The 72,089-nt window shown below is 39.4% G+C and overlaps 1 protein-coding gene across 2 annotated transcripts; it reads left to right on the top strand.

Moving 5' to 3' along the window:
• Positions 1-40,220: 40,220 nt before the first annotated feature.
• On the top strand, positions 40,221-67,971 carry LOC140820299 (uncharacterized). Of its 2 annotated transcripts, XM_073180640.1 has the most exons (12): positions 40,227-40,299; positions 40,381-41,080; positions 41,180-41,224; positions 41,295-41,369; positions 66,410-66,526; positions 66,592-66,666; positions 66,796-66,870; positions 66,946-67,211; positions 67,291-67,494; positions 67,574-67,666; positions 67,739-67,840; positions 67,937-67,971. In XM_073180640.1, exons 1-9 carry the CDS (start codon positions 40,261-40,263, stop codon positions 67,318-67,320), a joined length of 1,422 nt encoding a protein of 473 aa, XP_073036741.1. In that variant the 5' UTR covers positions 40,227-40,260; the 3' UTR covers positions 67,321-67,494; positions 67,574-67,666; positions 67,739-67,840; positions 67,937-67,971. The 2 variants fall into 2 exon arrangements, with proteins under 2 accessions (XP_073036742.1, XP_073036741.1); XM_073180641.1 differs by lacking the exon at positions 66,796-66,870 and having other exon boundaries at positions 40,221-40,299.
• The last annotated feature ends 4,118 nt before the right edge of the window (positions 67,972-72,089 follow it).

Genomic DNA, 72,089 nt, shown 5'->3' with positions numbered 1-72,089 from the left:
GTGCGGTCTGGTCACGGCCAAGACAAAAATCTAAGGCAACTAAAATCTAACCAAAACTCTGAAACAACGCAACAACCATCAACTAACAATATCAAAACCACCAAGCAACCATAACCAATCATACTATGGCCCATAATCACAACTAAACTCAAACTTAATCAATAAATCTATAACATACGAAAACTTAAACCGTACCGTACACCGGGCTCGGATATTACAATCTCCCCTCCTTAGAGGAATTTCGTCCTCGAAATTAACGTTACTGCACGAACAACTCAGGATACTTCTCTCTCATCTCATCCTCCGGTTCCCACGTAGCCTCTTCGATCAAATATTTCCTCCAAAGAACTTTAACGATGCCGATCTCTTTGTTCCTCAAAACTTTAACTTTGCGGTCCAGAATCTGAACCGGAATCTCTTGGTACGTCAAATTCGGCGTCAAGTCCAATGGCTCGTGGCAAAGAACATGGGAAGGATTCGCAATATACTTCCTAAGCATTGATATGTGAAAAACATTATGGACTCTGTCATGATCTGGCGGTAGGGCTAACCTGTAGGCTCGATCACCAACTCTGTCCAAGATCTCAAATGGACCAATAAACATCGGACTCAACTTACCCTTCTTGCCAAATCGCATCACACCCTTGAGAGGTGCTATCTTCAGGAACAAGTGATCGCCAACCTCAAACTGCAAAGGTCTACGACGAACATCTGCATAACTCTTCTGTCTCGACTGCGCAGTCTTCATCCTCTCACGGATAACAGAAACAACATCGGCTGTCTGTTGGACCAACTCTGGTCCCAACATCTTCCTCTCACCAACCTCTTCCCAATACAAGGGAGATCTACACTTCCTGCCATAAAGTGCTTCGTACGGTGCCATCCCAATCGTTGCTTGGTAGCTATTGTTGTACGTGAACTCCACAAGAGGCAACTTAGAATCCCAGCTACCAGAATAATCAATAGTACAAGCTCTGAGCATATCCTCTAGAATCTGAATGACTCTCTCTGACTGACCGTCGCTCTGAGGGTGATAAGCTGTACTGAACGCTAACCGCAAACCCATAGCTCTGTGCAAACTCTTCCAAAACTCTGAGGTAAATCTAGGGTCACGATCAGACACAATCGACACAGGGACACCGTGAAGTCTAACAATCTCTGCTATATAATCCTTGGCGTACTGGTTCATGGAATACGTCGTCTTGACTGGAAGAAAGTGCGCTGACTTGGTCAATCGATCGACAATAACCCGAATGTAATTGAAACCCTTCTGCGTTCTGGGAAGACCAGTCACGAAATCCATCGTAATATGCTCCCACTTCCACTGAGGAATCGACAAAGATAGCAATGTCCCAGCAGGTCTCTGGTGCTCAATCTTCACCTGCTGACAAGTTAGGCACTGAGAAATGAACATAGCAATATCTTTCTTCATACCTGGCCACCAGTAGAGTCTACGAAGATCCTGATACATTTTAGTGCTGCCTGGATGTATCGAATATGGCGCGGTATGAGCTCTGTCAAGACGTCTCGCCTAATATCATCACCAAAAGGAACACAAATACGGCCTCTGAAAGTCACCAAACCATCACCATTCATCGCAAACTCTAAGTTACCCCTCTCCTCTGCTCTAGCTCTCAACTCTAACAGCTGCAAATTAGTAGCCTGCTCTCTACGGATCATGTCCGTCAATGTAGCCCGAATGACCAACGATGAAAAGCGAGCAATGGTCCCCGGAACTACCAAAAAAATCTCCTCTCGCTGCAAATCCATCAACAATGGTCTCTGAATCAAAGAACTCAAAGAAGAACTCGACTTACGGCTCAAAGCATCAGCCACAACGTTCGCTTTCCCTGGGTGGTAATTAATAGTCACATCATAATCTTTGACAAGCTCTAACCACCTCCTCTGCCGCATGTTGAGCTCTTTCTGAGAGAACAAATACTTCAAACTCTTGTGGTCTGTGAAGATCTCACACTTTTCGCCATACAAATAACGTCTCCAAATCTTCAAGGCGAAAACCACAGCTGCTAGCTCCAAATCATGCGTCGGATAAGTCTTCTCATAATCTTTCAACTGGTGAGATGCATAGGCGATAACCTTACCTCGCTGCATCAGCAGTGCACCAAGGCCTTTCTTCGACGCATCGGTATACACAAAAAAATCCTCTGAACCACTAGGCAATGAAAGAACAGGAGCTGACGTCAACTTATCCTTCAACTCTTGAAATGCACTCTGGCAATCAATGGACCACTCGAACTTCACAATCTTCCTCGTCAAATTGGTCAATGGCAAGGAAATCTTGGAGAAATCTGAAATAAAGCGACGATAATAGCCCGCCAAACCAAGGAAACTGCGTACCTCAGAAACAGTAGTAGGAATAGGCCACTTCTGAACTGCCTCTATCTTCACTGGATCAACAGCTATACCATCCTTCGAAACAACATGGCCTAGAAAAAAAATCCGATCCAACCAAAATTCACATTTCTTCAACTTGGCAAACAACATCTTCTCTCTCAACAATCGGAGAACGACTCTGAGATGCTCTGCATGAAGCTCTCTGGTCTTGGAATAGATCAAAATGTCGTCGATGAAGACAATGACGAAGCTAACCAAATAAGGCTTGAACACACGGTTCATCAAGTCCATAAGGACTGAAGGGGCATTGGTCAGACCAAAAGACATCACAAGAAACTCATAGTGACCATACCTGGTCCGGAACGCTGTCTTAGGGATATCGGACTCCCTAACCTTCAACTGATAATAGCCAGACCGAAGATCAATCTTCGAAAATACAGTAGCACCATGAAGCTGATCAAACAAATCATCTATCCGTGGCAACGGATACTTATTCTTGACAGTCACTTTGTTGAGCTCTCTGTAATCGATACACAGCCGCAAAGACCCATCTTTCTTCTTGACAAACAAAACCGGAGCTCCCCAAGGCGAAGAACTCGGAAGAATGAAACCCTTGTCTAAAAGATCCTGCAACTGCGTCTTCAACTCCTTCATCTCGGTAGGGGCCATCCTATACGGAGCCTTAGAAATAGGAACCGTACCTGGAGCTAGATCAATCACAAACTCAACATCCCTATCCGGCGGCAAACCCGGCACATCATCCTCAAACACATCAACAAACTCCCTCACAACATCGATATCATCAATATTCAACTTAATCATTTTATCCACATCCACAATCGAAGCTAGAAACACATCACAACCTCTACACATCAACTTCTCAGCCTCAAGACAAGAAATAAAAGGAAGGACCAGCGAAGTACCTGCACTGGCGAGAACTCCTCCCTTAATGCTATCATCTGCAAAGTTCACCGTCTTAGCAACGCAATCAATAACAGCACGATAGGTCGACATCCAATCCATGCCAAGAATAACATCAAAGGCAACCATCGGGATAACAATCAAATAAGCAAAAACAACTCGCTCCTCAATGTGAACAGGGCATGCATAAACAATAGACGTCGGGCACAACACGTCCCCTGAAGGTAAAACAACATTGATGTACTGCCCTAGATTTTATATCATGTTAAGCACAGATTATTGAAGTTGAATGGATATAATTATAGACGGGCTATTACGAGACCCAAAGTGGACTAAGCATATGATTTATACAACTTTGGGACATAAGTGTTGGCGCTCGAGCGGTAAAGATCGACCGCCCGAGCGCCAGTGTTCATCAAAATTATGTTCGGGCAGAAGAGTTGGCGCCCGGGCGGTAGTTTTTGACCGCCCGAGCGCCAAGGGCACAATTTGAAAGTGCCGAACAGCGAGGGCCGCGCCCGAGCGGTAAATTACTACCGCTCGAGCGCGAGACATGCAAACGGAGAAAATCGACACTTGGCTTTTGCATGTACGTTGGTATATATAATATATATATAAACATGCAAAGCTTCTTCAGAAAAGAAGGAAACGGAAGCTTCGGGGGAAAAGTGCTTTTGATTCTAAAATTCGATTTTACGATCAATCCGTCCGTTAGATTTTAAATCCGACTTCGGTACTGGGTTCCTAGCAATGCAGGCTACTACGGGACGTAAGTTTTACTACGTTTTGACATGTTTGGAAATTATGATGTTGTTAGAATTGAATACACGTCATATATGTTATTCTTGACAAGCTAGACAGTGTAGAATCGAAGTCAGATTAAGAAACGGACTGAATATGGAATTGTTATGAATTTCAGAATGAAATTGACTAGAATTGATATCAGATTGGTACAGTGGTTGATTGTAAATTATTAGAATTGGTATAGACTGATATAGTATTATCAGTATCGCAAGATTGTACTGTTATACTGTCAGAATTTGATAAAACAGAGATGTTATGATTTGATTAGAATATTGATACAGAATATTGATATTGTCATTACCAGATTGAACAGTGACAGACTTAGATTGTATCAGATCTACAGCATGAAAGGTATAAATTAATGTTGAGTCGGGATTGCACAACTCGAGTTAGGTTTGACTTGAGTTTCCCTAAATCACATACTTTATTTTATTGCATTGATATTTGCAGATTATCAGATTGATATGTTAATGTATTGACTTAGAACAGAGTCAGAGTCCGAGTCTAGGGCAGATCAGCCTAGCTAGGGCAGAACCGCCGAGTCTTTCTCAGAACCGATAAGACTCTACACTTACGGTGTATCGAAGAGCTTTAGATGTAGATCGACGTCTATCTCAGACACTCGATACAGCATACCAAAGTCTAAATTAGATTGTGATCCCTAGATTTGAGATAAGATAAGAGTAGATCACGAGTCATTGATTCATGTAGTCAGATTAGATACATGTTTCGATGTTTGTTTATGCTTTTATATATGTTGTATATGATTTCATGTAATACCTTGTTTATACTGGGATATTTATATCTCACCGGAGTTATCCGGCTGTTGTCTTGTTTGTATGTGTGCATGACAACAGGTGGGACAGGTACAGGGTCATAGAGGTGAAGACAGATCGAGATTAGAGTGGTGATACCGGACTTGGACTAGAGCTAGGGTTTAAACACTTGATAGTAGTTGTTGAACCTGAGTATGTATGATTGTATATTTTGTCAGATTTATGCTTTTATACTGATATGTATAGGAGTTTGATTCCATTACCTTCCGCATTAAAAAAAAAATTTAGACCCTGTTTACTATAATTGATTTATTAGTCCAAACCATGATTAAAAAGATGATTAGCGTCCGGGTCCCCACAACAGGTGGTATAAGAGCGATAGATCCTTTAGATTGAGATAGAAGAAGCTAGTGAGCGGGGTAGATTGGGGTTTTCTTTCCTGCTTTTGAATGATAGCATGTCTTACTGCTTTAAATACATGTTACTTGTTTATCTGATTTGATATAGTAATATGTTTTATGGAGATTGGATCAGTACTGATTCTAGATCAGCAGTAAGATGATCAGAGGAGGATTGCAACAGAATTGTTGTATTTGTTACTAATCTATTTGATTATTAGATATGCCTCCGAGATGAGTACCGGAACAGGGAAGTATATCAAATACTCCAATGGATGTCACACCGAATCCAATGGAAACGTTACTGAAACGATTTCAGTCATTTCATCCACCAACCTTGAAAGGCACAAAGAATGCTGTGGAATGCGAGAGTTGGCTCGATGATATAGAGATGTTGTTCGAATCCTTGGAATATACATACGAGAAGAGAGTGAAATTAATTGGACACAAGTTACACGACGTTGCCAAAGACTGGTGGATTACGAGAAAGAGAGCCATGGAGCATAGAGGTACGATTATTACCTGGAATATATTTAGAACTGAATTTTATCAACGATTTTTCCCAGTGTCGTACCGAAAGGACAAGGGGGCGGAGTTTGCCAATTTAAAGAAAGGACAGATGAACATAGAAGAATACGTGTCCAAGTTCTCCTCCTTGTTGAAATTTGCTCCACATGTGGCTGACAGCGAAGAAGCTACTGCTGACCAGTTCATCAATGGCCTGAACCCCGACATTTTCACATTTGTGAACACAGGGCGACCGGATAATTTTACTGATGCCCTGAACAGAGCCAAGGGAGCAGAAGCCGGTCTGATGAGACAGAAAGGGGCTTCATTTGTGCCTCCAGCACCGAGACCACAGCAACCACCTCCTGGATTTGAGGGTGGCAGCAGTAGTGGAGGAAAGAAAGAATTTTTGAAAGCCAGGGGAAAGCAATGCAAGAAATTGGGGAGTAGTTCTTCCAGCTCCGGTGGTTCCAGACCGAGCCAGAGTTACACTAGAGTTTATTGCAAGAGTTGCGGAGGAAGACATGCTACTGAGCAATGCCAGGGAGTGACTGGTAGTTGCAATTTTTGGAAGCAGCCGGGACACTTTGCTAAAGTGTGTCCACATAGAGGTTTGCAGAGAGCTCAGGGGGCCGAGTCATCGGGATCAGCAGTACAGACTGAGAGACGATCAGCTGCTGTTCATACATTCCAGCCAGCGCCAGCTCAGTCACAGCAGAGGCAAGGAGGAAGCCAGACAGTTGGTCAGCCTCCGAGACAGCAGGCCAGAGTCTTCGCTTTGACAGAGGAGCAGGCCAAGGAAGCACCAGATGACGTTGTGGCAGGTAACTGTTCTTTATGTGGTTACCCTGCTTACGTATTAATTGATACCGGTGCTTCACACACATTTATTTCTGAACGATTTGCATTAAGTCATGCATTGCCTGTAGAGTCTTTAGCTACTGTAGTGTCTGTCTCTTCTCCGTTGGGGATAGGTTTGATATCCGTGAATTCGGTTAACCATTGTGTACTACAGTATGACGGGCATGAGATTGAGTTAGATTGCATTGTACTTGGGTTGTCTGACTTTGACTGTATTATCGGTATTGATATGCTAACCAAGTACAGAACGACAGTTGATTGTTTCCACAAGATAGTGAGATTCAGACCAGATATGACTGAAGAGTGGAAATTTTACGGTAAGGGTTCTAGATCGAGAATTCCTTTAGTATCCGTATTATCTATGACTCGATTATTGCAGAAATGAGCAGAAGGGTTCCTTGTATATTCAGTTGATTTACTGAAGTCGAGTCCAGCATTGGCAGATCTGCCAGTGGTACGTGAGTTTGCTGACGTCTTCCCAGATGAGATCCCGGGATTACCTCCAGTTAGAGAGATAGACTTCAGCATTGAACTGATGCCAGGTACAGTACCAATTTCTAGAGCTCCGTACAGAATGGCACCAGTTGAACTGAAAGAATTGAAAGACCAACTGGCCAAGGGGTACATCAGACCGAGTGTTTCTCCTTGGGTTGCTCCAGTACTGTTCCTAAGAAAGAAAGATGGTTCGATGAGACTCTGCATCGACTATAGGCAACTGAACAAGCCAACGGTAAAGAATAAATATCCTTTGCCTCGTATAGATGATTTATTCGATCAGTTGCAGGGTTCTTCAGTATATTCCAAGATCGATTTGAGATCGGGATATCATCAGCTGAGAGTCAGAGATTCTGATATCTCAAAGACGGCATTCAGAACCAGGTATGGACACTATGAATTTATTGTCATGCCGTTTGGTATGACGAATGCTCCAGCTGTATTCATGAGATTGATGAACCGTATATTCCAGAAATATATCGATGATTTTGTGATTATTTTCATCGATGATATTTTGATTTATTCATAGAATATGAGTGAGCATGCTGAGCAATTAAGAACTGTATTGCGAATTTTAAGAGCTGAGAAATTATATGCTAAACTATCGAAATGTGAGTTTTGGCTGAGACAAGTAGTATTTCTGGGTCATATTATATCTGGAGATGGTATATCAGTTGATCCCAGTAAAGTGGAAGCCGTGATTTCTTGGCCAAGACCAACGTCAGTACCTGAAATTCGCAGTTTCATGGGTTTAGCGGGATATTATCGTTGTTTCATTAAAGATTTCTCGAGCATAGCTAAACCAATTACTCAGCTGACTCAAAAAAATGCTCCATTTGTTTGGTCTGAAGAATGTGAGACCAGTTTTCTAGAGTTGAAGAAGAGGTTGACCAGTGCACCGGTGTTGACTATTCCATCCGGTACTGGTGATTTTGTGGTTTATTGCGATGCTTCTCACAGAGGGTTGGGATGTGTGCTGATGCAACAAGGGCATGTTATCGCTTATGCCTCAAGACAGCTTAAACCACATGAAACCCGTTATCCAATTCATGACCTAGAATTGGCAGCCATTGTCTTTGCATTAAAGATATGGCGACATTATCTTTATGGTGAAAAGTTTGAGATATATTCTGATCATAAGAGTCTGAAATATCTTTCTTCACAATCTGAATTGAATATGAGGCAGCGAAGATGGCTTGATTTGCTTAAAGATTTTGATTGTGAAATCAAATACTATCCAGGAAAGTCTAATGCAGCAGCTGATGCACTGAGTCGAAAGGTATGTTCTTTATCCTTGTCGACGATGGGTGTTTCAAATTTGATAGAAGACTGCTATTTGTCTGGATTAGAATTTGGAACAGATTATAAACCGTTGAGACTTTACACGGTGCAAGTAGAACCAGAGCTGATTATGAAGATTAAAGCGGCTCAGAAAGGTGATCAGAATGTACAGAAATCAGTATCGATGGTCAGAACAGGACATCGATCAGAATATCAGGTACGTGATAACGTCTTGTATGTGAATAATCGTCTGGTTGTGCCGAATGTTTCAGATTTGAGACGACAGATATTGTCAGAAGCGCAAAACAGTCGATTTAGTATTCATCCTGGTGGCAGAAAGATGTACAATGATTTGAAAAGACAGTTCTGGTGGAAACAAATGAAGAATGACATTGCAGAATTTGTTTCCAAATGTTTAAATTTCCAGCAGGTGAAGGCAGAAAGAAAGAAACCATGAGGTTTATTACAGAGCTTGTCCATTCCTGAATGGAAATGAGATCACATTTCCATGGATTTTGTGACGCAATTGCCGCGTTCCTCCAGAGGTTGTGATGCGATTTGGGTCGTGATTGACAGATTGACCAAATCCGCATGTTTTATACCGTACAAGATGACGTACAGATTTGACCAGATGGCAGAGATCTATGTCAGAGAAGTGGTCAGATTGCACGGAGTGCCGAAGTCAATTGTATCAGATCGTGATCCTCGATTTACTTCGCACTTCTAGCAAATTTTGCAGCAAGCTCTCGGTACGAAGTTACATCTGAGTACCGCGTATCATCCACAGACCGACGGATAGTCAGAGCGGACTATCCAGACACTGGAGGATATGCTGAGAGCAGTAGTGCTAGATTTTAGCACTAATTGGCAAGATGCATTGCCGCTTTGTGAATTTTCGTACAACAACAGCTATCAGACGAGCATTGAGATGGAACCATTCGAAGCGTTGTACGGAAAGAAGTGTCGATCCCCTCTCTATTGGGATGATATCTCTGAAGTTCCTGAAATTGGACCAGATATGATCAGAGATATGACAGAAAAAGTGAAGCTAAATCGAAAGAAAATGAAGGCAGCACAAGACAGACAGGCCAAATATGCCAATGTTCGACGCAGACCGTTGGTATTTGACGTAGGAGACCGAGTATTTTTGAAGATTTCACCTTTCAGAGGAGTTGTCAGATTTGGCAAGAAAGGGAAATTGTCTCCACAATACATTGGGCCTTATGAGATTCTTGAAAAAATAGGAGATCGTGCCTATCGACTCGCTTTACCGCCTTCATTATCCGGGATACATGATGTTTTTCATGTATCGTTATTAAGGAAATACCTTCCTGATGCTTCACATGCTATTCAGCCAGACGAGGCCGAGCTTGATAAATCTCTGAGCTATATTGAAAAACCAATTCAGATTATTGATCGTAAAGAAAAACAGCTCAGAACGAAGATGATTCCACTTGTAAAAGTGCAATGGACTCGTCATGGTGTGGAAGAAGCAACCTGGGAAACTGAATCAGATATGAGACAAGAATTCCCAGAGTTATTTAGATGATGTAAATTTCTTATACAGTTTTGAATATATACTCCTTGTTGATACGAATGAAATGCTTGTGATTTCGAGGACGAAATCGTATCTTAGGGGGGAGAAATGTAATGCCCTAGATTTTTTATCATGTTAAGCACAGATTATTGAAGTTGAATTGATATAATTATAGACGGGCTATTACGAGATCCAAAGTGGACTAAGCATATGATTTATAAAACTTTGGGACAGAAGCGTTGGCGCCCGAGCGGTAAAGATCGACCGCCCGAGCGCCAGTGTTCATCAAAATTATGTTCGGGCAGAAGAGTTGGCGCCCGGGCGGTAGTTTTTGACCGTCCGAGCGCCAAGGGCACAATTTGAAAGTGCCGAACAGCGAGGGCCGCGCCCGAGCGGTAAATTACTACCGCTCGAGCGCGAGACATGCAAACGGAGAAAATCGACACTTGGCTTTTGCATGTACGTTGGTATATATAATATATATATAAACATGCAAAGCTTCTTCAGAAAAGAAGTAAACGGAAGCTTCGGGGGAAAAGTGCTTTTGATTCTAAAATTCGATTTTACGATCAATCCGTCCGTTAGATTTTAAATCCGACTTCGATACTGGGTTCCTAGCAACGTAGGCTACTACGGGACGTAAGTTTTACTACGTTTTGACATGTTTGGAAATTATGATGTTGTTAGAATTGAATACACGTCATATATGTTATTCTTGACATGCTAGACAGTGTAGAATCGAAGTCAGATTAAGAAACAGACTGAATATGGAATTGTTATGAATTTCAGAATGAAATTGACTAGAATTGATATCTGATTGGTACAGTGGTTGATTGTAAATTATTGGAATTGGTATAGACTGATATAGTATTATCAGTATCGCAAGATTGTACTGTTATACTGTCAGAATTTGATAAGACGGAAATGTTATGATTTGGTTAGAATATTGATACAGAATATTGGTATTGTCATTGCCAGATTGAACAGTGACAGACTTCGATAGTATCAGAGCTACAGCACGAAAGGTATAAATTAATGTTGAGTCGGGATTGCACAACTCGAGTTAGGTTTGACTTGAGTTTCCCTAAATCATATACTTTATTTTATTGCATTGATATTTGCAGATTATCAGATTGATATGTTAATGTATTGACTTAGAACAGAGTCAGAGTCCGAGTCTAGGGCAGATCAGCCTAGCTAGGGCAGAACCTCCGAGTCTTTCTCAGAACCGATAAGACTCTAGACTTACGGTGTATCGAAGAGCTTTAGATGTAGATCGACGTCTATCTCAGACACTCGATACAGCATACCAAAGTAAAATTAGATTGGGATCCCTAGATTTGAGATAAGATAAGAGTAGATCACGAGTCATTGATTCATGTAGTCAGATTAGATACATGTTTCGATGTTTGTTTATGCTTTTATATATGTTGTATATGATTGCATGTAATACCTTGTTTATACTGGGATATTTATATCTCACCGGAGTTATCCGGCTATTGTCTTGTTTGTATGTGTGCATGACAACAGGTGGGATAGGTACAGGGTCATAGAGGTGAAGACAGATCGAGATTAGAGTGGTGATACCGGACTTGGACTAGAGCTAGGGTTTAAACACTTGATAGTAGTTGTTGAACCTGAGTATGTATGATTGTATATTTTGTCAGATTTATACTTTTATACTGATATGTATAGGAGTTTGATCCCATTACCTTCCGCATTTAAAAAAAAAATTTAGACCATGTTTACTATAATTGATTTATTAGTCCCAACCATGATTAAAAAGATGATTAGCGTCCGGGTCTCCACAATTGAACTGGAGGGGAAGAACAGAAGGAACTATACCCAAAGATCTCAAAAACAATTCAGACATAAAAGAATGAGTAGCACCAGTATCAACCAAAGTCGTAGCTACTCTGCCTGAAATCAAAATAGTGCTACAGATCACAGAAGAATCATGGTTTATACCTTCCTTGGTCATCGTAAAGATGCGACCCTGCACCTTATCCTTGCTCGCTCCCCTTGGACAATCTTTAGCAATGTGGCCTGCAGTGCCACAACGATAACAAGAATGAGTGCCAAATCTGCACTCTCCTCGGTGATGTCTGCTGCATTTAGGACACAGCGGCTTCTCAGGATCAACGGGAACTGGCGGTGGTCTAGGATTCGATTCCATCTTGCCATTCCCTTTGAAACGATCCTTGCCTCTCAGATTCGAGCCCTGGCCTCTCTGAGCAATAGCTTGATGCCTCTCTTGCCTCTCTCTGGCGATGTCCTTCTCTTCTTGCTCGGCCAACAACGCCTTCGACACGATCTCTTTAAAAGTCCAGCTTTGGACATGTTGATGTCCCTCCGAATCTCTGCTCTAAGGCCTCGAATGAAGTGAGCGCTTTTGTCCTTGTCGTTTGAAGCAATGTACGGAGCAAATAGACAACCCTCCGCGAACTTGATAATGTACTCATCAACGTTCATGCTCCCCTGTCGAAGCTCCAGAAACTCTGTCACCTTCCTAGCTCGGAGTGCGTCGGGAAAGTACTTGTCATAGAACAAATCAGTGAACTCGGACCACTTCAGTGTCGAAACATTCACACCAACCTTAGTGGCATTCCACCAAATACGTGCAGCCTTCACCAACATGAATACTGCACAGCTGATCCTGTCTTTATCTTTGTACTGGAGATGATCGAAGATTGCTTCAAGCGCTTTGACCCACTCGACAGCTACTAGCGGATCAGTGCTACCTTCGAATTCCGGTGGATCCATTCTCTTGAAAGCAGAAAAGATGGCATCAGTGCCAACTGCCTGAGCTGCTTGGCCTCTCACTTGGCCTCTACCCTGTCCTGTTCCTTGCAATCGAAGCAGCTGCTGAATCTGCTCGCTATGGACTTTGGCCTGCTCTTTAAGCAACTTGCCGAACTCGTCGACAACTCTCGAGGAAGAACTATCCTCACCCTCTACAGCTTTCCTCTTATGAGGCATACTCTACAATGTGCTCACAAAACACCAATCAATAGATAACTGACCGAAAATTTCGGTTGGGAATAATTCTAGCAAGCGGACTAGGTCAAGTTATAGTAAATGGACTAACAGTCCAAGTATCGATCCCACAGAGACTATTATTTAATTACTAAGATTCGATTATTTTATTTAATCTAGGCAAACAAAAATGAGTGATTGATTATTATTTCAGCTAAGTAAATTTTTAAACTAATGTATGCTAATTAAATAACTAAATCAAATATCCGAGATGCTTGAAACTTGGGGATTTTCAAATTTAAATGAAATGACCGGGAACACACGATGATAACAGACTTTTGATTAATATCATGCAATGAAATGATTTAACTATAGATCACTTGATGTCACGATGCGATTCTATATATTAATTATAAATCTATTTCTAGAATTTATAATCCTATTTTCATTTAACAGTTCAACTATTTCTAATTGAATTTAATTAAACAAAAACGCATTCATCAACGATAGAATCACAGCCGTCGCCTAAAATCGCACACTGAAACCGAATACTATTTCTAGTCGGTTTAACCACGTGTTGATTAAAATTTTTGAAGCTAAATTTAATCAATTCTCTTTCGAGTCAAGATTAAACAACAAACATGCAAATAATTGGCCAAATTAAAAGCACGAAATTTAGACAAATATTAATCAATAACATAGAACGATTTTATAAATCAAACACTTCAATGAATAACAAAAATCAATCGTTTGTTCCTATCGTGGTCCCGATCACAAAAGAAAACTACTCCATAAATTCAAATCCAAAATCAAATTTAATAATTGAATTCATGAATAAAAACTAGGAAATTAAAAGAGACGAGAAAATCTCAGCGGTGGCGCGCAAATCTGCGTGTGAAGATTCGTTAAATCCGTTCACCCCCGGTCAAGTGACACAATCAAGTGACACAATCAGAGCTTCTCAATTTGTTAAATCCGTTCACCCCCGGTCAAAAGATTACGCTTCGCAAATCACAAGATTCGTTTTCGTTGCAATTTAAAAATCTAACAGTCACCAGTAAAGATCAACGGAACAAGATGTGTGTAGTGTGCATGTCAGACTCGTACTCATCTCCAGCTACTTGGTTTCATGATCACTTATTTTCATTTGTTATCGAAACGCCCCATATGCTTGACTTTCATACCCCTCTCTACTAAATGTTGAACGACAGTGACTTGGTTAATAGGTCTTTTTAAGCTTATAACGTAAGGCCAAGGCTCACGGCTACAATAAAAGATAGGGAATCAAAAGTGAGATACAATAAACATTATTCCTGTAGCACATTCATTCAACTTTCGACCCGTCAATAGTTATTGTCTTTTCATCAGTTCCAGAGCTCTAGCGTCTCCTTTTCTTTCTCATTGTCTACCCACTTTCACCCACAAAATTTTGTTTCGGGTGCTTTCAACACTATACATTTTCCTCCTTTTTCCTTTTCTTTCCACTGTTTTTTTTTTTTTTTTTTTTTTGAATAAAAATTCATCGACTCCTTTGACACATATCTCTTCAATCTATTGGAGTATTTCAAACATTTCAATGTGCACAGGAGTTTTATTTCTCTCACATGTAGGTAGGAAAAAGTGTATAGGCTATGATTCAGGTAGTTGATGTGGGACATTGAATAACTGACGAATGGGGGCTAACTGTGTGTCATTGACACACACCATTCGATTTTTTCAGGCTCAAAAGGGGTCGCTAGGGACAATGAATGATGTGTCGGTCAGGCTTGAAAGGCTCAAACGGTCCAACGATCGCCTAAATCATCCCTAAGTCACCATCGTTCGTATTTTCGCTTCGAGGACTAATCAGACAAGTTCTAGGGTTCGTTGTTCGATTTTTTTTTTTTTTTTTTTCACATTTCACCAATTCACTATCAACGAGTGAAAGTTTGACCTCGTGCATTGAACAAAATGTTGAAACAAAACTGGTTCGTGTCGGGCCCTCTCCTTGCAACTACGACTCCTCTCATTCAATACTAGGCGTGAAACGATTTCCCGGGTGATCCAAAATCTAACAAATTAATCAGAATATCAAGTGAAACAGGAGTTCGTTGTCTAAAAATAATCTCATCCTACGTGAAAAGTGCTGTTAAGTGGTGTGCAACGATGTGAAACTAAACTGACCTACCCCCACACTTTGAAATCGACACTGCCCTCAGTGGAAAACAATATATAAAAAATTGGATGATCAAGATATGTAAAGTAAAAACACTTCCCTGGACACAGGTTGAGTAAGTGGTAAAAATGTGGTAGAAATCAGCAACTCCTGAAAAACACGACATTGAATACACGAGGAAACGTAAAAATGAACAGGAAAACCAATCATGCACATAAGTAAAGCCAGCAGAGAATAATCATAAATAAACAAGTCTCAGAACATCAACAAAAGCATCGGAAAGTAATAATCAAAGCTAGAGAAAAATCAACCCTCCAACAGTCTGAAACTAAAAAAATGAAACAACTACTCCTCATCAGATCCTAGCTCCAAGTCCTCCAGCCCGTCAAGTGCAGATTGGTCGCAGGGTGGCGCAAAAATATCGGCGGTAGACGACTGCGTCTGCTGATAATGCTCGATACGAGCCAAGCGGGTGCGGATGTCGTCCATGGTGTCAAAGATGGCCGAGAAGACCGGACGGATACCTCTCGGTGCACGCCGTCGTGGGGGCGCAGAATCCTGTGGGCCAGCGCGTGCATCCAGAGCCGCTTCTTCCTCCATACGAGGTTCCCAGGCCCGGTCAGCAATGGCAGGGGGAGGCACCGGTGGGTCCCGGGGATGATGACTGATGTGTCGACTCCCAGGATTACGATACCACGCTCCCTGTCGAAAAATGAAGAACATGCCCTGCATGGCCTGAGCAGTGAGCATCTGGGTAGAGGTAGGCATGAATGATGTCTCACCAGTGAAGTCGACGCCATGGGCCGCTAAAATCCGAGCAATGATGATGGGAAACGGGGCATACGGCTTCTTATTCTTGGTGGGGTCAATGTGAGCGACGGAACGCATATGTGAGATGATAATCGACGCCACCGGAATAGCAGGAACGGCCCCCAATCCATTCAACATCTTATCGATGATGTACAGATCCATGTGACGGACCTCATTGTTGCTCGCCTTCCTCGGAATAATGTTGGCCCCAGTGAAATAACAGATCAAACGGTCCAGTAGTGGGATGGACGTCGGGAGGATGCTGGAGCGGGACCCGGTTGGGGTCGTATCGTAGTCGAGGCGGTCCCGTGCCTGTGGGATTCTGTACGTGCTGTCCGAGTGGAAAAAATCGATCTGGTTAAATTCCACCCAAGGGCCATCATTGGGGACTCCCAAAATCGAGGCCAGATAATCGCTAGAAATGCCGATGGGGACGCCCTTGACGTAAGTACGGATCGATGTCAACCCTGTTTTGTCCTTCTCTTCAAAATTCGCATAAAACTGCCACACCAGATCAGGGTAGTATGGCCCGGAGATGTCTAAGAGGGGACCCCAACCAAACTTATCGAATTCCGCCCTCAAATGTACCTCGGCGTCGATACGGGGATGAATAGACTTTTCAATAATCATTGCGTTCTCATGCAAGGCAGAGTACCAATCAGAGTTCTCGAGGGATGTGAATCTGGAGGAGTCAAACTCTACTCTGGCACGACGGGATGATGAGGAAGCCTCGCTTCGTGCACGCTTACTAACCAGTCGACGAGGAGGCATGATGACGTGAAAGGCCGAACTCGAAGGGGCGGACAAAGAAACACAGCAATCCCAACTCAGAAACACAATTCAACCGATCCCAAGCAAACACAAACAACGCACAACTTAACACCAACTCAAGAAGTAGGAAACACACCCTCAATTCACGATCAATGGCTTCCAAAAAAATGCACTCTCAACACTAAATCAACATCAACATGAAGATAGAATAGGCCTCAAGTAAAGTCCAACAAGCCAACACACGAGAGATGAAACCCAAGCAATAATCGGACCAATTCGCAATAGATTTTCTCTTCTACAACAGCATAAATTTCCCAACACGGATAATTGCTAATTTGAGACGAGGGGTAGCCACTCTTACCATAAACTCGAAGACGGTGAGGACGAAAACTCGGCGAAGGGCTGTGCTCCGGCGGTGGTCGGCGACGGCGTCGGGAGGAAGTGGCCCGGTGTGTGTGTTGTAGGAAAGTGAAAGTGGAGGGGTGAGGTGCTCAAAAGGATGCTAGAGGAAGTGATAATGTGAGAGATGACGACGGAGGGGTGCGGCGGTGGTGCGGCAGTGGTGCGGCGGTGGTGCGGCGGAGGCGACGGGAGCGATTTTGAAAGGTGGAGGAGGCTGATTTTGGGGGTTAGGGATTTTGGGTAGAAGAAATCGCGAATTTATTCTGGTGTGGTGCGAAAATAAGAGACACGGACCCCGGGCTGGGGTCCGTGTAGAGGTCCGTTCACCTACTGTATTTCTGCTATTTGGAAAGTGATAGACACGGACCCCGTGTAGGGGTCCGGATCAGGGTCCGTGGCCCTACTGTATTTCGTCAGTTTGGGAAGTGGAAGACACGGACCCCGTGTAGGGGTCCGGGAACGGGTCCGTGGACCTACTGTATAAGAATCGAAATTTTCAAGTTTTTTTTTTTTTTTTTCAAATATACTACCCAAATCCAAATGTTATACCAATGCATGTACAATTCTATAAATCTAGAACACAAATTTCAAACTCAATCAAGCACACAAGATGCACGAATTGTACAGAAACTTCCCCGGTTTGTTCGAGATATTGAAAGTCGATCGCCTTGATAAATTCTCCCACACTGTAGAAATCCCACCGTCAGTAGATAAATTACCTGCACCACCATTCACTGAGATTAACTTACGAATAATGCGAGAAAAACAAAAAGAAAGTAAACTAGAACAAAAAAAAATAAACTAAAGCATGAAAGAAAAATAAAACTGAACACTGGGTTGCCTCCCAGCAAGCGCTAAATTTAGAGTCGATAGCCTGACTGTACTCCCTTGATTCAGTTGGGATCCTGCAGATCCACTGTGGTCGGCTCATCGGGTATGGCACCACCATAATAGACCTTCAGCCTATGTCCATTCACTTTGAAAGATCCAGTCGCCTCACTAGTGATCTCTACTGTCCCATATGGAAAAACTTGCGTGATGGTGTAAGGACCGGACCACCGAGAACGCAACTTACCTGGCATCAATTTTAGTCGAGATTTATATAATAATACCTGTTGACCCACCAAAAATTCTCGACCGACGATGTTCTGATCATGCCAGCGTTTGGTTTTCTCCTTGTAAAGCTTGGCATTCTCGTACGCCTCCAACCTGAACTCATCCAATTCGTTTAGCTGCAGCACTCTCGCGTCACCTGTGGTTTTAGCATCAAAATTCAGAAATTTAGTGGCCCAATAGGCCTTATGCTCAAGTTCGACAGGTAGGTGACATGACTTTCCATACAACAATTTGAAAGGGGACATGCCAATGGGGGTCTTAAAAGCAGTGCGGTAAGCCCAAAGTGCATCGTCGAGTTTCCTAGACCATTCTTTCCTCGAAGCACCGACAGTCTTCTCCAGAATGCGTTTAAGTTCTCGGTTTGAAACCTCGACTTGGCCACTAGTTTGGGGATGGTAGGGTGTGGCCACCTTATGTCGGACCCCATACTTAGCCAATAGACTGTCAAACTGACGATTACAAAAATGAGTACCCCCATCGCTAATGATGGCTCTAGGTGTGCCAAAACGTGAGAAAATATTTTTCATAAGAAATTGAACGACAACCCTAGAGTCATTAGTTTTGCATGCAGCCGCCTCAACCCACTTAGATACATAGTCTACAGCCACCAAAATATACTTGTTCCTAAAAGAAACCGGGAACGGCCCCATGAAATCTATACCCCAAACATCAAATATCTCACATACCAAAATATTATTAAGAGGCATTTCATGTCTTCTAGAGATATTACCTGTGCGCTGACAATTTGAACAATTTGTAACATATTCATGCGCATCCTTAAACAGAGTAGGCCAATAAAAACAAGACTGGAGGACTTTGGACGCAGTTCTAGTCGCCCCAAAGTGGCCTCCAGCCGGACCAGCATGACAATGAAACAAAATTTCGCTTACCTCCTCTTGGGGAACACATCTACGGATTATACCGTCTGCACATATTCTAAACAAATAAGGATCCTCCCACAAATAGTATTTCAAATCGGAGAAGAATTTCTTCTTTTGCTGATAAGTAAAGTGGGGAGGAATGAACTTACTTGACAGATAGTTAACAAAATCAGCATACCATGGCAGACTGGTGATCTCAAAGAGTTGCTCATCTGGGAAACTGTCTCGAATAATGTCATTGCTTTGAATCTGGTTTTCCAAACGAGAAAGATGGTCTGCAACTTGATTCTCTGTGCCCTTCCTATCGATTATTTCCAGGTCAAATTCCTGCAGCAAAAGAATCCAACGAATTAGCCTTGGTTTTGCATCTTTTTTAGACATTAAGTATTTCAAGGCAGAATGATCTGTGTGCACTACAACTTTGCTCCCTATTAAATACGATCTAAACTTATCCAGAGCAAAAACAACGGCAAGAACTCCTTCTCTGTGGTGGCATAGTTCAGTTGGGCGGCTGACAATGTCATACTAGCATAGTAGATGACATGAATGCATTTGTCTCTTTTTTGTCCCAACACTGCCCCTAGCGCTGTGTCGCTTGCATCACACATCACCTCAAATGGCGACCCCCAATCTGGTGCTATCATCACTGGTGCGGTGATCAACTTCTCCTTCAGGACCTGAAATGCGTGCACACACTCATCAGAAAAATCAAATGGCACATCTTTTATCAGCAAATTGGTCAGTGGCTTAGAAATGCAGGAAAAATCTTTGATAAAACGTCTATAAAACCCTGCATGTCCTAAAAAACTACGCACTCCTCTGATATTTGTTGGGGCAGGGAGTTTCTCTATCACTTCAATCTTAGCCTTATCGACCTCAATCCCATTTTCAGAGATTTTGTGCCCCAACACTATCCCCTCTCTCACCATAAAGTGGCATTTTTCCCAGTTCAGCACCAAATTTGACTCCTCACATCTCTCCAAAACTTTAGACAAATTATTCAAACAAGTATCGAATGAAGAGCCAAATACAGAAAAATCGTCCATAAATATTTCAATGAAATCCTCAATCATATCATGAAAAATTGCCATCATGCATCGTTGGAAAGTTGCTGGTGCATTACATAGACCGAATGGCATTCGTTTATATGCAAATGTCCCATAGGGACAAGTAAAAGTGGTTTTCTCCTGATCTTCAGGGTCAATAGGAATTTGCATATAACCTGAATAACCATCCAGGAAACAGTAAAAAGGATGCCCAGCTAACCTTTCCAACATTTGATCAATAAAAGGGAGGGGGAAATGATCTTTACGGGTGGCGTCATTAAGTTTTCTATAATCAATGCAAACACGCCACCCTGTAACAGTTCTAGTAGGGATCAATTCATTATTCTCATTTTTGACAACAGTGATCCCACCCTTTTTCGGAACTACTTGCACTGGACTAACCCACCTACTATCAGAAATCGGGTAAATAATACCTGCGTCCAGTAGCTTAATCACCTCTTTCTTTACTACCTTCTGCATAGCTGGGTTCAGTCGTCTTTGAGGTTGGGAAGAAGTTTTGTGGTCAGCCTCCATCAGAATTTTGTGCATACACATGGATGAACTGATCCCTTTGATGTCTGCAATGCTCCAACCAATTGCTTTGATATTATCCCTCAGAACTCGCAGCAGCTTTTCTTCCTCCAAACCTGTCAAAATAGATGAAACAATTACTGGCAGTTTATCATTGTCAAGCAAAAATAAATATTTCAAATGAGAGGGAAGAGGTTTCATCTCTAAGATTGGGGCTTCTTCAATGGATGACCTTAAAGGTCTTGGGACATGCCCAAGCTCCCCAATCCTAGAGTTTACCGTTCTCGAGATCGGTCTGCCTGCTTCCAGATAAAGCATGTATTCCTTAACATCCTCATTCTCCAACTCTCCTGAACATGACTCAGTCAAACAAACCCCCAAAGGATCTTCACCGATCAATTCCTGCAACCTGCACTCAACAAGCTCGTCAGTAGCATCAATTCTAAAACAATCAGATTTATCATTAGGATATTCGATGGACTGAAAAACATTAAACACCACACTCTCATCATTCAGTCTCAACACCAACTCACCCTTTTGTACATCTATCAGAGCTTTCCCAGTAGCTAAAAATGGTCTTCCCAAAATAAGAGGAATCTCACGATCCTCTTCCATGTCTAACACAACAAAATCCACTGGAAAGATAAACTTATCGACTTTCACCAACACATCCTCTACAACTCCCCTAGGAAATTTAATTGATCTATCAGCTAACTGTAGAGAAATTGTAGTTGGTTTCACTTCACCTATTCCTAGTTTCTCAAAACATGAATAAGGCATCAAATTAATGCTTGCACCTAAATCACACAAGGCTTTAGCAAAAAATGAAGTTCCTATGGTACAGGGAATAGAGAAACTACCTGGATCCTTAAGCTTTGGAGGTAATTTATTTTGTAAAATAGCAGAACATTCCTCCGAAAGCTTAACTGTCTCAAAGTCTACCAATTTCCTCTTGTTTGATAAGATTTCTTTAAGAAATTTTGCATATGAGGGCATTTGAGCTAAAGCTTCTGCAAATGGGATATTTATGTGCAGCTTTTTGAAAATCTCAAGAAATTTTGAAAATTGAGTATCCAATTGCAGTTGCTTAGCTCTTTGGGGAAATGGAAGCGAATTAATATCAATATGAGAGTTTAAGTTTAGGGACTTACCTTTCTCCTTCGTGTCATTAGATCCTTGCTTTGATGACTCCTTCTCCTTCGCATACTTATCGACATCAATCACCTCTTGCTTTATGGGAGACGTCACCGTGACTGCATTGACACCTTTAGGATTCTTTTCCGTGTCACTAGGTAGTGAACCCGGGGCTCGTGTAGACATTTGTGTCGCTAGCTGCCCTAGTTGAGTCTCCACTCTTTGCATCATGGCATCATGATTTTGCCATCTCATCTCATTTCCTGCTATGTACTTTGCAAGCATGTCCTCAAGGTTTGACTTGCCATCTTGTGGCTTGAAACCGGGTGGCATAGATGGTCCAACACCTTGTGGAGGCTTAGGTGGTTGTTGAGGAGGCTTTTGCTGCATAGGATGTTGTGGAGGATTAAACTGTAATGGCATAACAGCATTTTCTGATTGTCTCCACCCGAAATTTGGATGATTCCTCCAGCCTGGATTATACGAGAAACTGTATGGATTGTTTTGCTGATGCCCCTGGTTTCCCAAATAATTTATTGAATCCCCTCCAAAACACTGTATTTCCTCACAAGGCATATCTGGCATGAATGGCATGTCACAAGATGGACCACCAACTATTTCAGCATTTCCTTGGATCTGATTCACTGACTTGACTGGTATTGACTTCTGCGCTTGTAACTGTGACATCTGATGTGTCAATCCATCAAGTTTTGCTGTAATCGCTGTCAAAGCATCCATCTCAAGGAATCCTACTTTCTTCTCCCTGCGGTTGTCTTGCCAACCCACATTGCTCTCGGCCATATTAGATATGATTTCGAGCGCTGCGGTTGGCGTTTTCCTATATAGACTCCCATTTGCTGCCGCATCAAGCATAGATCTCACAGAAGGATCTACCCCATAGTAAAATGTCTCCACCTGCTGGCCTACTGAAAAACCATGTCTCGGGCACATTCTCAACATCTTTTTAAACCTCGCCCATGCTGAATTCAGTGATTCCCCATCTCTCTGTCTAAATGAAGTGATTTCATTTCGCAGTTGTGTAATCTTAGTAGGGGGAAAATACCTGTGCATGAAGAACTCAACTAGCCCATCCCAAGTAGTGATAGAACCAGCTGGAAGGTCGCGAAGCCACTCCATAGCTTCTCCTTGCAAGGAGAATGGAAATAGTCTGAGTCGAATGGCATCAGTACTCACCCCATTGCACTTGATCGTATCACAGATTGACAGAAAATTCTCCAGATGTGCATTGGGGTCTTCAGATGGTGCTCCACCGAACTTTACTTGCATTTGGATCATTTGGATGATGCCTGGCTTCAGCTCGAATGTATTTGCCTGAATCGTAGGGCGGATTATACTAGACCCATAACCTTCGAATGCTGGTCGATGAAGCTCCATAAATGTACGGTTATCCTCTTCTCCGGCCATTCCTTCGAATTCTGGTTTAAGATCTATTTCAGGTTCTGCTTCAGACTCGGATTCAAAAGACAAGTTGTTGTTCCTTCGATTTCTGCGGATGCTTCGAAGGGTGCTTTCAATCTCCAGATCAAGTGGCACTAGATTTTTGACGTCCTGAGCACGGTTCATATAACACGAGCTAACCCCTGAAATAAAAAATTTAAGTGCACAATTTAAGCTCCAAAAGAGTATATATAATAAGAAAAACTGAAACAAAATTAATTAAAATACTAAAGAATAGAATAACTGAAAAAATTTAAAACTAAGAATAAAAGCCTAGTCTCAAACAAATAATTTATCCTAATATTAAATAAATAGTCCCCGGCAACGGCGCCAAAAACTTGACCGAAAATTTCGGTTGGGAATAATTCTAGCAAGCGGACTAGGTCAAGTTATAGTAAATGGACTAACAGTCCAAGTATCGATCCCACAGAGACTATTATTTAATTACTAAGATTCGATTATTTTATTTAATCTAGGCAAACAAAAATGAGTGATTGATTATTATTTCAGCTAAGTAAATTTTTAAACTAATGTATGCTAATTAAATAACTAAATCAAATATCCGAGATGCTTGAAACTTGGGGATTTTCAAATTTAAATGAAATGACCGGGAACACACGATGATAACAGACTTTTGATTAATATCATGCAATGAAATGATTTAACTATAGATCACTTGATGTCACGATGCGATTCTCTATATTAATTATAAATCTATTTCTAGAATTTATAATCTTATTTTCATTTAACAGTTCAACAATTTCTAATTGAATTTAATTAAACAAAAACGCATTCATCAACGATAGAATCACAGCTGTCGCCTAAAATCGCACACTGAAACCGAATACTATTTCTAGTCGGTTTAACCACGTGTTGATTAAAATTTTTGAAGCTAAATTTAATCAATTCTCTTTCGAGTCAAGATTAAACAACAAACATGCAAATAATTGGCCAAATTAAAAGCACGAAATTTAGACAAATATTAATCAATAACATAGAACGATTTTATAAATCAAACACTTCAATGAATAACAAAAATCAATCGTTTGTTCCTATCGTGGTCCCGATCACAAAAGAAAACTACTCCATAAATTCAAAACCAAAATCAAATTTAATAATTGAATTCATGAATAAAAACTAGGAAATTAAAAGAGACGAGAAAATCTCAGCGGTGGCGTGCAGATCTGCGTGTGAAGCGCGTCGGTTTCTCCCTCGATTTTCTCCCCGAGCCGTTGCCTTCTTCAACAAATATCAAATCTCCTTTGAAAAGCTCCAAAGTCGGCTGCTATCTCCCAGAAATTCAACAACCCTTGATTCTTTTCCGATTTTTCCTTTTATTTCCCTCTAGATTATGTGCAAATCTTTTCCAAAATCGCGATCTGAATTTACGCACATGGACCCCGTGCTTGCATCCGGGCAAGCATCCGTGTAGACTCTGCCCAAGCGTTCTTCCGGATTGGTGGACACGGACCCCGTGTAGGGGTCCGTCCTGAGGTCCGTATAGATACTGTAATTTTCTTCTTCTTGATGCAAGCGACACGGACCCCGGATACAGGTCCGGCAAGGGGTCCGTATACATACTGTAAATGTCTTACTTTGGCTTCTGATGAACGGACCCTTACACGGGGTCCGTCTATGGGTCCGGATGTCAACTTTTGCTATTTTTCCGGCATTTTTGACGTGGCATTGCGGAGTTTGACTTCTCTTTCATTTCTTTGGCTTTCATCCTCTTTTTGGTCAAACCTACAAGTTGCCATAACAGTACGAATTAAGCGCATAACCCGGAATAAAACATGCCAGATAAGCACGAAAACGACAAAATAAAAACCCTAAAACGCTATATAATTCGTGCTTATCAATAACAATGAATAGATGCAAAAGAAAACATATCCGGACAGTCGAAAGTAGACGAAGTCATATGCATTGGTCCGAAGAACGGTGCTCTGATACCACTAAATGTGACACCTTGACCCGTTACAATTAAAATACAGCGGAATTTTAAATTTTCTAATGAAGGATGGAAGGATTACAATTGCATAACATAAAATCATTTACAAAATATTTGCAACCAAAATAAATACATGATCATTCAAATGACATAACAAAATCCAAAATATCATTCCTATGATCATGTCCAAAATGCCATCCTTCCAACTTTGTATGCATATGACTTCGGGCCACAATCACTGTCCTGGTCCGTCGCTCTTAGCTGCATCACATGAAATAACTGAAATGAGTATAAAAATCATCAAGTGGAACTCTTACATAGCAATGAACATAACATACTCTGTAAAACATAGCTTTAAAACATAAATACCATCAACTCTGAAATAAATATCATAGCAATAACATAGCAATAAGATGATATTTCTCTTTTCTCTGGTATGGATTGATATCAATAGTAACTCTGTCTGTGGTGCTCGTATCCCATCGATATAAATCGACAACTCTGAGGGATATAAGCCTATGGTCGTTGATCAACTAATTGCATGCAATCTCTGACTATATATCCATCAATCCATAAAACATTTGAAACTCTCTCTATGGCATTTAAATAAACACTTTGAAATCTCTTCTTTTCTCTTGTATTCCCTTTTCATAATTTGAGACATAAAAATGTCCCCAATATACATAGCAATGGAATCAATACATAATCAATAATCAATTGAAGGGAATAACACAATAAAACCTTTGAAACACAATACATATATAATCATGTGAGCACAAAGGATGAAATTTCACTTACAAACCACAAGAACACCTCCACTAATCACTGCGTTGAAATCCTACAACAATAATCCATAAATAGAACCATCAACAACTCAATATCCAAGAACCCATGCCAAATAATCCATTAAACCAACAAATACAACAAACCCATATCATCTCTTCTCCAAAACCAAGAAATAACACAACCAAAAGCTTACCCTAGCTTATTAGAGCAACCAAGAACCTCGATCTCAACTCGAAACTCCAACTAAAAGCTTGAATCAAAGATGGTAAATGAAAGAAATAAGAGAAAACCCTTGTCTTCCAAGAGAAAATCGAGATGGAGAAGAAAGGAAAGGGAAAAAGTGAAGTCAACTCATCCAAAAAGCACTTTAAAATCTCGACCATACCTCTACTGTTCATCACCGCGGGTGTGCTACTCTTGTACCGCGGGTGCGCTGAGGTCACGGCACACTACCAAAAATTCTGAAATCGATGACCGCGGGTGCGGTCTACACCGCGGGTGCGGTACTAACATCACCGCGGGTGCGGTGTCACTACGGGGAAAAACACAAAAATCCAAAAATTACGACCGCGGGTGCGGTCCTTACACTGAGTGCGGGTGCAGTCTGGTCACGGCCAAGACAAAAATCTAAGGCAACTAAAATCTAACCAAAACTCTGAAACAACGCAACAACCATCAACTAACAATATCAAAACCACCAAGCAACTATAACCAATCATACTATGGCCCATAATCACAACTAAACTCAAACTTAATCAATAAATCTATAACATACGAAAACTTAAACCGTACCGTAAACCGGGCTCGGCTATTACAGTATTGGTTTGGTTATTTGTGTCCTTGGTTTCTTGATAAGTTTGGGAGAGGGAGTTTTCTCAGAATCTGAGTCATTGAGAATCAGTTTTCGCTTTGTAGCCTTCAGTTGGGCCAGCGTCTTGGCTTTCTAGACTGATTTAGTAGCAGCTTGCTGCATCCCAATCTCCTTCTTGACTTTTACAAATTGTTTAGGCGAGAGATCCATCTTGGTCTTTGGTGGCAATGATATTCTTGGCAGTGAATATCTTAAATTTTGAGGATTTTTCGACATTGTTAGCTACCAGTCCTTTGAGCTTCAGAATATAACTGATTGGAATAGCAAACCCCCTGGACTGTTTTGTTGATTGAAGCATATTCTTTAGAATGCTGAAAATAATGTACCTCCAGTTGGCTTTCATCACCTGGAATTTTTCAAGAGTGAGAGCTGCATATGAGCCAGCTTTAGCTAAAATTCCGTTTGCTACAATATCAGCCAATAACTGAATTTCTTGTTTCAGTTCTTTCTTTGGGTCGGAGACTTTGATTTTCCGCCCATCAGCAGATAATGAGGATTGCATTTCCTCAATATTGGATGTTATAACTTCAGAGAAACTGACATATCCATCAGTCGGCAAGGAAAACATTTCTCCAAAGTTGTCTTCAGATAAGATCAGCAACTGATCATTGATAGTGACAGAGATATTTCCTTCACCAGTAACATACCCTTTCAGATAGAATTCATTCACTTCCTTCGAGTATATTTCTCGTGAAGATTGTCCCAAAAACATTCTGAGACCAGCAGATTCAATCTTCAGAAAGACATTTTTGATATCAGCTTCTTGAATTGATAAAACTGAGTCAAAATCGATTGCCATGGCATTCATCATGTGAGCAGGGATCTGATTAGCCATTTCGGAAGGTAAGATGATCTGAAATTCGTAGAAAATACGCTTCGGAAATTAGTATGCTCTTAGAACTGATTGTATGCGTGAAGGAGAAGAACTGAATTGAAGCGGGTATAGTACTTTGTACGTGACTGTTCAAATTCTGGACACGTGTCAGTCCATGAAAATTTTGAATAAAAATAAGTGTACGTGTGCTGTAATCGTGTGTATAAAGGTTAGCGGTTTTAAAATAAGCCACGTCGTCAATCTGCAGTCACGTCATTTGATTTAGAATATAATAAATTTTAACTAGTTAACGTATGTGAGAAGATCTGTAAACAATCCGACTCAACGATCAGTTGGGAAACTGATTCATTTCAGTTAGAAGTTACAAACAATTGTCTTCTCAGTTAACCTTTTTAAATTAATATTCCCCATAAATTGGTGCATAAAACATTTAAAATGGTGATGTAAAAATAAATTTAAAGCTTTAAAGATTTATTATATGATAAATGATCGCGGCCCTTCAGCTTCCATAACTTCTTGGCTATAAATAGAAGTGGCTCAGTCAGTTTCAGACATATCATCCAAAATATTCAAGATAAGAAAAAATTTCTGATACGAGTGACTCAAGTCTTTCTCCTTTTTCTCTGGAGGCCAGGAAGGCCGAGATAGAAGATGAAGTCTTTTACGAAAGTCTGCATGACTGGGAGCGATTGCAGGAGCTTGAGCTCTTGTACAACTCTGGGGAGGCCACCACTCCTGAATTGGTGGCAGAACTGAAGCAAGTGCGAAAGCACTTGAATATTGTTGTGTGGGTGGACGTCTTCAAGGACGGTCACATGTATCAGCTGATGCTCCGCAAGGAATTGAAGATCCTAAGGCGCATAGCTCATTCTCACAGCTTTCTCATGACTGCTCCTTCTACTCTATCTGTTTGGTTGAAATTTTGGATAATTGTTGTGGAGGAGAAGTATGATGATGTAATCGAGACCAACATTTATAAGTAATGAAATATTTATCTTGTTTTAACTCTGTTTTTCTTTTTCCTGCAAATAATGAGTTGATTACTAACTGATCAGATAAACTGATATTAATTGACTTCTGACTGAAATCAGTTAACAATTAATAATTAGTAAAAGATACACTAATTTTAGTTGAGGGTAAAAATATAATAATTTGTTAAACTAGTATCAACTGATAATAAATAGCTGGTGAAGAAAAAGCCTGGGTAATTGCGATGATGTTTCGGTTGGCTTTAGTCTTTTCAACTTCTTCACCATTTAATGTCACATGTCCATTGGTTGAATGAGTGGAAGAATTTTGTTGGATATGAACTGAGTGATATAACTTGGCATCGTTTTTATTCAAATGTAAAATTTGATTGACTCAGTGCTATCTTACTTTATTTTTCTGCAATCAAATTAATGTTAACAGAAGGTTTATAACAAACTGACATCAGTTTACAGAAAAGTAGTCAGTTGTGAGAAATGATTTTATAAGCAAGACAGTATTAATAATAAGTTTATGATAGATCAATTAACCCAAGAATATTTTGAAAGTAAGAAAACTTAGCCTCGGGTAATGGTTTTGTGAAGATGTCAGCTGCTTACAGTTCAGTTGAAATATATTCCAGTCGAATATCCTTCTTTAAAGCATGATCCCTAATGAAGTGATGCCTGACATCTATATGCTTGGTCCTTGAGCGAAGAACTGGATTGTAAGTGATGGCAATTGTGCTGGTATTATCACAAAATATGGGCGATTCAGTTGACGTTAGTCCATAATCCTTCAGTAGTTGATGAATCCAGATCAGTTGTGCACAACATCTACCAGCAGCAAGATATTCTGCTTCTGTTGTTGAGGTAGCTATGGATGTCTGCTTCTTGCTGAACCAAGAGATCAGTCTGTCTCCTAAGAACTGACAAGATCCACTTGTACTTTTGCGATCAAGCTTACATCCTGCATAATCTGCATCTGAATATCCAACTAAATTGAAGATGGAGTCTTTGGAATACCATAGCCCAACATTTTGCATGTCCTTAAGATATCTCAGAATTCTTTTAGCAGCTGAGAAATGTGATTGCTTAGGATTTTCTTGAAATCTGGCACACATACAAACACCAAAAACAATATCAGGACGACTGGCTGTCAGGTACAACAATGAACCTATTAACCCTCTATATAATGTCGCCTCCACTAATATTCCCCCTTCGTCAGTGTCTAGTTTAACTGATGAGCTCATGGGAGTAGTTGCAGCTGAACATGATTTCATACCAAATTTCTTTAGCAACTCCTTTGTATATTTTGTTTGACTAATGAATATAACAGTTTCCAGTTGCTTCACTTGAAGTCCAAGAATGAATGTCAATTCACCCATCATGCTCATTTCAAACTTGTCCTTCATTAACTTAGAAAAATTTTCGCACAATTTGGGGTTAGTTGACCCAAATATTATATCATCAACATAAATTTGAACTAAAAGAATGTGATTATTTTTAGTAAATATGAACAAGGTCTTATCAACTGATCCGACTGAAAAGTCATGATCAGTTAGGAATTTTGAAAGAGTTTCGTACCAAGCCCTGGGAGCTTGTTTAAGACCATATAATGCTTTGTTCAAATAGTATACTGTTAGAGTAGGTGCCCGTCGAGCCAAATGTTGGCCGAGTGTTCACAATGAAACTATATGTATAAGCAATCTTTATTTTAATAATATTTAAATTATTATTTTGGCAAATCTTTATCTGTATACCCATGCTAGTTGCATAGAAAAAGCCCTTGAATATACAAATAGTAGAAATAATATCAGATGCTCATATGATGAGTATCATGAAACTCATATTTGGAATACTGTATATTCTAAACAGTTCGCCGCCGCTAAGAAGGATATAGGCCGCTCGAGTTCGAGACTTGTATCTGCAATGTGAGTACCATGTTTCATTGGTAGGGGACATTGTGATGTCCGAGCATACAGATAGGTTGTCCTGGTATAGTACACTGAACAACCCTCCATAAAGGACTTTCCAAGTGGTTCTAACTTATCGAGTGGAAACGTCCTAGTTTATGGTTGTACACCATTAGTCCTTATGACCCGGGACAACATTGAGACTCTATGTGCTAGCATTACACTTTGACTTGTTTACCGACTGTCAAGGGTTCATCATGTGGCAAGGTTGGGTGTTTTGTCCAAACATATAGGAGTCGATACATTGTAGACGGGGATTCACCGCTTACCTTCGGGTATGGATATCCTATGTGTATGTAGTATGAAATCTTTGATCAGAGTATGGTGGTAATTATGAAAGGGGTTTCATAGATTACACCATCGATGCAACTACAACATGACACATAGTATTGATTCATTGACAACTCTCGATAAACCAATGGTTGTCGAATCAGTCGAGATATATGAGTTGAAGGGACTGTACTATACGCTAACCATAATTGAATGGTTCTTGGAGGCACTACCATTTGATACCTAGGGAATCATGTAAGCGATGCTGCTAGGTGTTTAACATGATTGTTCGGGTACTTTCAGACTTGAGTTCTGACGTTCTTGTTATCAAGGAGTTGATAAGTAAGAATGGAGCAATTGGGGTATGCTCATATAAGGAGATGTTTAGTCCAAATCAGATGGAGATGTGAACCCACGGCTAGTTGTATCAATGAACCATTGAGGGTCACACAAGTGCTAACTTTCTAGATCCCGTTGAGAAGTAAAATAGTTCAATGTGTTGAATGGCTTATAAAGGAGTTTATAAGCGTAAATAAAAAAATAAAAGTATGACTTCTATAAGGAGAATATAACTTTTAATTTGAGGAAGTGTTCCTAAATTAAAAGTTGGCCAAACGAGTAATGTATTTGAAAATTGTGATTTTCATATACATTACTAAGGACTAAATTAAATTAATTCAAGTGTTGAATTAATTAAACACTAGTGGACCTAGTAGAGTCCAAATAATTAAATTAATTCAATTGTTGGATTAATTAAATAACATTAGGCCATGTACAACCAAATTAAAAATAATTATTAAACTAGTGGGCTTGAGTAAAATCAAGTAAAGTTTTAAATGGATTCAAATGTGATTGACAAAATTAAATAAAGTCAATGGGCTTTGTAAATGTTACAATCCCACTCAAAAAAAAAAAAAGAATGCAAGGGAGGTGAAGAGTTGGGAGGCAAATTTTTCAAATAACAAGGCTTGTGTCTAACATGCTTGATTATATTTTTTCCACAACCAAGAAAACCCACCTCCCTCTCTCCTCTCCACAGGATGGCCGAAATTTTCCTGTCATTTTCTCTCCCATTTTTGCTTCTTCAATTTTTGAGGAAAGCATACACTTCTGAATGAAAAATGCTCTAATTTTTTCTAGTGCAAAATTAGAGTGGTTCTAGCTTTTTGGTGGTGGACCTAATTTTGAAGGAATAATTCAAGAACAAGGTGAAGCTTGTAGATTGTCATCCTTTGAAGAGCTTAGTTGTTTGACAACTAAGTTTGAGCCATCATCAATCCATTGTGATTGGTAGGTATATCTTTCTAAACACACTATGTATGACATTTTTGTGTTTTGTATTTGCTACACACTAGTATTGAGGTGCTCGAAATTTTATGCTAGAAAATATGTTTATCGAAAATTTTGTTGCTTCCGTTGCGCATTCAGGCACCTAACACTACAAGAAAAAATGGCTATACTGACATTTTCTTAGTGAAATTTTTAAAATAATGTCGTTATTACATACATATCATGACATTGGTTACACATAAAATTTTTAATAAAAAAAATATTAAATTAGATATGTTATAATGACGTTTTTAATGAATGTCACTAAAAGTTCTTATGTCATTATTTTATATGGAGGGAAAAAATATTTTCCCCCTCCAAAATTTATCAAACATTTTTTCCCCTACAAAATCTATCAAACCCAAATTAATTAGGAAATTTTTAAAGATTCGAGACTTTATTTCTAATTTATGTTAATAATCAAATAAGCCGAGGTAAAAACGTATTTCCATCAAGAAAATAAACTTATAAGTGGATTGGGCCTAGATATTAATAACAGATGCCACACTCATCCTCTTTTTCTCTCCTTCAACCGGTGCTTAATTTCTTTCCATCTACAATCCTTCCTTCTTAATTTCTTTTTCCATTCAGAATTGTGAAAGATTGGCGTCGCGATTCAGATTTACACGGCGCTTCTTATCTCCGGTAAGTTCCAAATTCGTGGTACTTGATTTCATTTATCTTGTAGGAAATTTGGGTCACGGTTTATCGATTGAACGGTCGAAAACACGGTCATAGCCGAATCACAATTACATTGGGTCACGGTTTGTTGTGAATTGGTTCACGATTTATTGTTCCGTGTTATTCTTTTTCCCTAAGTTTGTGGACATTTTGTTTATGATATCTTGTTCCTTTTAACAACGATTTGTTTACGTGGTTCGCTTGATATCTCGTTCCTTGTAACAACGATTACTAGAAGGTTTACTGGTCTCATATCCTCCTTTTAAGTTTTCAATTTCAATACCCTGTTTGAGAACCTCCATAAAAGGATCCCTGGCATTCATTTTTGTCAAAGATACTCGAGGATGGTGGTAAGATATTAACTGATTTCCCTCCATTGCTGGTGTTCTATCTGGAATTTGTTCGTTGCTATTTGCTGAGAAATGACACAGCTATAATCTGATATTAGTTTTATTGTCACAGCATAAGATCGCTGCTGTAGGTGTGAAGTGATACCTGATAATCTTGTAGATTGTTGTAGATCATTTTTGGTCGCTTAATTGAAGTTTGATTGAGTATTCTCAAATCCGTTTCTCCATTGTTTTACTTGCATTCATTTCCAGTTTTATTCCATCAGAATCCCTAGTTTATGCTAGGGATCCACGTTTCATTTACCTTTTGTAAGTTATGTGCTTACCAATCCTGATCTTCGAGCCTTGTTTATGCCAGGTCTACGCTTACAAATTTAAGAGAGGTATTTTAAAACCAAATACAGTTTAAAACATAATTGTTTTCCATGAAGTACCCTAGCATAAGCAGTAGTTTCCCACCAAATTATAGCCCATTAGATGACAAAGATGTCAGGCACAATCATAATGCCGCTCATGATCATAAGTTAAAACTAGACTCCAAAAGCACCACCATAATCCACAAAACCAAATCCACTCCTTTTTTTCCCTTTTTTCCAGCTATATACATGTGCTTCTTGAACTCACAAGTTCTGTGTTTATTGACAAACATATTGGGAGTTTTCAGGTTTGTTCCTTCTCTTATTACCAAAGATGTTGTGCATGAATCTGATTGTCATTTTGCCTTTTCATCTTTATATATTCATATACTTTGTCATGGAAGAGGAACTTACGCTTCCCCAGCACAAAATCTAGGCCATGCAATGCATGGCAGCTACAGCGTCTAGATTAGCATGTGATGATGTCACAGAAAAATATTCTAAAATCTACATTTCTGTTTTTCAAATCACAAAGCTTTAACGTCAAGTTTTCTGAATTTGTATTTTTTTTTTTGCTTCAAATTCACACTTGAGTCAAGATCATGTTTAGTGAGAAATATCCATTAACCTTTAAAGTCCAATTTTAGGAACATGTCTTAGAATTTTCGGATGAATATGATGAAGGTGAGAGCATTGGGAAAGCAAGGGGGCTAGGATTTGAACATTGTAGATGGAAAATGAAATCAAATAAACGGAATTGGTCTCAAGGGATTAAAAAAATGTAGAATGGCATTTGATTCAAACTTCTCGATGCTTGTTTTTGGCCCTTTTAGGAACAGTATCTAACATTTTCTCCGTCCTAATTCTTGATCAAAGATTTTTTAGGCAATATGATGAAAAAACTTTCTATCAACACTCTAGCACACAAGACCCGGAAACAGATGTGGCAATAAGCCTGATAATATGAACTGCTACAGATGTAATCCTTTATAAAATTGAGATAACAGTACTATCATTTATGTTATTTTGATGCACAGGACTATGAATCACAAAAAAAAGCAGAAAGTTCCTAATTGTTTTTGCAAAAGTTGCTTATTTTTCCACAATCAATTTCATGAAGGCAGATAAAGGCATCATAAACACAAGCAGAAATGTGTCCTGGAACTTTAATTTCATACGCAGCACTTTTTACATGATTATTACCTCATGTCCCTCATGGTTCCGGTTCCTTAAATAAGGAACCGGAACTGAACTGTAAGTTCAATGTTTGGGTTCCGTTTTTTGAAAGTTGGTTCTGATTTTGGTTCTGCGGTTCCTGGGAACCATGGACGGGTCTACTGATAACTTTGAAAGATTAAAAGATGAAAGGTGGAGATCAGTCAATCTATATTATTGCATTTGCTTGTCTAAGACAAGCACAAACAATACTTGATCTGATTTTCGTCCACATGACTAAGCAAGAAAAAATAGCAGTTAGCATGACTAGATTTTTTCTCCACTATTTTTTAATTATGTATAAGAATATTTCCCAATCAATAGTAATTAATGAAGACATAGATGCAATTAAGATCACTTCATTGATGTAAGTCGCTCACTTGATGTGATTAGATAACACTGTTTGGTCTTGTTACTTAATATAGCATGTATGTTATGTGAAAATGTCACAAATTATAGATGGCCCACATACTCCGTGAAGATAGAGGAGATGCAGAAAAGTTTTTTCTAAGGATGATGGTAGACGAGATCGAATATAATCAAACCGATTAATTCTGAACTAATTATATATTTGTTCGCTGAACTAATTTAAGTTGATATTTTTACTAGAATTGTGATGGATAAAAGTTGGATGTTTTTGCCGAGACAAACCAAGGAATACAGGAAAGGACTTGAGGGTTTATTAGATTTTGCATTTTCTAATGCGAACATAAATTGAATGATTGCATGTCCTTGTGCAAGATGTAAGATGGGCATATGTGTTTCAAGAGAGGATGCTTGTGATCATTTGACGGTTGATGGATTTATCAAAGGTTATACTCACAGGGTGGCTCAGGGAGAGATATCATGTAGTGCATCTTCAATATCTAGTTTTGTTCCATCTCGTGATGGGGTAGATGATATGGAGGGATTAGTTCACGATGCTTTTGGGGTCCCACAAAACGATGGTGATACAATCGATACAGCAGGATTTGAAAAGGATAAAGAGATTCCAATCGGAGAGGCCAAGAAATTCTATAAACTAATTGATGATTCACAAAAAGAGTTATATCCCGGATGCAAGAAATTCTCAAAACTTTCATTCATCATTCGCTTGCTTCACTTAAAATGTCTTGGAAAAATTACCAATAAAATCTTCGATATGCTTGTGGATTTGTTGACAGAAGCATTTCCAAATGCCATGAAAGATTTTATTACCAAAGATGTTGTGCATGAATCTGATTGTCATTTTGCCTTTTCATCTTTATATATTCATATACTTTGTCATGGAAGAGGAACTTACGCTTCCCCAGCACAAAATCTAGGCCATGCAATGCATGGCAGCTACAGCGTCTAGATTAGCATGTGATGATGTCACAGAAAAATATTCTAAAATCTACATTTCTGTTTTTCAAATCACAAAGCTTTAACGTCAAGTTTTCTGAATTTGTATTTTTTTTTTGCTTCAAATTCACACTTGAGTCAAGATCATGTTTAGTGAGAAATATCCAGTAACCTTTAAAGTCCAATTTTAGGAACATGTCTTAGAATTTTCGGATGAATATGATGAAGGTGAGAGCATTGGGAAAGCAAGGGGGCTGGGATTTGAAAATTGTAGATGGAAAATGAAATCAAATAAACGGAATTGGTCTCAAGGGCTTAAAAAAATGTAGAATGGCATTTGATTCAAACTTCTCGATGCTTGTTTTTGGCCCTTTTATGAACAGTATCTAACATTTTCTTCGTCCTAATTCTTGATCAAAGATTTTTTAGGCAATATGATGAAAAAACTTTCTATCAACACTCTAGCACACAAGACCCGGAAACAGATGTGGCAATAAGCCTGATAATATGAACTGCTACAGATGTAATCCTTTATAAAATTGAGATAACAGTACTATCATTTATGTTATTTTGATGCACAGGACTATGAATCACAAAAAAAAGCAGAAAGTTCCTAATTGTTTTTGCAAAAGTTGCTTAATTTTCCACAATCAATTTCATGAAGGCAGATAAAGGCATCATAAACACAAGCAGAAATGTGTCCTGGAACTTTAATTTCATACGCAACACTTTTTACATGATTATTACCTCATGTCCCTCATGGTTCTGGTTCCTTAAATAAGGAACCGGAACTGAACTGTAAGTTCAATGTTTGGGTTCCGTTTTTTGAAAGTTGGTTCTGATTTTGGTTCTGCGGTTCCTGGGAACCATGGACGGGTCTACTGATAACTTTGAAAGATTAAAAGATGAAAGGTGGAGATCAGTCAATCTATATTATTGCATTTGCTTCTCTAAGACAAGCACAAACAATACTTGATCTGATTTTCGTCCACATGACTAAGCAAGAAAAAATAGCAGTTAGCATGACTAGATTTTTTCTCCACTATTTTTTAATTATGTATAAGAATATTTCCCAATCAATAGTAATTAATGAAGACATAGATGCAATTAAGATCACTTCATTGATGTAAGTCGCTCACTTGATGTGATTAGATAACACTGTTTGGTCTTGTTACTTAATATAGCATGTATGTTATGTGAAAATGTCACAAATTATAGATGGCCCACATACTCCGTGAAGATAGAGGAGATGCAGAAATTTTTTTTCTAAGGATGATGGTAGACGAGATCGAATATAATCAAACCGATTAATTCTGAACTAATTATATATTTGTTTGCTGAACTAATTTAAGTTGATATTTTTACCAGAATTGTGATGGATAAAAGTTGGATGTTTTTGCCGAGACAAACCAAGGAATACAGGAAAGGACTTGAGGGTTTATTAGATTTTGCATTTTCTAATGCGAACATAAATGGAATGATTGCATGTCCTTTTGCAAGATGTAAGATGGGCATATGTGTTTCAAGAGAGGATGCTTGTGATCATTTGACAGTTGATGGATTTATCAAAGGTTATACTCACTGGGTGGCTCATGGAGAGATATCATGTAGTGCATCTTCAATATCTAGTTTTGTTCCATCTCGTGATGGGGTAGATGATATGGAGGGATTAGTTCACGATGCTTTTGGGGTCCCACAAAACGATGGTGATACAATCGATACAGCAGGATTTGAAAAGGATAAAGAGATTCCAATCGGAGAGGCCGAGAAATTCTATAAACTAATTGATGATTCACAAAAAGAGTTATATCCCGGATGCAAGAAATTCTCAAAACTTTCATTCATCATTCGCTTGCTTCACTTAAAATGTCTTGGAAAAATTACCAATAAAATCTTCGATATGCTTTTGGATTTGTTGACAGAAGCATTTCCAAATGCCATGAAAGATTTACCAAAGTCATACTATGAAGCAGAGAAATTTATGAAGCAATTAGGACTTGGTTATGAAAAGATCGATGCATGTCCTAATGATTGCACTTTATACTGGCGGTTGGACGAAGAAAGAGTTTGATGCAAAACATGCAACGAGCCTAGATGGGAAACATCTGAAAATGATCCTATTGGTGACAAGAGGAAAGTTGCACGCAAGGTTTTATGGTATTTTCCAATAAAGCCTAGGTTACAACGTTTGTTCATGTCCAGCAAAACAGCAGTCCATATGAGATGGCATTCTGAATCTCGAACGAAAGACGGTTACATGCGACACCCAGCTGATTCCCCAGCTTGGAGAACGTTTGACCATAACCACCCTGAATTCGCAAAGGATCCCCGAAACATAAGGCTAGGATTAGCTTCAGATGGATTTAATCCATTCAAAAATATGAGTGTGGCGCATAGTACGTGGCCAGTCATTTTAGTGCCTTATAATCTTCCACCATGGATGTGTATGAAAAAACCATACTTTATATTGTCATTGCTAATACCTGGTCCATCTGCTCCTGGAAATAACATCGACATCTACTTGCAGCCCCTTGTTGCAGATTTGAAGGATTTGTGGGAGGTAGGAGTGCAGATATATGTTGCATCAACAAAGCAGAATTTTCAATTGAATGCCACATTATTATGGACTATAAGTGATTTTCCTGGATATGCAACCCTATCTGGATGGAGCACCAAAGGTAAATTTGCATGCCCAGTGTGCCACAAATTTACACATTCACGCTGGTTAAAAAATGGCAGAAAATATTGTTATATGGGTCACCGCAAATTTTTGAACGGTGATCATGAGTTTCGCAAAGATGCTCAAAATTTTGATGGCACAGAAGAGTATAGAAGACCATCACCCATACTTTCGGGAGACACAGTGATCAACGAGTTGAAAAATTTTAATTTGAAATTTGGAAAAACAGTTGATGATAATCCAGAACTACCATTCAATTGGAAAAAGTTGAGTATTTTCTACGATTTACCATATTGGAAAGATAATGTGGTACGCCACAATCTTGATTTTATGCATATTGAGAAGAATGTGTGCGAATCAATTTGTGGGACACTGCTGAATATGGAAGGAAAAACAAAAGCTAATATTAAATCACGTCTTGATTTGCAAGAAATGGGAATAAGATCAGCACTTCATCCTATTGAGAAAGGACCAAGTAGAGTTTATCTGCCTCCAGCATGTTATTCAATGGACAAAAATGAGAAGGGCACATTTTGCAAGGTTTTGAAAAAAGTTAAAGTTCCAGATGGCTATGCTTCTAACATTTCACGGTGTGTTCAAATGAAACTGGCAAAATTAATTGGTCTAAAAAGCCATGACAACCATATTTTGATGCAGCAGTTGTTGCCGGTGGCACTACGTAGAACTTTGTCTAAATCAGTGCGGACTCCTTTGATTAGATTGAGTAGGTATTTCAGAGAGCTATGTTGTAAAGTAATTTCTCCTTCTGATGTGGTTCATCTAAGGAAATATATTGCGGTGATCCTCTGTCAATTGGAGAAGATTTTTCCTCCCTCATTTTTTGACATAATAATTCATTTGACTGTACATTTGGCTACTGAAGTACTACTTGCTGGACCAGTTTACTATCATTGGATATATCCAATTGAAAGGTAAAAACAAATATTATTGATATTTTTTTATTTAAATTATTATTTTCACTAAATAATAACAAATTTATGTTTTTGGTATAACGTACTTGGGGACATTGAAGTCATATGTTCGAAATAGAAGTAGGACAGAAGGATACGTTGCTGAGGGGTATTTGGCTGAGGAATGTTTGACCTTCTGTTCTTTTTATTTAGCTGACTATGTAGAGACAAAATTCAATCAATCAACAAGAAATGGTGAGACAACTATCGGCTCAACATTCACATTGGACGTGTTTACGGCCTCTGGTTATGCACTTGGAAAGCCCATTGCAACTAAGTTTGATGATGAGACATTAAAGAAGGCACATAAATATGTGTTATTCAACTGTCATCACGTACAATATTATATAGAGTATTTGATTATATATTTCATTGTGTTTAAATATATAATCATCGATGTTTATCAAATCATCTTTCTTAATTTGCAGTAAACACCGTCAGATTTTGAATCTTACTCATTCCGGTCTTCCACCACACCAAATTGAACGTATGCATATTGAGTCTTTTGCCTCTTGGTTTGCCAAACATGTAAGTTTCTTTTGTAATTGTCATTAAGGTTAAATATTATGATTTTTATACATAATTCATCAATTGTTTCTTGTGTGATAGATTGAAAATACAAATCCTTCACAAGATGATCCAGTATCAAATGATTTGAAATCACTTGCCATAGGCCCAAATTTCATAGGGATACGATATGAAAAATTCATTTCCAATGGATTTAGGTTTCATACAAAAGAAGTGGAATGCAAGAGAAAAACTCAGAATTGTGGTGTGATTGTTCGGACTACCACTTCAAGTTATTCGAGTATAAGAGATCAGAATCCAGTATCAAGTGAACTTGATTATTATGGGATTTTGCAAAATGTGATTGAGTTAGATTATGAGGGAGGTCGAAGAGTTGTTTTATTTGAATGTGATTGGGTCTCCAAAGGCGAACGACTAAAACTGGATGAAGATGGTTTTATGTTGGCCAATTTTACAAATGTGAAGCGTCACAACGAGCCTTATATATTAGCATCCCAAGCCATGCAAGTTTTTTATGTGGAAGATCCAGTTGATTGTAATTGGCATGTAATTATCACCACCGATGCACGAGCAAAGTATAAAATGCAACCTATGGCAGATGTTGATACATATCTTCAAAGTTGTATTTGTAATCCTGAAGACGAGAATGAACATGAAGAAGTCGTTTGGGTTCGGGATGATATTGTAGGAGTTGAAATTGATACATATCTTCAAAGTTGTAAGGCAAATACACAATCTCGAATTATGATTGCCAATCACGCAGCTCGAAGTTCAAAAAAAGGTATCATGTAACTTTATACATCAAGGATATGTTTTCTGATTTTGTATTACTCTTATTGGACCTTTTGATTTTGTTTGGATTTTATGTACTTTGTTCAAGTTGGTCTTGCAAGAGAACTCGGTAGCATGAATGATAGCGGAAAAGGTTAGCATTTTCTTGTTTATAATTAAAAACTCAACTTACTTATATTTTGGTGGTATCAAAACTTGTGCAGAAGTTCAAAACATACAAGGTATGTTGAATAACCAAATGGATGGAGTTTCAAAGCACCAACACAATGATTTACAAGGTATTAAATATAAAAAGATATGAAACTTATAGCATTTTATTTGAAACGATTAAGTTTGGATATGTATAATGCTTACTTCATGTTTTATTTATTCTATATAAAAGCATTTGTAATTTTTAACCTTTTATTTTGATAGGAATGACTCGTAAGAGTAGATTTTTTGAAAAATCTCATTTTCAAGTTCGAGATGAGGAAGATACACAACCACGTATCAAATCTGCCAATCATGTAACTCGAAATTCAAAAAAAGAGGTATCATCGCATTTTACACAAAAACAATCTGTTTGTTGCTTGTGTATAACTCTTATTTGACCTTTTGCATTTGTATGAATGTTTTATACTTTGTTCAAGTCAGTCTTGCAAGAAAACTTGGTGTTAGAAACTGAATTCTGGAGTTTGACAAAATATAAACCAAAACATGAAAGCATATTCGGCAGCTGAACAATCAACTAAAATCAGTTGACATAAATAGTTCAGTTGAGAACTAATCAGTAAAACATTCAGCCGAATATATTAAAGCTTCACGACTGAAGACACCTCGGGAAAGCTCATCCAAACAGACAAAAAGACATATCAGACAGCAACTGAATGTGGAAAGCCGCACTGCATAGAACAATGTGTTTCGGTTATCAAGAATCTATACGCCGACTTATAATAAATGATGAAGCGGCATCCAAGAATATTGTCCAAGAATAATAAAGTGGCAATCAACGGATACGAGAATTCAAAATTACCGTTGGAAGAGAAGTCCATAAATATGATTAAAGAGCAATTGACAAATGCGCGATTGTTGAATCTAAAACTTGCCATTACTCTGTCAAAATCACTGCTCACTCATATCAGATTTACTTGTAGTAATCAAGGCTACACATTGAGCAATTTAGCACTGTGAAATACTGAAGATTCGACTAAGTGCTAAGTTCAATTACTTACAGAGATCATTGTATTATACTAAGAGTTTCAGTTCAGGCAGTAGATAAGTCCTAACTGAAGTGGGTCTGTACAAGCATTGTACTCGATCAAAGTCTTTTAGTAAATATCCTATCTTTGAGATAGAAGGGGTGACGTAGGAGTTATTCAATTCTCCGAACATCCATAAACATACCGTGTTATCTTTATTTCAGCCTTTCAGTTTCAGTTAGATATTCTATCTATCAATCAGTTTTCTTTCCGCAACTGCTTATTCAGTTTAACTGGTTGATATTGACTGACAGGATACTAAGTTCAGTTTGTAAGAAAACTGAACTATCTTTTTCAAAAAAAAAAAACAGTTAAATTCCTATTAGTGTTTATTCAACCCCCCCTTCTAAACACTAATTACCCCAATAACCGATCCTAACAAGTGGTATCAGAGCAAGGCATATTCTGTCAAAGATTATCTATCCTCAATCTAATCATTATGTCTTCATTCAATAAGATTCCAATGTTCTCCAGGGAAGATTTTGATGATTGGAAAATTATAATGCAGGCTCATCTAGCTGCACAAGACGACGACATGTGGTACGTCATAACTGATGGACCCATGAAAATTTTGAAAGCAAACACAGCTGTAGCTATCACTGAAGGGGCACCTCACAGAATTGAAAAGCCTCGTGATGAGTGGACTACAGATGACAAGAGAAAGGCAAATCTGGACAACGTTGCAAAAGACATACTATATAAAACACTGGACAATGTAACGTTCAGTAAGATCAAAATGTGCAAAACTGCCAAAGAAATTTGGGAAAAGTTAATTCAGCTTTGCGAAGGAAATGACCAAACTAAAGAAAACAAACTTTCAGTTGCTGTGCAGAAGTTCGATAACATCAGAATGAAGATTGGTGAAACAATGGATGAGTATGATGAAAGAACAAGCTGTATTATCAACGAACTAAATGCACTTGGAAAAGTGTATACAAATAAAGAAGTTGCGTTGAAAGTAATTAGAGGACTTCCCAAAGAATGGGATGTCAAAACCATGGCAATGAGGGAATCCAAAGATCTTAACAAAGTTGAACTTCATGATTTATTTGCAGATCTAAAAGCATATGAGTTTGAACTTCAAACTCGAGAAGGTGAACCATCCACTCCAGCAGCAACCACTGCCTTGACTGCTGTTAGAAATGAATCAACTGGTTCAGTTGAGAAAACTGCTGATCAACTGAGCAATGATGCAATGTCTCTATTCATTAAGAAATTTGGAAGATTCATGAGGAAAAACCAAGGAAATTTTCAGAAGAGCTATCAAAGAAATAACTCCAAAGAGGAATCTAATGCATGTTTCAAATGTGGCAAATCCGGTCACTTTATTGCAAATTTTCCAAAGCCCAAAAAGGACAATCAAATCTCAACTGAAAGAAAGAAGAAGATATACGAGCACAAAAGAAAATCTAAGGACGAAAAGAAGCCTTACAAAAAGAGACATGAAGTACTTCTTGCTGAAGACAGGAAAGCCAAATGGGCAGAAACTGACAGTGAAGAGTCAGATTCAGAAAGCTCTTGCAGTTCAAGTGATGAGGAAGAAGTAACATGCTTAATGGCAGATAACATAGAAGATCAATCAAGCTGCGAGCATGTATTTGATTTTAGCTCTATTGATTTTACACGAGAAGAGCTCATTTCAACTCTTCATGACATGGTCAATGAGTATCAAAAGCTTTCTTCATCATTTGAAAAACTCAGAGCAAAGCAAGATGATCCCAAAGACAATAAAACAAAAACTGATGAATCAGTTGAAATGTTGAGTCTGAGAAGGGAGATTGCTGAACTAACTGATGAAAGAAGCAGAAATAAATCAATGATTCAAAAATTGTCGCTTGAAAATACAAAGCTTAATGAGCTCATTCAAGCTTGGAACAAATCATCAAAAGTTCTAACTAATATACAAAATTCTCAGAAATCAGTTGATGATAAAACTGGTTTAGGTTTCTGTAGCAACGATGATTTGTCTTCCCAAGATACTCAACCAAAACTTGATACAAACAAAGGGAAATATATTCGCTTTGTAAAATCAGTTATGGTACAAAATCAAGAAGAGTTGAGCAAACCGATTGAACAGCCATCTAAGAATATGAATAAAGGCATGAGATGTGGAATTGGATACACTCCAAAAGGTAAGACTGATTCATGGAATCAGCAACCAAAAAATCTCAGCAGAAGATATTCATATAGCTATTCAAACTATCACAACTGTAAGCCGGTTCAAAAAAGATATCGGCTGGACAATCAGTTGAAGAAGAACATAACACATGTAATATCATCCACACAATATACACCAAGTACACATAGACAGGGAAGAACCATATGGAATACAGCAACAGGGCAGTCAGTTAGACTGATTCAAGTCTGGATTCCAAAAGGACTAATCAACTATGGACCCAAATAAAAAAGGGTACCAGAATCTTATTTTGTGTTTAATTGCAGACAACAGGAACAAGCATTGGATCAATATGGTACCTAGACAGTGGATGCTCTCGACACATGACAGGAGATCCAAACTTATTGTCTCAACTGATCAAATACAATGGTCCAAACATCAGCTTTGGGGATAACTCCAAAGGTAAAACCGTGGGTAAGGGTAAGCTTATCCATGGTAATTTCATCTTTAATGACATTTTATTAGTCGAAAATCTTAAGTATAATCTGATAAGCATTAGTCAGTTATGCGATAATGGATTCTCAGTTCAGTTTGACAAACATTCTTGTTCAGTCAAAAACACAACTGAAGAGATTATTTTAACTGGCAAAAGGTGTGGAAACACTTACAAAGTCAGTTGGAACGATCAACCTTATACACCAGTATGCTTTATTGCATCTAATGTAAGGCTCGAGAATTATCAGTTTCCATTGATGCTAGACTCATAGAGGTAAGAATACATGACATTTAAATGAGAATTTTGAAGGCATGGCCGAAGCCACACTGCACCTGCGGTGCTTAGACTACCGCCCCCGCGGTGTAGGTAACAGAAATTGGTGAATTTGTGCGAACAGACACCGCACCCGCGGTGCTAGCACGACCGCACCCGCGGTGTGAGACCGCACCCGCGGTCATGTAAGGACCGCACCCGCGGTCTAAGTGTTACACTTAAAATAATTTTGCCGTGAGCATAGCGCACCCGCGCTCTTGAGACACCGCACCCGATGTCTGCATGCGAGATTGCCACCTTTGATTTTAATGTTGACACATGGCATGCTATATAAATACCTAAGCTGCTGAGTCTTCATTCTTATTCAGATGGAGAGAGATAGCCGAGAGCAAGCATTGTTCCTTCAAGCTTTTTCATTGTAGATTTGAGGTTGTGCAAGATTTGTTCATTTGATTTTAATTCCGAGTCCGGATTATTGATCCTTGCAGCATTGGCAACGAAAGGACGTAAGTTTCCTACATTTCCAGCATGTTTCGAAATTCATGTGTTGGAGAATTTATGATTTTGTTGAAGATATGCGTTCTTGATAGTATGAGCATCGTAGATTCGTTATCAGATTGATTTTCGGATATCGTATGCTATGGGTTCGAATTTCCAGCATGTGTGGATCGAGTATATGCAGATTTCAGCATGTATATTGATGATTAGATGAGATTATGAGTTGATTGTGATTGAGTATGTTATTGTGAAGTTACCGGTATCAAAGAACTACGTCGTTACGCCGTCGAATTGATTTGAAATCGACTTCAGCTTTGTACATTGAGTTGATTGAGATATATATGACTGAAGTGCACATTGTTATATTGTCATTACAGATTAGTTTTGACAAAGTGACATTCCGACTTCGAGACTTCGACAGATTACTCGACAAGAAAGGTATAATTCATGTGGTCTTGGGATTGCACAACTCGATTCAGATTTGATACGAGTTTCCCTAAATCACATACTAGATTGTTATTACATTGATTATGTAATGTCTTGTTTATTGATTTATATTTGAGTCCTGAGATAGGAGATATTGGCAGATTTGCCAAAACTAGACGTTTCGGTGTATCGTCGCATAGGAGCAGATTTGCTATATGTGTAGACCCTCGATACAGAGTTGACCGAAGTCTAGGAATAAGACGTACCGTTGCCCCGAGTGGTTGGGTAGGTGACAGACCGTCTTATTCACACAGGGATCCCTAGATTAGAAAAGAGTCGAGTCAAGATTTAAATGTTGAATACAGATTTGTATTCTTTTACATGTTTAGATTTCATTCATGTTACTTGATTTATGATATGCATTTGTACATGATTTATGACATTGCATGCATCCATGTTTTATACTGGGATATGTTCTCACCGGAGTTATCCGGCTGTTGTCGTGTCTGTATGTGTGCATGGCAACAGGTGGGGCAGGACCAGGGTCACGACGAGGATGAGAGAGTTGATAGCGTGGTGATGCCGGGTGTAGCAGAAGACTTCTTATGTTGTACTAGTAGTGTTATGTTGATACTAGAGATGTTATGTTGTTCTTATAACATGTATAACAAGTAATGCTATTAGATCACGACATGTAATGGTTGTTGACTGATGTTTGTTTTAAATAAAAATGAGACGCTTTATGTTAACATTCGATTTAATGTTAAAAAGCGAAAATTTGACCCGCCATTTTTAATTAAATCCCAGAAAAGAATTGAGTTAGAGCCCGGGTCCCCACAACAGGTGGTATCAGAGCCGTAGGTTCTGTAGACTGAGATAGAATAGAATGAGCGGGGTAGATCGAGTCATCTTCCTTGCTTTTGAGATGCTAGCATGATTTATTGCTTTCCCTATTATATGTTGTTGTATTATCTGAATTGATTTACAGCATTTCAAGCCTGAATCAGAACCGATTCTCGATCAGAGGTATATGATCAGAGGAGGGCTGAGACAGATAATATTGATTATGTGCTAATCAGTTTGATAATCAGATTTATGCCGCCTAGACGAGTACCACAGCCAGAGCAGGGTAGCACATCCGGTGCACAGATGGACGTCACCGCGACACCGATGGAGACTTTATTGAAGAGATTCCAGTCTTTCCATCCGCCTACCCTGAAGGGCACAGAGAGTGCAGTAGAGTGCGAGAGCTGGCTGGATGATATCGAGATGTTGTTTGAGTCGTTGGCATATACTGATGAGCGACGTGTGAAGCTGATAGGGCATCAGATGCAAGAGGTTGCAAAGAGCTGGTGGTTGACGACGAAGAGAGCCTTGGAGCACCGAGGCATTGATATCACGTGGAAAGTCTTCAAGGATGAGTTCTATCAGCGCTTCTTCCCCGTTTCCTACCGGAAAGATAAGGGAGCTGAATTTGCGAATCTGAAGCAGGGACAGTGGAACATTGAGGAATATGTTGCTAAATTTTCTGCATTGCTACGATTCGCACCGCATGTGGCCGGGAACGATGAGGCAGTGGCCGATCAGTTCATCAACGGACTGAATCCGGATGTCTTTACTTTGGTGAACACGGGACGGCCTAATACTTTTTCAGAGGCACTGAACAGGGCTAAGGGAGCCGAGGCTGGCTTGATCAGGCAGCGAGGGGCTTCTTACGGTGTTCAGGGGCAGAGACCGCCATAGCCTACTACCGTGCAGTTTCCATCACCTCCTCCTCGTTTTGACAGTGGAGCTAGTGGTAGTGGCAAGAAGGAATTTCTGAAGGCTAAGGGCAAACAATTTAAGAAATCTGGGGGTAGTTCATCGAGTTCGAGTGGATCTCGACAGAGAGGTCAGGGGTCAGATTATAGTGGCGCATACTGTGGTTCATGCGGAGGGCGACATGCGACGGAGCAGTGTCAAGGAGTTCTGGGACGCTGCAACATCTGTAGGCAACAGGGACATTTCGCCAGAGTTTGTCCCCAGAGAGGTGCACAACGATTCCAGAGCACAGGATCATCAGCACCAGCGCCACAGATGGAGAGACAGGCATCCTCTGTACACTCCTTTCAGCCACCCTCTACACAGACCCAGCAGAGGCCAGGAGGTAGTCAGACTGTGAGTCAGCCTCCTCGACAGCAGGCACGTGTTTTTGCCCTGACAGAGGAGCAGGCGCAGGAGGCGCCAGATGACGTCATTGCAGGTAATTGTTTCCTTTGTGGTTATCCTGCATATGTGTTGATAGACACAGGGGCATCACATACATTCATATCTGAACATTTTGCATTGAGACATGCATTGCCTGTTGAGTCGATGTCGACAGTAGTGTCTATAGCTTCTCCATTGGGAAGTGGTTTGATATCTGTGACTACTGTTAGACACTGTATGCTTCAGTTTGAAGGGCATGAGATTGATCTTGATTGTATAGTACTTGGTTTGGCCGATTTTGACTGTATAGTTGGCATAGATATGTTGACCAAGTACAGGGCCACGGTAGATTGCTTCCACAAGATTGTCAGATTCAGACCCGAAATGACAGAGGAGTGGAAATTCTACGGCAAGGGTTCCAGATCTCGGATTCCCTTAGTATCTGCTCTGACTATGAGTAGATTGCTTCAGAGAGGAGCAGAGGGCTTTCTCGTATATTCAGTAGATCTACTGAAGACGAGCCCAGCATTGGCAGATCTGCCAGTGGTTTGCGAGTTTGCAGACGTATTCCCAGAAGAGATTCCAGGGTTGCCTCCGGTTCGAGAGGTTGATTTCAGCATTGATCTTGTGCCAGGCAGTGTTCCTATTTCGAGAGCTCCGTATAGGATGGCACCGATAGGGCTGAAAGAGTTGAAAGCACAGTTGGAGGATCTTTTGTCCAAGGGATATATCAGACCCAGTTTATCACCTTGGGGTGCTCCGGTGCTTTTTGTTAGAAAGAAAGATGGTTCGATGCGATTGTGCATTGATTACAGACAGTTGAACAAGGCGACCGTGAAGAACAAGTATCCGTTGCCTCGCATCGACGATCTGTTTGATCAGCTACAGGGATCTTCCGTATATTCGAAGATCGATTTGAGATCAGGGTATCATCAGCTCAGAGTTCGAGAGGTTGATATACCGAAGACTGCATTCCGAACCAGGTATGGGCACTACGAGTTTGTTGTTATGCCTTTCGGTTTGACGAATGCACCTGCGGTGTTTATGAGTTTGATGAACCGCATTTTTCAGAGATATTTAGATGATTTTGTGATTGTGTTTATTGACGATATTATGGTGTATTCGAAGAGTTTGATTGAGCATGCAGATCTTCTGAGAATCGTGCTGAAGACTTTGCGACAGGAGCAGTTGTATGCCAAACTGTCCAAGTGTGAATTCTGGCTGCGACAGGTTGTCTTCTTGGGGCATATTATATCTGGAGAGGGTATTGCGGTAGATCCGAGTAAAGTTGAGGCTGTGATCAGTTGGCCGAGACCGACTTCTGTGCCGGAGATACGCAGTTTCATGGGTCTAGCCGGGTATTATCGACGTTTTATCCGAGACTTCTCCAGTATAGCGAAGCCGATTACTCAGTTGACACAGAAGAACATGCCATTTGTGTGGTCAGAAGAGTGTGAGAATAGTTTTGTTGAGCTGAAGAAGAGGCTGACTAGTGCGCCTGTCTTGACGATTCCTACTAGTACAGGTGAGTTCGTTGTATATTGTGATGCATCTCACAGAGGGCTTGGATGTGTTCTTATGCAGCGAGGGCACGTGATAGCGTATGCCTATAGACAGCTGAAGCCACACGAGAACCGCTATCCGATTCATGATCTTGAATTGGCGGCGATTGTCTTTGCTTTGAAGATCTGGCGTCATTATCTGTATGGCGAGAAATTTGAGATCTATTCCGATCATAAGAGCCTAAAATATCTCTTTTCTCAGTCAGAGTTGAATATGAGGCAGCGACGATGGCTTGATCTGCTTAAAGATTTTGATTGCGAGATCAAATACCATCCAGGAAAGTCGAATGCAGCGGCAGACGCCTTAAGTCGAAAGGTATGTTCTTTGTCCTTGTCGACTGTAGGTGTATCGAGTTTAGTAGAAGATTGTTGCTTGTCTGGATTGACATTTGATACAGAGAGTAGACCGTTGCGACTTGCTGCGATTCAGATTGAGCCAGATCTGATTTTGAGGATTAGAGAAGCGCAGAGAACCGATCCGAATGTGCAGAGATCGATTGATATGGTCAGAGCTGGTCATATCTCAGAATATCAGGTCAGAGATTCTGTTCTGTATGTGAATAACCGTCTAGTGGTGCCAGATGTTTCAGATTTGAGACGACAGATTATGTCAGAGGCACATTGTAGTCGGTACAGCATTCATCCTGGTGGCAGGAAGATGTACAATGACTTGAAGACACAATTCTGGTGGAAGCAGATGAAGACAGATATTGCAGAATTTGTGTCGAGATGTCTGAATTGCCAACAGGTGAAGGCAGAGAGGAAGAAACCCGGAGGTCTACTTCAGAGTTTGTCTGTTCCTGAATGGAAATGGGACCACATTTCCATGGACTTTGTGACGAAGTTACCTCGATCATCCCGGGGCTATGATTCGATTTGGGTCATCATTGATAGACTGACCAAATCAGCGTGCTTTATTCCGTACAGAATGACCTATCGACACGATCAGATGGCAGAGTTATATGTCAGAGAGGTCGTCAGATTGCACGGTGTGCCGAAGTCGATCGTATCAGATCGTGATCCACGATTCACTTCTCACTTTTGGCACAGCTTGCAGCAGGCTTTAGGTACGACTTTACACCTGAGCACTTCTTATCATCCTCAGACAGACGGACAGTCAGAGCGGACTATTCAGACTTTAGAGGACATGCTGAGAGCTGTAGTTCTAGACTTTGGTACTAGCTGGCAAGATTCATTGCCGTTGTGTGAGTTTTCATACAACAACAACTATCAGACGAGCATAGAGATGGCACCGTTCGAAGCGTTATACGGAAAGAAGTGCAGATCTCCGTTGTACTGGGATAATATTTCTGAGGTACCAGAGTTAGGGCCTGATATGATTCGTGAGATGACCGAGAAAGTGAAGATCATTCAGAAGCGAATGAAGACAGCACAGGATAGGCAAGCGAAATACGCCAATATCAGACGCAGACCGTTAGTATTCGAGCAGGGAGACAGAGTATTTTTGAAAATTTCACCTTTCAGAGGCGTTGTCAGATTTGGCAAGCGTGGAAAGCTGTCTCCTAGATACATCGGTCCGTATGAGATCCTTGAGAAGATTGGTGATCGAGCGTACAGACTTGCTCTTCCTCCTTCATTATCCGGCATTCACGATGTTTTTCACGTGTCGATGTTGCGCAGATATATGCCAGATGATTCTCATGTCATTCAACCTGACGAAGCCGAGTTAGATCAGACTTTGAGCTACGTTGAGCAACCGATACAGATTTTGGATCGGAAGGAAAAGAAGCTTAGAACCAAGACCATTCCGCTTGTGAAGATTCAATGGAGTCGTTGTAGTGACCCGTTCCAGAATCACCTACTAGGCAAGAACTAAGCATGCAATTAACCTAATTAACAATAATCAGAGATAACAGCGGAAATAGTCAACAAAATAATGGTTATACAACCCAATCGAAGTCTAGAATAACTCAAAAATAAAATATCCAATACAACCATATCGAATCAAAACAATACCGATAAACTAAACCAACCAGCTACTCAACGTCCTCCTCCTGCTCCTCCTGAGCTGTCCAACCTGAGGCCTGCCCCGTGGGAATGGGGTGTCCAAGAATAAACAAAACCGAGGACGTGAGCGATAAGAACGCCCAGTACAAAAGTATGAGTATACAGACCTATATGAAATGCACATGCTATGATCATGATACCGGGGTAGTCAAGAAACAGGAGTCACAAAAGGATCTCAACAATGCTCAGTCTAGAGGCGCCAAGTGGATAGTGCCGCGCGGTACACCTCTGGGTCACTGCATCCACTACAAGACAGACGTGGACCTAAAATGTCCCGGACCACCGAAGCCCTCCCGACCCGTCGGCCACTGTGTACTCTCGGTGTCCATGCGTCCACAAGACAGGGCTGAGCGGCCCCAAGATATAGCTTATCTCGAAAGAGATACAGCTCAACAGTAAAGGCTATCTCGAAGGAGATACGGCTCAACATGATATGCAATATGCATCATAACTCGTGACATAATAGCATGCATCATATGACATATAACAATGCAGCAAATACTCATGCAACACATATATGAATGTATACTCAACCAGGATATCTCGGATAGTACTTTCGTACCTCTATCACAGCAATCCTAATCCACTGGAATAACCAGACAACAGGTCTAGTCCAAGCCTATTCATCAAAAGCACCCAATGAACAATACTACCTTGCTAGACTAGCAAAACCAGTACTCCCTAGTACTACCAAAGGTTTAGGGTTTACCTTCGTCCGTCGACAGCCCTTTGATGTCGATTGCCTCGTAACTCAGGCGCCGCTACGCTACTACTCCTGGCAGCTCTTGGCTATCGCTCGACCAACAACTAACCCTAGAAACCTTCCAAACTCTCCAAAATGAGAGAAAACTCAAGAAATTGGCAAGTCAAAAATGAGAAATCCGAGCACTATTTATAGGCCATGTTCGGATCCTCCGAACAACACTTCGGAACGTCCGAACGCTACGTGTCCATTGGCTCTTGACAGCTCATGATCGGATCCTCCGATCATACACTTCGGACCGTCCGAACATGCACGTGTCCAGCTGCTCTTGACACCTCATGATCGGATCCACCGAACCCACTTCGGACCTTCCGAACTCTTCGGTGCTTCCGAACCATCTTCGGTCCGTCCGATCATGACTCGGTCAAAATTACACATTAAACCTTCTTAATCACCATTAATCTGTTAATTATCCAATTTGGAATTCGGGCTACTACATTCTCCCCCCCTTAAAAAGATTTCGTCCTCGAAATCTAGGCAAGAGAATAAAACACCATTGTAATACACTGCAAATATTCTTCATTACAACTGTATAACAATTACATCCCAGGCTGATCCTGGTTCAGCGCAAAAACCTGACCTTGGGCACGAGGTCGAAGATTCGAACTACCTACTGCCTGACCCTGTCTCCTCTGCTGAACAGTCGTCTGGGATCCAGAACCAGATCCTGCTCCACCTCGCAGCTGAGGACAATTCTTCTTGAGATGACCCATCTCTCCACACTGAAAACAAGCTCCTGCTGCTAATCGGCATTGCTCCGATGGATGGTTCTTCCCACAATGCGCACAAGAATCCTTCTTCTCGCCAAAGCGAACAACACCGCTAGACCTTGATCCAGATTCAGAAGAAGAAGAACCAGATTTCTTGAAAGACTGAGGTCGAGGGCTCAAAACACTCGGAGGTCTAGAAGAAAGAATAGTCCTACCACGCTGGAGACTGATCTCTGCTTGACGACACCGGTTCACCAACCCATCGTAAGAAGTAGGATTATCACAGACAGTGACTCGATCAAAGATCTCCTGATTAAGGCCCTGAAGGAAATGATCGTACTTGGCTTCAGAACTGCCACTGATATGAGGCGCAAAGGGTAACAACTCAAAGAATTTCTGCTGATACTCATCAACAGACATACTCCCCTGCTTAAGGTTCAGGAGCTCAATCGTCTTGGCCTGACGAAGGGCTGGAGGAAAGTACAGCTGCATGAACGCTGCACGGGAATCGACCCAAGTCGCTCTACCCTGCGACTGAACTATCGGCGCAGAAGTTGATCGCCACCACCTGCGAGCACGGCCCTCGAGGAGAAAACTAAGAGTCTCTATCTTCTGCTCCTCGGTGCACTGGAATGCACGGAAACAACTCTCCATGCGCTCTATCCAATCTTCAGCATCATCAGGAGTCTCTCCACCAACTAGAGGCTTAGGCCCCATCTGAATGAAACGATGCATATCGAAACGCCTAGGACCATCCCGACGATGACGATGTTCACGGTCACGATGACGCCTACTATCGTCCTGATCACCCCATCGACCTACACTCCCCTGACTACTCCCGTCACCAAAGTGGTCAGCCATCGCTACAACATAGAATGGGAAACTAGTAAATTGGTCAACGGAAATCCCAAAACAGAAATCTATATCCCAAAATCGTACGCATGCTCTGATACCATAAATGTAGTGACCCGTTCCAGAATCACCTACTAGGCAAGAACTAAGCATGCAATTAACCTAATTAACAATAATCAGAGATAACAGCGGAAATAGTCAACAAAATAATGGTTATACAACCCAATCGAAGTCTAGAATAACTCAAAAATAAAATATCCAATACAACCATATCGAATCAAAACAATACCGATAAACTAAACCAACCAGCTACTCAACGTCCTCCTCCTGCTCCTCCTGAGCTGTCCAACCTGAGGCCTGCCCCGTGGGAATGGGGTGTCCAAGAATAAACAAAACCGAGGACGTGAGCGATAAGAACGCCCAGTACAAAAGTATGAGTATACAGACCTATATGAAATGCACATGCTATGATCATGATACCGGGGTAGTCAAGAAACAGGAGTCACAAAAGGATCTCAACAATGCTCAGTCTAGAGGCGCCAAGTGGATAGTGCCGCGCGGTACACCTCTGGGTCACTGCATCCACTACAAGACAGACGTGGACCTAAAATGTCCCGGACCACCGAAGCCCTCCCGACCCGTCGGCCACTGTGTACTCTCGGTGTCCATGCGTCCACAAGACAGGGCTGAGCGGCCCCAAGATATAGCTTATCTCGAAAGAGATACAGCTCAACAGTAAAGGCTATCTCGAAGGAGATACGGCTCAACATGATATGCAATATGCATCATAACTCGTGACATAATAGCATGCATCATATGACATATAACAATGCAGCAAATACTCATGCAACACATATATGAATGTATACTCAACCAGGATATCTCGGATAGTACTTTCGTACCTCTATCACAGCAATCCTAATCCACTGGAATAACCAGACAACAGGTCTAGTCCAAGCCTATTCATCAAAAGCACCCAATGAACAATACTACCTTGCTAGACTAGCAAAACCAGTACTCCCTAGTACTACCAAAGGTTTAGGGTTTACCTTCGTCCGTCGACAGCCCTTTGATGTCGATTGCCTCGTAACTCAGGCGCCGCTACGCTACTACTCCTGGCAGCTCTTGGCTATCGCTCGACCAACAACTAACCCTAGAAACCTTCCAAACTCTCCAAAATGAGAGAAAACTCAAGAAATTGGCAAGTCAAAAATGAGAAATCCGAGCACTATTTATAGGCCATGTTCGGATCCTCCGAACAACACTTCGGAACGTCCGAACGCTACGTGTCCATTGGCTCTTGACAGCTCATGATCGGATCCTCCGATCATACACTTCGGACCGTCCGAACATGCACGTGTCCAGCTGCTCTTGACACCTCATGATCGGATCCACCGAACCCACTTCGGACCTTCCGAACTCTTCGGTGCTTCCGAACCATCTTCGGTCCGTCCGATCATGACTCGGTCAAAATTACACATTAAACCTTCTTAATCACCATTAATCTGTTAATTATCCAATTTGGAATTCGGGCTACTACAGTCGTCATGGCATCGAGGAAGCAACTTGGGAAACAGAGTCTGAGATGAGACAGAGGCATCCCGAGTTATTCTTATGATGTGAGTCTTTCTTCCCATTGTGACTTTACAATTTTGTATACACCGGCATGATTATTTGCTTATGAGTTCGAGGACGAACTCTTGTCTAAGAGGGGGAGAAATGTAAGGCTCGAGAATTATCAGTTTCCATTGATGCTAGACTCATAGAGGTAAGAATACATGACATTTAAATGAGAATTTTGAAGGCATGGCCGAAGCCACACTGCACCTGCGGTGCTTAGACTACCGCCCCCGCGGTGTAGGTGACAGAAATTGGTGAATTTGTGCGAACAGACACCGCACCCGCGGTGCTAGCACGACCGCACCCGCGGTGTGAGACCGCACCCGCGGTCATGTAAGGACCGCACCCGCGGTCTAAGTGTTACACTTAAAATAATTTTGCCGTGAGCATAGCGCACCCGCGCTCTTGAGACACCGCACCCGCGGTCTGCATGCGAGATTGCCACCTTTGATTTTAATGTTGACACATGGCATGCTATATAAATACCTAAGCTGCTGAGTCTTCATTCTTATTCAGATGGAGAGAGATAGCCGAGAGCAAGCATTGTTCCTTCAAGCTTTTTCATTGTAGATTTGAGGTTGTGCAAGATTTGTTCATTTGATTTTAATTCCGAGTCCGGATTATTGATCCTTGCAGCATTGGCAACGAAAGGACGTAAGTTTCCTACATTTCCAGCATGTTTCGAAATTCATGTGTTGGAGAATTTATGATTTTGTTGAAGATATGCGTTCTTGATAGTATGAGCATCGTAGATTCGTTATCAGATTGATTTTCGGATATCGTATGATATGGGTTCGAATTTCCAGCATGTGTGGATCGAGTATATGCAGATTTCAGCATGTATATTGATGATTAGATGAGATTATGAGTTGATTGTGATTGAGTATGTTATTGTGAAGTTACCGGTATCAAAGAACTACGTCGTTACACCGTCGAATTGATTTGAAATCGACTTCAGCTTTGTACATTGAGTTGATTGAGATATATATGACTGAAGTGCACATTGTTATATTGTCATTACAGATTAGTTTTGACAAAGTGACATTCCGACTTCGAGACTTCGACAGATTACTCGACAAGAAAGGTATAATTCATGTGGTCTTGGGATTGCACAACTCGATTCAGATTTGATACGAGTTTCCCTAAATCACATACTAGATTGTTATTACATTGATTATGTAATGTCTTGTTTATTGATTTATATTTGAGTCCTGAGATAGGAGATATTGGCAGATTTGCCAAAACTAGACGTTTCGGTGTATCGTCGCATAGGAGCAGATTTGCTATATGTGTAGACCCTCGATACAGAGTTGACCGAAGTCTAGGAATAAGACGTACCGTTGCCCCGAGTGGTTGGGTAGGTGACAGACCGTCTTATTCACACCGGGATCCCTAGATTAGAAAAGAGTCGAGTCAAGATTTAAATGTTGAATACAGATTTGTATTCTTTTACATGTTTAGATTTCATTCATGTTACTTGATTTATGATATGCATTTGTACATGATTTATGACATTGCATGCATCCATGTTTTATACTGGGATATGTTCTCACCGGAGTTATCCGGCTGTTGTCGTGTCTGTATGTGTGCATGGCAACAGGTGGGGCAGGACCAGGGTCACGACGAGGATGAGAGAGTTGATAGCGTGGTGATGCCGGGTGTAGTAGAAGACTTCTTATGTTGTACTAGTAGTGTTATGTTGATACTAGAGATGTTATGTTGTTCTTATAACATGTATAACAAGTAATGCTATTAGATCACGACATGTAATGGTTGTTGACTGATGTTTGTTTTAAATAAAAATGAGACGCTTTATGTTAACATTCGATTTAATGTTAAAAAGCGAAAATTTGACCCGCCATTTTTAATTAAATCCCAGAAAAGAATTGAGTTAGAGCCCGGGTCCCCACATCTAAATCATCTCAAAACTGGTTATAGCATAAACGATTAAATCACTTAAATTTTAAATCTCTTGCCTATCTGAGTAAGCATGAACTTTTAACTGGATTGCCCAAAATAAATTTTTCAAAAGAAAAACTTTGTTCAGCATGTCAGTATGGAAAACAAATTCGATCCTCTTTTAAAAACAAAGGCTGTAAATCTTCATCCCGATGCTTAGAACTATTGCACATGGATCTCTTTGGTCCAATACCAGTCATGAGCTTAGGGGGAATGAAATACACCTTAGTAGTCGTAGATGACTTTTCAAGATTTACTTGGACTATATTTCTCAAATCCAAAGACCATACTGCTGCACAACTGATTAAACTTTTCAAAAGACTTTTAAATGAAAAATCAGTTGGGATTGATCGAATCAGAACTGATCGAGGAACTGAATTCATCAATCAAACACTTTCAAATTTTTTAGAAAATGCCGGAATCAAGCATGAGCTCTCAGCAGCAAGAACACCTCAGCAAAATGGTGTAGCTGAGAGAAGGAATCGGACTCTTAAGGAAGCTGCTAGAACAATGCTTGCTGATTCAGGTATTTCTCAAAGATTTTGGGCAGAAGCAGTAAACACTGCATGCTACACTCAGAACAGATCGATGATTAACAAAAATCACATGAAAACACCATATGAGATCTGGCATGGAAGAAAAAGCGTAATCACCTACTTCAAAATATTTGGCTGTAGATGTTTCATTCACAACAATGGTAAAAATTATCTAAAAGTATTCGATGTCAAATCAGCAGAAGGAATATTCCTTGGATATTCTTCAGTTAGCATAGCTTACAGAGTATTTAATAAGAAAACTTTGAATGTTGAAGAATCCGCACATGTTGAGTTTGATGAAACTGCACTAATTGATAAGCCAACTGATCAAGTTGAGCTAGCTGACCGTTTTACAGATATCAGCCTGGAAAATGATGACTCAGACGAAAATCATAATAATCAGAATATCTTTCATACACCTGAACCTGAGATATTGGATCAACCAGCTGAATTAGAAGCAAATCTTGACAATCAGCACATGGAGCAAACTAATGGAAATCAATTATCAGCTGAATCAGTTCCAAATGAAACTGAGAACATTCAGTTACCCAACGAAGAATCTGCTGGCTGTGAAGCAACAAATGCTGAATATAGATGAAAGAAATCACACCCTCCAGAACTGGTGATAGGTAACCCATCTGATCCAGTAAGAACCAGAAATCAGATGCTAAATCTATTTATTCATTCAGCTTTTGTATCTCAATTAGAACCAAAGAAAACTGACGAAGCTCTTGCTGATCCTAATTGGATCAATGCAATGCAAGAAGAGCTAAATCAGTTTGTTCATAACAATGTCTGGAACTTAGTTCCAAGACCAATTTCTAAAACTGTTATAGGTACAAAGTGGGTATACAGGAACAAACTGAACGAAGACGGTTCAGTTGTGCGTAACAAAGTCAGGCTCGTAGCACAAGGCTATAGACAAGAAGAAGGGATCGATTATGATGAGACATTTGCACCAGTTGCAAGACTGGAGGCAATAAGAATATTTCTTGCTTATGCATCTTTCCAGAACTTTAAAGTCTATCAAATGGATGTGAAAAGTGCATTCTTAAATGGCCAATTGCAAGAAGAAGTTTACGTTGAGCAACCGCCAGGTTTTATCAATCATAATTTTCCTAATCATGTTTATCATTTGAATAAAGCATTATATGGTCTCAAACAAGCCCCACGGGCTTGGTATGACACTCTTTCAAAATTCCTAACTGATCATGATTTTACTGTTGGATCAGTTGATAAAACTTTGTTTAAATTCTCGAAAAATGATCATATCTTACTTGTTCAAATTTATGTTGATGATATTATATTTGGGTCAACCAACCCCAAATTATGCAAGAAATTTGCTAAGTTAATGCAGGAAAAGTTCGAGATGAGCATGATGGGTGAGCTGAAATTTTTTCTTGGTTTGCAAGTGAAGCAACTGGATTCAGGAACATTTATTAGTCAAACCAAATATACCAAGGAATTGCTGAGAAAATTTGGCATGGAATCTTGTTCAGCAGCAAGTACTCCAATGAGTTCATCAATTAAATTAGACACTGATCAAGGGGGAATATCAGTTGAAACGACACTATACAGAGGATTAATAGGTTCTTTATTGTACCTAACTGCTAGTCGCCCTGATATTATGTTTGCTGTATGTATCTGTGCAAGATTTCAAGCTAACCCCAAGCAATCACATTTTTCTGCGGCCAAACGTATTTTGAGATATATTAAAGGCACAGAAAATGTTGGTTTATGGTATTCAAAAGACTCATCTTTCAATTTAGTTGGCTATTCGGATGCAGATTATGCAGGATGTAAGCTTGATCGGAAAAGCACAAGTGGATCATGTCAGTTTCTAGGAGACAGACTGATCTCTTGGTTCAGTAAGAAGCAAACATCCATAGCAACTTCCACAACAGAAGCAGAATATCTTGCTGCTGGAAGCTGCTGAGCACAACTGCTTTGGATTCAGCAACAATTGAAAGATTATGAGGTCGATGCAAAGGAGTCACCGATATTTTGTGACAATACAAGTACAATCGCTATAACATATAATCCAGTTCTTCATTCCAGAACCAAGCACATAGATGTCAGACATCACTTCATCAGGGATCATGCACTGAAGAAGAACATCAGATTGGAGTATGTTTCAACTGAACAACAAGCAGCAGAATCTTCACAAAACCGCTACCAGAGGCTAAGTTTTCTTATTTTCGAAATATTCTTGGTTTAATTGATATATCTTCTATAACAGAATCAAATACAGAAAATAAGAACACAACAAATTAAGAATAACATCTTATTAAGAGTACCAACGTTCCCATTTTACATCAGAAATCATAGAACCAACTGCATCCAACCATTCTCTAACCCAATCATTCAACTCATAGATTCGAACTCTGGCAAATGCCCTAGACTTCGAAATCTTATCAACAACATGCCACTCCTTCCAAAGCAGTGCCTCTAAAAGACACTTATCTTCTACCAACTCTCTAACATGGCTAACCTCAAAACGAGCAAGAAATTTTTGTGCTCTCCTTTCCTGAGCACGAGTAGGAATGACACCATTGTCACTTACATTCTTCAAATCTTGAATCTTCTCCCAGGTAGTCAACACCTTGTGATAGACATATTTCTCCATCTTTATTTTAATCTCAGCTAAACGATGAGCTGACTGTTCAGTCACATGAACATGAGTGCTACTGCCCGTATCAGAATCAGACATATTGAAAGCTTTACTGATAATATATCACATTGTGATTACTATTTATAAGAAAAGTAAAGAAGCCGAAGCGTTTCGAGTCATTAAATATGTCTTTCCTATTTACCAATGACTTTAAGTTATCAGTGAGTAAATAACTTGCATAAACTTAAATTTTATAATCAAATTATTAAAATAAATTCTTTACCAGTTTATCTGTTTGTCACAACTGATATCAGTTAGCGTTTAAGCGATTATATCTCATACCAGATCATTGTGCACAAAAACAAAATAAAAAGATACATTAAACAAAATAAATATTTCATTTATCCATAAATATTGGACAAGATTACATGATCATAAGTTTCTTGCACACTACTTATCCACATGTTCATCCAAACAGCTAGTGCTGCGGATGAAGTCTTGCTGAAACTATGAGAAGATGCGATGCCGTTGAGTATCTCCAACTCCTTACGCAGCATCAATTCATAAAGGTGGCCCTCCTTAAAGGCATCCACCTCAGCAGAAATTTTTAAGTGCTTTCGCACTTCTCTTAACTGGGCCATCCGCCTAAAGGTGGTGACCCTTCCTGAGTTGTACAGGAGCTCTAGCTCCAGTAATTCTTCCCAGTAGGGAAGACAAGCATAGAAGACCTCGTCTTCTATTGCAGCTTTTTGCTCCTCAAGAGAAACTGAAACGATCCTTGAACTACTTGCTCCTGCCATTATCTTTTAAAAGGTTTTCTGCTGATACTTGTGACTAATTTTTAGTCTAATTTATAGGCCAGAACAAGGAAGACGAAAGGACACTTCTCTCTGCGACGATTGATATGTCAAATCGTCTTTATTCAATACTGTCTATTACCGTCACTTTTACTTAATGCATTTATTTAGGGGGAATAATGGTTTAAGAGATTAACTGAGAAGACAGTTGTTAGTGAATTCTTAACTGAAAGGACTCAGTTTTCCCTAACTGATCGTTCAGTTGAAAATTCTACTAATCTTCTCATCAAAGTTAATAAATTAAACTGATTATATTCCAAATCATATGACGTGACTATCTGCTAAATAATGATGGATTTTTAGTTTACAACGTGTACATGTTTTTAATCACTCAAAATTGCACACACATGGCACGCGTACAATATTTTGGAAAATACAAATTACTTCGGACTGACACGTGTCCCAAAATTTTAATAGTCACAAACATATATACAAATGCCCGCCTCATTTCAGTTCTACTTTTTGATTACTCACAAACTGACGAAAGAAAGAACACATATCTTCTCTAAATTTTTCTTTCAGCAGATTACCCAGTACGAAATGACGACTCAGATTCCCGCGTACATGCTTAATGCTATGACAATCAATTTTGGATCCGTTTTATCCTTCGGAGATGAAGAGGTCAAAAAGGTATTTCAAAAACTGGAAGATGCTGGTCTGAGAAAATTTCTGGGACAATCATCGCAGGATATATATCCAAAAGAACTTCAAGATTTCTATTCCTCTGGAAAAGTTGATTCAGAAGGTATCATAAATTCTACTGTCAATAATCAGTCGCTGACTATATCTGAAGATTCTTTTGGGGAATTATTCTCTTTACCTTGCGATGGACTTGCACAACTTTTGGATGTCAAAACGTCTGATATTGATGAAATGCAAATTCTTTTATCTGCTGATGGACGGAAAATTAAAGTCTCCGATCCTAAGAAAGAACTGAAACATGAAATTCAGTTGCTTGCCGATATAATTGCTAAAGGGCTCTTAGCAAAAGCAGGATCATTTGCTGCCCTTACATTGGAAAAATTTCAAGCTATTACTGTTATTATGACTGATCAAAAATTCAACTGGAAACGGCTCATCTTCAACATACTGAAGAATATGTTTTTGTCATCAAAACAATCCAAAGGTTTTGCCGTACAAATCAGTTATCTTTTGAAAATAAGAGGTTTAGTGGATGCTGATTCTGAAAGATTAACGAAATTCAAAGTGTTCAATGCAAAGAATACCATGCCACCAAAAATCACCATGGATATTTCTCCTGCCAAATTCGTCAAGATCAAGAAGGAGATAGGGATTGATCAGGCAAAGAAAGTCAAAAACCTACCTCCACGGAAGGTCACTAAAAGAAAATTGATTCTGAGTACAACTGATTCTGAGAAAACCCCATCACCTAAAATTGTCAAGAGAACAAGAACTCAAAGAGTGAAGTCAGTTGCTGAAGTCACCATTGCTGCTGATCAGTCAATGACTACAAAAAGTCAGCAACCAATTGAAGCTGTTCCCTTGAACATCATTCCACCGGATGATTCAGCTAGCAAAAAGAGGGAATCAGTCAGGGCCAAAGCTCCCTTGACTCAGATACCTCGACCAATTGGTGTTGCACCCGCACGCCCAAAAGGCATCAAGTTTATAGAAGTGGTGGACTCAACTCGAACTGGATTAGAAATTCCACACCTCATGAGTTCTGACAAAGGAAAAGGGAAGATGGTTGAAAAATCCCGACCAACGAATTCGATTCAGACCCACATTGATCTTATTTGGGCAAAGGTTAATGATTTTGCAGCTTCAAAAATTCAGGTTTATGATGATTGGAAGGCCTACCGAACTGAAATTTTTGCCAAGAAACTGAAGAACAAATCTCAACTGAATAAATTTATTAAACTGGAAGATTATGTTCTGAAGACAGTGAAAGCAACCTCCATTACTCTGGCTATGGAAAGAAAAAACTACTTATTTGATCAAATGCGAGCAAAGAAGTTGGCTCAAATTATCAGCAAATTGAAGAACAACTATATTCCCACAAATCCAACTGCCTATGCTGATCAAGCAGTAATCACTCAACTAGATTCTGATCTGGTTGGGTTGTTATCTCAGATAAAATTTTGGGAAATGGATCAGGAATTAGTTATTCATCAAGAAAAATCAGTAACAGATGATGAAAACGAAGATGACGAATCACTCACTGAACAGCAGCAACCATCGTCTGCACTGGCCCTTGTTACAACTGACATACCAGTTATAGAAAAGCTTCAGTCATCTCCAACTGAACAACAACTATACACAGAAGCTGAGCTTTCTTTTGCTCACATCGACGAGGTCATTTCAGTAATTGTTCAGGATTCTCATTTGAATAAATCCACAAATGACAAAGTTGATCATCCAGTTGATCAAACTGATGAAGAGGCTCATATCTCTGTAGAAGACTCAATTCAGCAAGCTTCATCTGCTGACATGAATATTTCAACAGAAAACCTTCATACTTGTCAAGATCCTCCGCCACAAGAACCGGTGCTAAATTCTTCACCATCTGTTATTCTTCAAACCAGTCATTCTGCTGAACAAAATTCACCTCCTCCACTTACAGTTCAAGGAGAAATAATTGAAACTGAAGTCTCAATTCCAAATGTTGATGATCCAGTCTCAACTGATCACACACTAGTCGTTTCTGAACACATCACCAAAGAACCAGGATCATCCTACCAATCTCCTCCTCAAAATGCTTCAGATATTGATCTTATTCTGGAAGAAGTTCAGCATTTACACAATAATATGGAGCAAATGATCTCTGCCATCTCTAAAATTCAGAACATGCAACTTTCTCATACTCTAAAGTTGGATCATCTAAATGAGTCCAACTTAGAAAAACTGAATGCTCTTAGAGTCCAAATGGACTCCCTTGTCACAACTATGGATCAAACAAAGCAAGGGTTACTTGATTCCTTATCTACAGATCAAAGTATAAACAGTCAAAGATTTCAGCGACTGGAAACCTTTGTTTCAAAGCAAATGGAGTTACAACAGATTTCCTTCAACACTATTGCTTCAAGCATCACAACAGATGTCAAAGTTCTCTCCCTTCACGTTCAAAAGCTAACGGAAAAAATGGAGGTATTTGACAAAAAGGGGGAAAACAGCTAAAGAATTATCCGAATGAATCAGATTATCATTAACTGATGTCACTTTCTCCAACTGATGTTATTCTATCAGAATTTATATTATCTACAAGGAACTCTATTATCTTATGATTCAGTTGCATAATCTATTATCAACAAAGAGCCGAATTAAATTTCTTGGTTTTGTCAAACACCATAAAGGGGGAAATTGTTAGAAACTGAATTCTGGAGTTTGACAAAATATAAACCAAAACATGAAAGCATATTCGGCAGCTGAACAATCAACTAAAATCAGTTGACATAAATAGTTCAGTTGAGAACTAATCAGTAAAACATTCAGCCGAATATATTAAAGCTTCACGACTGAAGACACCTCGGGAAAGCTCATCCAAACAGACAAAAAGACATATCAGACAGCAACTGAATGTGGAAAGCCGCACTGCATAGAACAATGTGTTTCGGTTATCAAGAATCTATACGCCGACTTATAATAAATGATGAAGCGGCATCCAAGAATATTGTCCAAGAATAATAAAGTGGCAATCAACGGATACGAGAATTCAAAATTACCGTTGGAAGAGAAATCCATAAATATGATTAAAGAGCAATTGACAAATGCGCGATTGTTGAATCTAAAACTTGCCATTACTCTGTCAAAATCACTGCTCACTCATATCAGATTTACTTGTAGTAATCAAGGCTACACATTGAGCAATTTAGCACTGTGAAATACTGAAGATTCGACTAAGTGCTAAGTTCAATTACTTACAGAGATCATTGTATTATACTAAGAGTTTCAGTTCAGGCAGTAGATAAGTCCTAACTGAAGTGGGTCTGTACAAGCATTGTACTCGATCAAAGTCTTTTAGTAAATATCCTATCTTTGAGATAGAAGGGGTGATGTAGGAGTTATTCAATTCTCCGAACATCCATAAACATACCGTGTTATCTTTATTTCAGCCTTTCAGTTTCAGTTAGATATTCTATCTATCAATCAGTTTTCTTTCCGCAACTGCTTATTCAGTTTAACTGGTTGATATTGACTGACAGGATACTAAGTTCAGTTTGTAAGAAAACTGAACTATCTTTTTCAAAAAAAAAAAACAGTTAAATTCCTATTAGTGTTTATTCAACCCCCCCTTCTAAACACTAATTACCCCAATAACCGATCCTAACACTTGGTAATAACATGGTAGCTAGCGAAAAATGTTAGGACTTTGTTGCTTATAATTAAAACTTAACTTGCTTATATTTTGGTAGAGTCAATACTTGTGCATAATGTCAAAACATACAAGGTATGCTAAATAACCAAAAGGATAAAGTTTCAAAGCAGCAACACAATGATGTACAAGGTATGATATATAAAAATATATGAAACTTAGGAATATTTTATTTCAAAAGATTAAATTTTGATATAATTCAGTATAATGCTAATAAATTCTTTATTTATCTCATAAAACTTGCTTTTGATAGGAATGGCTCTTAAAAATAAAAATGTTGGAAAAACTCATTTTCAACTTCAAGATGAGACAAATACTCAACCACTGATTTTGATTGACAATCACACAACTCGAAATTCAAAAGAAAGAGGTAGCATCTTATTTATAATTATAAATTCATTTTGCATATATTTTGTTGAAATAATGCTTGTGCAGATTGTCAAAGCATACAAGGTCCATCAAGAAACCAAATAGATGAAGCTTCAAATCAAAATGACATTGAATTACAAGGTAACATCCTAAAAATTAAGATATAGAAAGACATGAAATTATAGTTTTTTAGTTCCGATGATTACATTTATATATAACTTATTATAATACTTACTTCATCCTTTATTTATCCATATAAAAAACATACAGGTTTGACTTCTAGGATCACATTCAACAATAACCCACATGTTGAAAATTATTTTATGAACGAAGAATTTGATCAAGGTAACCTATACGAAACATATAATAACTCATTTCACTTTATTTATTCAATCATTTATTTCTCTTTTTTCCATCTAGATGTAGATAGTGAAAGTGAATCTCTTGACGCTGAGAAGAAAACTAGAGGCCCTACATTTATGAAAGAAATTTGGGGTAGACCTAGCACGCTGCCACGTATTAAGATTCGATGTGATGATATGGGACCTCCTATTGGATCAAGAAGAAATAATCTTACTGATTTTTTGGGTATTTTGGCAAGAAATGGTAAATTTTGTTCGATTGACGTGGAAGATTGGCATAAAATGCCCCTGGATAGTAAGAAAAAAATGCTAGATGTTATAAAGGTAATTGAAATCTTATTGAATAATTTTAGTATTAAATAATTTTTTACTATGATGGTAAACTGTTTAAATTCCTTTGTAGGAAAAGTACGACCTTCCTCCTGGAACATAAAGTTGGACGTTATGTTCAAAAGGAACAAAATGGAGAAACTGGAAGTCAGAACTAAAAAAGAAGTATTATGATCCTGAGTTGCCAATGCAAGTTCTTCTTGAAGAAAGAGATAAAAGAGCTTTTGTAGAACAATATGTGAAACTAGTATCTCAGTGGAACTCAGAAAAATCAAAGGTATACAATATTTTATATGTTTAGAAAAATTTTCATGTAGACATTTGTCTTGTGTACCAAGTTGAATTTAATGTATAAGGAGAGAAGTGAAAAAAATTAGATTGCTCGGAACCAAAAGATAATGAATCAGACAACTGGAAGAAGGTCTTTCGCTCAAGTGCAACAAAAATTGGTAATTTATCTTATTAATCTTATAATTCTACATGCATTAGAATCTACAAACTTTTAACAAATTACATGTTAGAAAAAAGAAAAAGGGCGACCTCCATCAAGAGTTGAATTATTTCATGCCTGTTTCACTCATGCTAATGGAAGTCCCTCAGGCAACATCGTGGCAGAAAAATTGGTAAGTTGTTTTATAAACTTCAACTAGATTTCTTTCAAAGATATTTTTTTTCATAATCATTATGAATACATTATGGATTTTGATTTTTTGGTGAAGGCTGCAATGAAAGAACTAGAAAATCAACTTCCTGAAGATGAGGATGATCAAATTGGTCAAAATGACGTATTTGCTCAAATCATAGGACTAGATAAATCAGGCCGAGTGCGTATGCTTGGTGAAGTTGTTAACCCATCTGATTTATGGGGAGAAGTTCCAAGCCGCAGTACATGCAATCGAATTGTGATGGAGCAAAAGACAAAGTTAGAAAAAATGGATGAGCAAATTAGAAAACAAGGCCAACACATTTCAATGTTAGAATCAAAGATTTGCAATCAACCAAACCAAAACTTTGGTTCAAATTACAACAATATACAACACACAACATCCTCAAGTAGTCCATTATCTCCAAGGGTAAAGTCTTTTTCTAGTTTTATTACTTTATTATTATATTGAGTTAGTACTTTATTGATTCAGCATTGGTTTTTAGGTTTAAGAATATACGTTAGATCATCTAGTAGGCCTGGCGCGCCTATTCAATACATAGTGTGATAGGATTCTTCTTTGAAAGATTAGTGAGTAAAAAATGTTATGGAAGAAACTGGTATTTAGTACAGTTTGAATGTGTTTAATTTGTGTTCCATATTGTTTAACTTTTCTGGATAGTTTGCTGTCTTGAGTTAACTAATTTGAATGATGTTTCTTTATGTTTTTTTTTTTTCTGGCTAGCTGGACATACTCATTAGCATAATGGTTGTTGATGATTGTACTTTATAATTGTTTTTATCAAAACTTTCTCTTTTGCACTTTCATGTAGATTGGATGTTCTATCTCAATAAAAAGTCTATTTGATTCGACGAAAATTGTGGCAAAAAGAGTGGTTCGTAGCATGGATCCAAATACCGAAGTAGGAAGACAGACGTTGGGAAAAAATTGGTGTGAAATACAAGTTCTAGTTGTCCTAGAACGGGAAGAAAGTTTGATTAGGCCATATGATCTTTTACAAAAGGTTGGGGATACACTTGGAGGAATGATAGTGTAGTGCCCAAATTTAATACACGTATAACCCATGCATTCATTTAATTATTAAATCATTTAAATTAATTTTAAGTGAGTTTTGGCGATGCATGATTTATTTAAATGCATTATTTTAAATTATATATGTTTATGCGATGCACGTTAAAACGTTTTTCGAGTTTCATGTTTCAGGCGATTATTCGAAGCGGGATTGAGGAAAAGACCCGGTGATGATTTTTGGCAATTTAAAATGTGGTATTTTATGCTAAGTTGGGGATGGGGGAAATTTATTAAGTTATCAAGTTTTAATATTTTAAAACATTATTGTGTATTTAGATATTCAAGAGTTTGAAACTTTTAAAATTGGTGTGTAATTATTTTAATTGTAGAGTTTGATTAAATTAGTGTGTGTTAACTTTTATTAGTATTTTAAATAGTCGATTTAGCTAGAGTTTCTCCTAATTAAAACACACACACACGTTACACACACTCACACACACTTACACGTTTTTACACACACTAAACACACACACTCACCTTACGTTTCAGATTTTATAATTTTAAGAGAGAAAATTTTAGGGTTTTCTCCCCATAGCAGCCGCCCCCTCCTCTGAACTTTTCCAGCAAGCTTTGTGAATTTTCTTCAAAGAATTTTAGCGTCACAATCGTCCCGGATCAAGCCTCTCTCTATCTCCGCTTCGGTGTCGTCTTTCGGTAACGTTATTATCAAAAAGGCACGTATATTCTGTTCTTGCTGCGTCGATCAAGTCATATTATGCGTTGTGTTGATTTTTATGCGTAAAAGTTATGTATCATGACAGTAGTTTGAGCGGATCATGAATCGGATCAATTTCGAAGGAAAATTTTTAGATCAAAAACTCGTTTTACTGTTCCTGTCAAAACTGCGATTTTTCTGTTCATATTTTGGGAAAACTTTCAACGGCAAAAACGTAGAAATTTTCGATACCTTCGATTTGATATATGATTCGAAATTTTTGGACGAAAAATGAGTGAGTTATGATATTTTCCGTGCGACTGCGCAAACTGGAATTTTCAGAAAATTATGTTATTGATACGTTTCTTGAAGTTTAAGTTGCAGGCTTCGTTGGAAATCGACGGGCGATTGTTGCTGCGTACGGGTATGTTAGTAATGATGTTAAGAGTGTTTTTGAGGTTACGTTTCATGTCGATAGGCACTCGAGCTAATTAGAAGTCGTAGGAAACAGTTTGATGTCAATTGCCGTATTTTGGGTCGTGTGTGTCGTAGAGCGAACACTGTTGTTTGAAACGTTTGTACAATTTGGATTTATGTTGTGGTATGCTAGGATGAGTCTCGAGGTGTCGGTGCTTGGTCCGTATAATCGAGTCTAGAAGAATAAGCATTGGGTGTTCAGAATTTTCGTAAGTTCGCGATCACAGTGGGTACACGGACCCGTACACGGACCCTGACACGGGGTCTGTGCCTTTGTTGTCTTCTCGGAGTCTTTTTCCAGTATCTACACGGACCCCTACACGGATGAGGGCACGGGGTCCGTGCCTTTGGGTTTCACTTAGTGTCCTTTCCAGTGCCTACACGGACTCTCACCCGGACCCTGACACGGGGTCCGTGCCTTTGCTTCCTTTCGGTGTATACTTCCAGTAACTACACGGACCCCTACACGGATGTAGGCACGGGGTCCGTGTTCTTCTATTTTTGGGAAAAATATTATAGTTGTTTTGAGGTTGAAGTCATGATTTAGTGCAAGGAGTATCAAGGTCGTGTCATGGGAAATTTTAGAACGTCCTAAGTAATTATCGAGCTCGAGAGTAAGTATGATTTCTACGTTAAGTTATGTGAGTTAAGTATACAAGTTTATGTTAGTATGTTGCAGCAACGGCCCCAGTCAAAGTCCAACGAATCCCTCAACGCCAAGTAAGTATGTTGACGTGCAAGAAAGTATTTTAAATTTTTGAGGTATGCTAAATGTCTTGTGACCAAATTATGTTAGGATTGGAAAGCGTTAAATTATGAACGGGGACCAATCCGCCCGTTAAATTATGAACGGGTTAGATCGTGGTTGTGAAGCGTTAAATTATGAACGTGGATCAACTGGCCTGTTAAATTATGAACAGGGATCTTATGTATGCGGCAGTGGATACGTCCCTGTCAGTCCAGTACTGTGGTGTGTCTGATCAGGCGTTTATTATGTATGGGTCACTTGCTTTGAAACATCCTCTACGCAAAAATGATGAAGTTATGTATGCTTACGTATGCAGTATGTTTATGAAAGTTTAAGTTATGGCACGTCGAAGTATGTATGTACGTATGTTCAAGTTTTAATGCGCAAGTTCAAGTTTCAAATTATGTATGTCCTATTTTAAAGTTGCATGCGACCTTATTATGTAGTGCTCGTTATTCCAGTTTATACGTGTTGAGTCTTTAGACTCACTAGACTTGATCGATGCAGGTGACTATGTTGAGGAGGCAGGAGGTGATGACCAAGGGGCAGGCTTGGGCTGAGTGGCAGGCTAAACCCGAGGACCGCAAGTTTATGTTTATGCAAAATTTTAAAATACTCTGATGTTTTGATTTGAACGTGAGACGTTTTGAGACAGTTTACTTTAGCAAAATTTTATTGGTGACGGATGATTGTGAGATTTATTTTTATGAACGTTGAGTGACGACCGTATGAATGTTTTTATTTAAGAAAATTTTAAATTTTTCCGCAAATTTTAAGTAGTGTAGAATACGGTTCGTTACAGTTGGTATCAGAGCGGTGTTCTTGTAAAGGGTTACGCCTACTGCCAGTCGCAAGAAGCTCTCGAAGTCACACCTCAAGTCTGTAAGTTTTAAAGTTTTGAGTTACGCTATGTACTATGCTTTAGATCATGATTTCAGCATGTTTATGTTTTAAAGTTCAAATTTTGTGCATCTTATGATATTGGTATTATATTCATGCATGTTGGGTTTACGTGTTGGGTAATTGTTGGAACAGTATGCCTCCTAGACGTATGGTTAACCAGGAAGCTAGGACTGAGGACATGGAGAACCGGGAGGAGGAAAGAGCCAATCCTCCGCCACCACCACCTCCCGACATGCAGGCACAGATGCTTGCAGGCATGACGCAGTTCTTCGCACAGTTTGCGGGGAACCAGGCTGCAGCAGCAGGCGCAGGGGCAAGGCCCCAACCAGAGTCCGTTTATGAGAGATTCCGGA

The sequence above is a fragment of the Primulina eburnea genome, chromosome 18, assembly GCF_022965805.1.
Source record: "Primulina eburnea isolate SZY01 chromosome 18, ASM2296580v1, whole genome shotgun sequence".
Classification (NCBI taxonomy): domain Eukaryota; kingdom Viridiplantae; phylum Streptophyta; class Magnoliopsida; order Lamiales; family Gesneriaceae; genus Primulina; species Primulina eburnea.
This window is presented reverse-complemented; position numbering and strand designations above follow the sequence as displayed.

Excerpts from the sequence above, each read along its gene's own strand:
- LOC140820299 (XM_073180640.1), top strand. The coding sequence starts at position 40,261 with ATGCATATTGAGTCTTTTGCCTCTTGGTTTGCCAAACAT. Across the intron at positions 66,527-66,591 it reads TCGAAATTCAAAAGAAAGAG|ATTGTCAAAGCATACAAGGT; the intron begins GTAGCATCTTAT and ends ATGCTTGTGCAG. Across the intron at positions 67,212-67,290 it reads AAATGCTAGATGTTATAAAG|GAAAAGTACGACCTTCCTCC; the intron begins GTAATTGAAATC and ends ATTCCTTTGTAG.